The following is a 61580-nucleotide window of genomic DNA, read 5'->3' on the forward strand; positions in this document are numbered from 1 at the left end:
CTTTGTACATCGTCATTTCTGCCTGCGTTGCTTCTTTACGAGAAGCACTCTCTTGTTGGGTTCTTTTTACCCTGTCCAATTCACTTTCGAGGCCTCTAATTCTGTCTTCCAACTGGATTCTCACGGAATCACAATGACTGTCTCTGATTTGTCCTAATGGGGCCTGGTTGGCTGCCTGTGCCTGAAGGAGACAGTGCACCTTCAACCACCACAAGAAAAAGAGAGCTCTGCCCAGCAGAAAATTGCACGCACCCAGTTTCAAGGGCCCAGCCTTACTCAGAGAGGCGGCTCTGCCTCCTCACTCCCAGCAGCACGTCCACCCCCTCACCCCCACCCCTGTCATTTAAGGGACTCCTTTGCAGAGCACCTTCCCCCCCTACAAGGACAAAGCAGCACCTCTAGGTCTGGCCATGACAGCTGCAAGTTGCAAAACCCATTCAAGGATGAGCAGCGAGAACCAGAGCAGCCCACAGAGATACCCCCAAGCACTGCAAAGTGCCAATCTGCCTCGGGCAGCCTTTGCATTCAGGGACCTGCCGGCACACGACACACCCACGACAGCACTCCTGCCCAACCAGATTGCCTTCTCCCACTGCCTTCAGCAAAGACAGAAGCTAACCCACAGAACACAGGAGCAAAAGAAAAACACCAAAACCCACGGCCACAACAGAAGTTTACGTAGCGCCTGTGGACGCTGGGGAGAAATTCACTTACTTGCAAAAACTCATTGACTTCCTGGAGTTTTTGTCTGATTTCCTGGTCGGCTTGTTCTTCCACCTCTTTTTTACATTGTTCGAGTTGGCTGCGATCCACCAAGTCAGTCTCCAAATGATGCCGGACTTTTGCCAGCTCTTCTTGCAACTGGCATTTGTCCATCTCCAGGTTCTCGCCCTTCCCACGCAGGGTAGACAGCTCTTCTTGCAAATCTTGATTTTTGGCTTCCAACTGCGTGCACTTTTGACATTCCCTGTCCAGCTGCTGGGAAAGTTCAGCAACCTGCAGGCAGAAAGAAAAAAACAGGAACTCAGCGGGATGGAAAGGCAGTGAATTCTGGGAAAACCTCAAAAGGGGCGGTCAGGGAGACTATATTCATCATCTGCTGCCTCAAGACTAGAAAGAAAGTCCAACCAGCCTCTTCTTTTCCAGCAAGAACAGCTTTCACATCATTTGTCATAGGATTCCTCAGCTTCCCATCCTTTTCGAGTTCCTCATGCAAAAATGCTACAAGCTTCTGCACTCCAAAGGAATCACTGCAAAGGCAGGAAGCCATTCTACAGGGATGCCTTCAAACCCAAGCGTGACTCTGACAGACGCCGCTTCAGCAACGGATCCGAGTGACGAGCGGAGAAGGAGATGAGAGGATCCGTGCCACTACTGCACAGGCAGAGCAGCCTCAAAAGCACTGCTGGGAACAGTCCTTCTGGCTCCCCGCCACAAGATGGGCTGAAACAGCTCCCCGTGAGCAATAAGTGACAGATTTTCCCCTGGGAGGCACCTGTCCTCATTGGGCCCTGGGCAGCAACACTGTCGAGAAAAGCAAAACCTCAAGTGCCTCCTGCTCAGCTCCTGCCTGAGACAGGGTTCAGGGGCTAATGGTGCCCTACCAGTGACTCTCCCAGGGCAGCAATTCATCTCCCACACCCAGAGGACGCTGTCACAGCCTCCCTCCAGCTGCAGCCAGGCCTCAGCTGGGCCCCACTGCTCTCAGCCCATGCACGTGATGTCCTGCAAGGACCTGCCCATCCCTCAGGCCCAGCCGGGGGATCTGCACTCTTGGTTGACCCCGCTCACTGTCAGGGCACCTGTTCTGCTCTTCCTGCTCAGGGCCTGTGGGACGGCTCCCTGGCCCCTCAGCTCACGCACCCTGCCAGGCTGGCTGCCACTCTTGCCTCGCCCTTCCTCTGCACGACAGCCTGGCCTCCATCAACCCTTACACCTACTGCTTTGCCCTTAACATTTCCGTCTTTACCCAGAAGGAGAACTACCTCCGGATCACTTAGTCATCTCCCACTGCAACAGCAGAAGGAGCATTAAGAAAAGCCCATCGCACCCAAAATGCAGACAAGGGAAAAAAATCATCGACATGACAAGAAATAGAGGGAAAGCATCTCCCAGCTTTCAAAAGAGGGAACACCACAACCAATAAGTCCCACCCAGAGCGCAGCTCACCTCTCTTCGTAATCTATCAACTTCCTTGACCTTTTCAGAATAACTCTTCTTCATTTCTTCCAGCTGGGACTGGCTTTCTTTCTCTTCATTAACCCTGACTTTCCTCCTCTCTAGCCTCAGAAGCTTTTCCAACCTGCACAGCAAATTAGTTAAGAAAACCACAAAACACAGGAACAACCAGCCTTTCCCCCACAGTCTCACAGAAACACCACAGACAACATCCAAGCCTAGAATGGCTTGGCTTGGCAGGGACCTTAAAGATCATCTCGTTCCAAGCCTCCTGCTGTGGTCAGGAACACCTTCCACGAGACCAGGTTGTTCACAACCCCATCCAACCTGGTCTTGAACACTGCCAGCCATGGGGCATCCACAGCTTCTCTGGGCAACCTGTTGCAGGTCCTCACCACCCTCACAGGAACCAATTTCTTCCTAGGATCAAATCTAAACCTACTCTCTTACCGTTTGAAGCCATTCCCCCTTGTCCTCTCCCCACATGCTCTTTGAAATGCACTCTCTTCATCCTTCTTGTAGGCTCCCTTCACACACCAAAAGGCCACCAGTAGGTCACCCCAAAACCTTCTCTTTTCCAGGTTGAAGTATTGCAATTGGCCCAGCCTTTCCTCAGAGGAGAGGTGCACCATCTTTCTAACCACCTTGCTGGCCTCCTCTGGACTCAGCTTGGCAGTTCCCAGGGCCCTCCTTTCTACCCCTTTCAAAGATGGGCACAGTGAGTTTCCCTTTTTCCCATCACCTGGGACTTCACCTGACTGCCACGACTTTTCAAATATCAAGGAGAATGTCTTGGCAACTCCATCAGACCCTGCTGGCCAATGGAGGGCAATAATGCTGGCGAGATGTAGAAGATGGATTTCCAAGGAAAACGCATGAAGAAAAAGGAGTCGCTTATTACCACTCCAAAAAAAGCAGGGACTTACCTTTCCACTTTCTTGGCTAGGCATCTTCTGGTTTTCACTTCCTCCAGATACAGGTCTTTGTACATCGTCATTTCTGCCTGCGTTGCTTCTTTACGAGAAGCACTCTCTTGTTGGGTTCTTTTTACCCTGTCCAATTCACTTTCGAGGCCTCTAATTCTGTCTTCCAACTGGATTCTCACGGAATCACAATGACTGTCTCTGATTTGTCCTAATGGGGCCTGGTTGGCTGCCTGTGCCTGAAGGAGACAGTGCACCTTCAACCACCACAAGAAAAAGAGAGCTCTGCCCAGCAGAAAATTGCACGCACCCAGTTTCAAGGGCCCAGCCTTACTCAGAGAGGCGGCTCTGCCTCCTCACTCCCAGCAGCACGTCCACCCCCTCACCCCCACCCCTGTCATTTAAGGGACTCCTTTGCAGAGCACCTTCCCCCCCTACAAGGACAAAGCAGCACCTCTAGGTCTGACCATGACAGCTGCAAGTTGCAAAACCCATTCAAGGATGAGCAGCGAGAACCAGAGCAGCCCACAGAGATACCCCCAAGCACTGCAAAGTGCCAATCTGCCTCGGGCAGCCTTTGCATTCAGGGACCTGCCGGCACACGACACACCCACGACAGCACTCCTGCCCAACCAGATTGCCTTCTCCCACTGCCTTCAGCAAAGACAGAAGCTAACCCACAGAATACAGGAGCAAAAGAAAAACACCAAAACCCACGGCCACAACAGAAGTTTACGTAGCGCCTGTGGACGCTGGGGAGAAATTCACTTACTTGCAAAACGAGGCTGACGTCTTGTAGCTTTTGACTTCTTTCCTGGTCAGTTGGTTCTTCTACCTCTCTTTTACATTCTTCTCTTTGGCTGCCATCCAGCACCAAAGTCTCCAAACAATGATCGAGTTCTGCCACCTCTTCTTGCAGCTGCCATTTGCTCTTCTCCAGGTTTTCACACTTCCCACGCAGACTGGACAGCTCTCCTTGCAAAGCCTGCTTCTGAGCCTCGAGCGGCATGCCTCTTCTAGGCTCCATGTCCAGCTGCTGGGAAAGTTCACCACCCTGGACACAGGACAAAAAAAAAAAAGGAAACTCAGTGGCATCTAAAGGCAGTGAATTCTGGGAAAACTTCTCAAGGGGGTGGTCATCGCAACTGTATCTCTCCTCTACTGGAAACCAGCCTAGAAAACACTTGAAAGATTCCCCGACAGAAAGAAGAAACTTTAGACCTACTTAAGAATTTGGGAGACACTCCTGGCAGCAATACTTCCGGCTCCCTTGGAGCTCAGGATGAAACTCCTCATTTAGAATCTAAGAATTCCTCAAGTGTCCAGCACAGCAAATACCCTCGGGGCTTTTGTAGCAACTGGCAAAAGGACCAGGCTGCTTCCTGAGCAGCCTCTACTGAGGAGAAGGCAGAAACTGAGCTCCCCTAGGCTCTCCAGGAAAACTTCATCTGACACTTTCCCCGCACAAATAGGCAACTTAGGCTCAAGAGTCACAAAAAGGCAAATTTAGCACCAGCTTACTGAGGCAGAGGCTTGCAGGTCTCTCGGAAGGGCTTCAACGCCGTCGCTTGGCTGCTGGACAGTGCCTTCCAATCTGCTCTTTTCACTTGCAAAGCTTAAGAAGAAATACAGGTCTTATTCCCAGAAAATCCAATGCCAGACAAACTGTGCTAAGGAACAGAATCCACAGCAGAAGTGTCCTTCAAAATCCCAATGACTCTTCCCTTGTTTCCACCCACTCCCCCAAAGCCACAGACCCCTCACTTCACTGGGTTACTCTCTTACTCTTGCGCCTCTTCTTCCACTTGTTTTACAGTCATATTAGTCTCGCAAGACGCCAACGGGAGGTCCTGCAGCTTCTGGGAAGAAGTTACTGCTTCTCTTCCCTTGTCATCCAAGGCAGTCTTCAAGTCACAAACGCAATGCTCAGACTGAAGATGCTTTTCTTCCTCCTCCCGCAGCTGTAAAATCACGGGAAGAATGCACAGTTGTCAGGTGAGCTTTTCCAGAGAGGAGCCAGCTGCTGCTGAAGAACTCAGGTGCTGCATGTCTGTGTGCATCCCCTCTGCCCAAAGAACTGCAATCCACTCAAGTCCCTTCAAAGCTTCACTGCTACTACCCCATGAACACAAACTGTAGGCCTTTGTCCTCTTTTACAGCAGCCTCTCCTATCCCTCCACTGCTTTCCTACAGCACGCTTCTAAGCACCGACACTGCCCCTCCGTCCTTTTTGGTCACCTGGGACGCTTCTTGTATTCCCTTGCTTGCTACTCCAGGAAAAGACCGGTGAAATAGTTCATCTTCCTAAAGGAAGGCGTCTGGCAAGTGGCAGAGGCCAAGTGTTCTGGCACATGTGCTCTGGAGCCCAGGATTGCACCAGGGCAGCACGGGGAGTTTTCTTCAGTGGGAAAGACCCGCACTCTGTAGTGCAGAGAGAGGCGCCCAGCAGTCCCTGAGCAGGAAGCAGTGGATGCCTGAGGCAGTTCTGCTTCAGTGGGGTGGGGCCAGGAAGGGTGGCATCACTGACGAGCTGATGACCACCATTTCAGCAAAGGCAGCCAGGTGAACTGCTCCACAGACCTGCCCTGGAGTCGAGAATGGAGCCAGGGCTGCGTGGGGAGTCTTCTTAAAGCAGGAAGACCTCCAGTGTAGCAGAAAGAGAGGAACCCCAGCCCCCCTGAGCGGTAAGGAGTGAAACCCTAAGGAGAGGCAGCTCTGCCTCAGCATGACGGGTTGTGGGGCAGGGGGCCGGAGGGACAGAGGCAGATCAAAGCCCGATGGAACTGCCGCTTCCTTAGGTGTCTGTCGTACCAGCTCCCAGAATACTGTTTTGTCCCTTTTCGTGATGGAGAGGAAGCAACAAGCACCCCCAGGTTTATCCCTGTGGGGACACGCTTTCCATACCTCCACGTCAGCCCTGTCCAACTCCTCCTGCAAGCGCAGATTATCTTCCTCCAGGTGAGCCTCATGGCTTCCAGTAACCACAAGAGCAGTCCTAAAGCATCCAAAAGTTCATCGGAAACATGTCTCATCCTGCATCATTTTTCCCCTGCTTGCTCCCAAAAGACCTCTTCCCCCCTTTCCTACAACCTCCGGGAAAGCAAGGCCAAGTCCATGCAAGCATTGGAGAATTTCTCTTAGAAGGGGCCTCCCTGAAGCAGCCTCAACTACCAGCTCAGGTCGTGCTCTTCAGGGCTCCTTGCACTGCTCTTCAAAGGCCCCACCGATGTGGCTGCACAAACTCCCGGGGCAAGCCCTTCCTGGGGCAAGCCCTTCCACTACCTGACCATCTCCATGGCAGCAAGTTTTCTCCTTAGGTGCGCTCGGAGCCCCCCTTTCCCCCAACGCTTCCCTTCAGAGCACTTAACGCACCAACTCTGCCTTGCCTTAAACCCCCCCGGCCTGCAGAGCAGCCACGCTGCTGAGCTGCTGGCAAGTTTCCCCATGGCTCTGACTCTGTGGGGGGGAAGGGCACCACAGAAAAGGCTTTCTTGCAGACCTCAGGGGGCAAAGGGCAAGAGCCCCAAAGCTACAAGAGCAGCCAAGTGCAGACCTGCATTTACCAGTCGCCCCGGGAACTGCTTCCACGGGGTTCCTCCTTCTTTTTCCAAGCTCATTGCCACGCCCCTCGTCTCACTCACACTTGCAGACTACCCAGAAGGCCCGGGTGCTCTTTTGACAAAGCCCTCACCTTTCCCACTGGCCTTGAGCATGCCTGTCAGCTGCTTTTTTCACAAGGCACTCCACAATCTCCTCATGCTGTTGCAAGGCTGCAAGTTTCAAGGGGGTAAATCCCCACTAAAAGGAGAAAGAATCCCCATTAGAAAGACACAGACAAACTCTGCAGCTCTTGGAAAGAGCAGCTTTACCCACATGCCAAGGTTACCTGGTTCTGAGCATCACTCTTGGCATGATGCTCCAGTAACAGCCCTGCTACAGCTGTATTTTTAGACAGGACAGCCAGGTGAAGGGCAGTGTTGCCGTCCGCATCTGCCAGATTCGGGTCGGCACCGTGGTCCAGCAGAATAGCAACACATTCTTCCTGCTCCTGCTGGACTGCCTGGGAACAACACACCGAAAGGGAAAGACTTCCAACTTTTACATCCATCCCCCTCTCTCACAACTGCCTCAGCTCCTGAATGCTGCCATAGAAGACCATCTGCAAAGATGAGCTAACAGAGGCCTATGGCGTGCCCATTGCAGTAGGCGTGTTTCTATGGCCCTGCGCTGCAAGGAATCCTGCCAGGCACCTCCCCTTTAACACACCAGCACTAAGCCCCACCTCCAAGCTCAGAAGGCATTCCACACACCTTCATCAGGGCCGTTCTCTTGAAGCTGTCGGCGAGGTTGGGCTGGCTGTTCTTTCTTAGCAGATATCTAACGACATCTGCATGGCCATTGGCCGAAGCCAGATGCAGAGGTGTCCTAAAAATTAAACAGACACTCTTAACCTAGACAGAAAAAGGACAAGCCCAAACTGTGTCTCTACCCAGCACCCTGGGGACCCTGCTCCGACTCTGCTCCTCCTGCTCGCTGCTGCTGCTGCTGCTGCAATGCTGCGCTGATCAGCCAGAGGGCAGAAGAGAACAGGTGAGGGCTGAGCAGCTGCAGAACAGCCCTGCAGAGAGACCACGGCCAAACGGCAGGTGGGCAACACGCCTTTCTAACAGCGCTGGAGCCCGGCCGGCAGCTCCGAGCAGTGAAAAGCTCAAGAGTTCCCTCTCCCAGTTGACAGGGCAAATGTCACTTTTCAAGCCTTGTCCTTAAGACAGGGTTGCCGAGGACTACTGCAGCTTGGCTCAGGAGCAGCCAAGGTGTGCCATCAGCGTGGCACAGAACTCACCGCATCTCCTGGTCTGGCCTGTCGATGCCGACTACCTTCACGTACCAGCGCCAGCGCCTCAGCCAGCCCAGGTCGCCGCGGGCGGCCGCGCGGTGCAGCCTGCCCAACCCCTCCTCCCGGAGCTGGGAGGCGCTGCTGGAGCTGGTGGCAGCCCAGGGCTGCCCACTGCTGCTGCTGGAGGGCGACTGCCGTCGCTCCTTGCTCAGAAGCCACGGCATGGCCCTGCTTGCAGTTCCCTGCAGCAGGAGTGCAAGAAGCCTCCGGCGGGCTGCCGCGTGCCAAGTAGGGATAAGGAATTGGGACAAGGGTGAGGTTTAGGGGGAGGGTGACAAAGGGGACAAGGACGACAATAAGGACGGGCACGGGGTAGAAAGCACAAGGCAGACGAGGTCGCCCTGCGCAGCGGTTGTGGCCTGCAGCTACCAAGACGGCGATACAGGCGCGCAATGCTCCCAGAACGGGATGAGTTGCTGCTCCCCGAGAGGCTACAGCAGCTCTGAGCGCCGGCTGCGGGCACCAACAAAGCCGTGCCCGACTGGTGCCTGTGGCGTCACAATGGCTGGTGGAAGGCTCAGCACGTCAGCGTGGGGTGTGACAGAGGCCACGGTGCAGGGTGGGGCCGGGGGGGACAGGGCAGGGCGGGGCAGGTGTGAGGGCGGCCCTGCTGGGCCTTGTGGGAAGGAGGCGGCCTGGGCCTTGTGAGGGCGGCCGGCAGGAGGGGCACTGCCCCGCCTCAGGGCGCCCCGGGGCAGGGCCCGGGACGCTCCCACCGGGCCGCAGGCTGCGGTAGGTGCTGGAGCAGCTCCCGCATCACTCGCTCTGGCTTTTTGCTTCAGCATGGAGACGGGCTGCCTCTGGACACACTGCCATCAAATGAGGCTCAGGAGAAAGTGACATCCCAGCCCAAGCAGGCGGGGGCCACCACAGCTCACAAGAAATGCCCACCCAGTGCTCCAAACCCACCAGGCCAGACTTCCAGGACAATTCCCCAACTCCTTTCTCTTGTCCTGTTATTGTTGTGGCGGTCAATAAAAGAAAATACGCAGACAGTCTACTTTCAAGCAACAAGACAGGAGAGGAAAGAACCTTTATTGGAACAGAACGCTGACTCTTATAGCCCTGGGCATAACATACATGTTAAACTACCGTTGGTGTTTTTTCATAAACATATATCACAATTGGCTACCCTGCATCACACCATGATGATTCAGCATTTACAGACTTACAGTGACTTGTTTAGCTCTGTCTGCCTTCCCACAGACTTGTTTTCAACCCTGACATTGTCCCTCTTGAAGAGCAGACACCTCGCCCCACCTCACCCTCGCAACTGCTCTCACCTGCTGCTTTGCCAGATGCCAACAGTCAGTTTCTGCTCTGCTGATGTTCCACCAGCCAACAGGCAGCACACAGCAGGGCAGCAAGAAACTTTCAAACACATCTTGTCCCACTCGGTCCCAATGACAACACCAAGTGAAGGCCCACAACTTCTGCACCAGCTTGCTCAGGGGAGGGACACTACAATGGACTGCAAGCAGGCTGAAGAAATGTCCCTTTTTCTTTGCGGGTGTATCAGGGCTTAATTAGATGTTGATACTTTTGGTCTGTCTTTGGCCCAGCCGCCTGGGAGAGTCTATCCTTTTCCTGCCAACTTAGGAGAAAACAAGCACTGAGAAATGGCAACTTCGTCCTTGAAGGAAGCGTTTTGGACAAACGACAATTAATTGGTGTCTTATTATTGCCTGATCGCCTTCCAAGGGCATTTGAAGAAAAAAGTGAACAGGAGGGTGATGAAGTACGCCCCCAGACTCATTTAGAAAACACCCCCTGAAGTACAGCGCGCAAGCTGTGAGCAGAGCTGAAGGGAGCAGAGGAGAGCTCTGGCTCGGCCTTCAGCTTCTCTTTCAACCTTGAAGATGTCTGCCGCACTGATTTGCACTCAGACCAAGGGCAGAGAGAGAAGTCTTAACTCCCGGCCCGGGAAGAAAGCCTTAATAAACCTTCAAAAATAGGACTCTCCTCATCCCTCCCACCTAGGTCCAAAGAGCTCCAATTCTGTCACCAAACGCAACAGTTCTCCTCAAATGTCGGGACAGTTCTGGCAGCCAGGCCCTTTCTGCCCAAGTTGGACAGGTCCCCACCTGTCCCAGAGGCAAGCAGAGGGAAGAAGAGGGGACAGCCTTGGGATCGGGGAATGGCAGAAGCAAAGCCGGCAGGGGCAACAGAAGAAAACAAGGACACCTACTAGACTCTTCAGTTTATTCAAGACCAAGTTGGCATAAGAACACCTAGCGGCAGCCAAGAGCCTCCTCACAGACTGAGATTGTTCAGTCTCAAATTGTTGACAAGATGTTCCAGCCCAGTTGAATAGAGAACCAGACTTGTAGTTTTGGTCTTATTTCCTGCTCGGCTCCTTCTTCCACCTCCCTTTTCTATTGTTCTATTTGGCTGTAAACTTCGCTTCAACCTTAAGTTCAAACCTAAAAGGGGCGGTATTCCGAGCAGGAGACTCCAAGTTAAAGATCTTCAATCAGCTAAAGGGAGAGACAACTTTCAGGCAAACCTTCAAACTAGGCTCCAGGATCATTCCATAGATCCCTCTCCTGAATCATTTTGGCAACCTATGAAAAATAACATCCTGCAGTCCTCTGAAGAACCCTTAGGCTTCTCCTTCAAGAAGAACAAGGGTTGTTTGGATGAAAACAGTCAAGACATCCAGGATTTGTGGAGGAAAAAGAGAACTGCCCACCGAGCACACCTTGCTCAGCCATCTGCTCATGGAAGAAAAGCAGCCTTTTGTCTCGCAGGCAGCAAGCTCCAACAGCAACTTCGTGACATCCAAAACAAGGGGTGGACCAATCTAGCAGGAAAAATTCAATTATGCGCAGATACGGGTGATCACAGAGGATTCTAGGAGGCCTTGAAAACAGTAGACGGACCGACAGACCAGGCCCAAAGTCCTCTACTCAGCGCAGATGGTCAAATGCTTCTCACAGATAAAACCACCATTCTAAATCGATGCTCTGAACACTTTCAGACTCTTTTCAGGACCAACCGTGTAGGTCAAGACTCAGCAATTCAGTCCATTACACAACAACCGGTGAAGAATGAATTGGATACTGCCCCTACTCGGGGAGACAACAGGTTACCAAAGGCATCGAGAGCTTTCAGAAGAGTCCATAAAAGAGTCTGGCAAAATAATCATCATCATCATCATCATGGCCAGGTTTCACGAACGATGATTTGGGAAGGGTTCTACCCACGTCTGTTACAAGCGCGTTGGTGGCTAAAAAGGCCAATACGAGATAGACACGGCCGGTTGCAAAAGGCACAGCAGAAAGACTGCTAAGGAGATATATTCTGCAAGGCACGACTCTTTCTGCGTTGTCTTTTCTCCTCAAGAGTGATCCTCCGTGCTTTCGCAAAAGCATCAGCAGCGTTAAAGATAGTGTGTCACCAGACCTCCCGATTGGAGGCCAGAGCAGACCAGTTATGTTGATCAATATGGCCAAGGCTGAGAGGTTGTTTCAGGGAGTCCTTGTAAATAAACACCTGAAGAAAAGTACAAAGATTTCAGGGAGTCCTTGTAAATAAACACATGAAGAAAAGTACAAAGATCAGGGTTTACAGAGCCATTGCGCTGTCTGCTCTCTCAGATGGGTCCAAATCATGGCTCATTTACCGCCACCACCTGCAACTCCTAGAACGCTTCCATCAACGCTGTCTCCGTACAATCCTAAAACATCCGTTGGTCAGATTACGGAACTAATACGTCTGTTCTACAACAGGCAGCAATTACCAGCATTGAGGCCACGTTGCTGAGAACACAGCTGCGTCGGGCAGGGCACGTCTCCAGGATGGAGGACTACCGCCTCCCCAAGATCGTGATCTATGGCAAACTTGCCACTGGCTGCCGCAAGAGAGGAGCCGGCAAAAGGAGACACGAGGACTCCCTGAAGCAACATCTCAGCCTTGGCCACATTGGTCTCCAGCACTGGTCTACTCTGGTCTCCAGTCGAGAGGTCTGGAGACACACTGTCTCTAACGCTGCTGCTTCCTTTGAGAACGCACGCAGGATCACCATCGAAGAGAGAAGACAACGCAGAAAGAATCGTGTCTTGCCGATCCCATCCAAGGATGGGATCCCATTCTGCTGTGCCTTTTGCAACCCATCTTGTCTGTCTCGCATTGGCCTCTTTAGAAAATGTGGGGAGAGCCCTTCCAAATCTTTGTTGGCCAAGCCTAGCCATGATCTGGCTGCCACCCACCACATTGGTCTCCAAATGATGCTGGAGCTTTGCCAGCTCTTCTTGCAGCTGGCATTTGCTCTTCTCCAGGTTTTCTCACTTCCCACGCAGGCTAGACAGCTTGTCTTGCAAACCCTGACTTGTGGCTTCCAGCTGCATGCGCTTTTGACATTCCCTCTCCAGCTGTTGGGAAAGTTCAGCAACCTGCAGACAGAAAGAACAAAAAAAGAACTCAGCGGGATGGAAAGACAGTGAATTCCGGGAAAACCCCAAAAGGGGACCTTAAAGATCACTCGCTTCCAAGCCTCCTGCTTGCCCATGCCTCAAGCCCGTGCTACGTGCCTGTCCCGCTGATTACAGCTCCTGGCGGGTGGTTTCCACGTCTCCTGCTATCATGCTCTGCATTCTGGCAGGACTGTGCTATCACACTGACTGCTGACTACAGGGCATACTTGGACCAGCGGTACTGCAGAGCTTGCAGCATTGCTGCACAATTAGAAGGCCGTGAAGACTTCCCAAGGAGTAGGGAGCTCCGCTGTTTCATGGAGGAAGACGTAGCAGGAACTACACCAGCAAATGCCTCCTATCCAGAGTAACATATTAAAGCAAGGTCCAGGGAAGAAACTGCTAGAACGAAGATCACTGATGAAGAAAAAGGTGTCTCACAGATGTCTGGTGGCATTTGGCACATCAACCATTTCAAATAGGTCACACACACCATACGTGTCAATTTAGTGGAGAACTTAGGGGGTAGGTTCCTGCACCACAGTGCTCTTTCCCACAGTTTCTCTTGTCAAAGAATGGAGTTCCACAGCTCATTGCTTCCATTTCCGTATTTTTGGGCCTTGGACCACTCTGGAAGTCTTCCACTTTACCACAGATGGCTGAGTTGTGTTCTGAGACCCAGCCTTCTGCTCAGTCCCAAACTGATGCCAACTCTCTTCTCCGAGAGGCCTCTCCTTATTCGAACAGGAAAGGGCACAAGATTCGTCTTTTCTCTCACCCACGGGATGAGGAGATTAGAGACTGGCAAAAAGACTACCTGCTAAAACAACAGCAACTTGAAATAGACACCAGCAATGCCAGAGTGGTGCTACTGTGCTGTTACTGCTGGAACTCTAAAGAGAAAGGAAGACAGGTCTGAGGAAGGCAAGGGTCTTAAGGAACTTTCCCCACAAAGATACCACGTTCTGCTTTCACACCTGACGCTGGCCAGATGTAGAAAAGGGATTTAAGAAGGAAAATGCACGAGGAAAAAGGAGTCTCTTAGTACCAGTCCAAAAAAGCAGGGACTTACCTTTCCAGTCTCTTGGTTAGGCTTTTTCTGCTTTTCGCTTCCACCACATACAACTCTTTATACTTTTCCACTTCTGCCTGGGTGGATTTTTTTTTGAAGAGGTCTGTCTTGTTGGGTGTTTTTTATCCTGTCCAATTGTCTTTTGAGATCTCTACTTCTTTCTTCTGTTTTTTCACTGAATCACAATGATGGTTCCAAGGACTTGAGCTCTTTCATGCTCAAGAATCAAGGTCAGTCAATCTGCTGGTCAGAAAAAATGGATGTAGTTGTTATTGTGAGCGCATAAGAAACCACCTATGCATCAGTAAACCAACAGGTAAGTGCAATGTGCTTGGCATCCATTTAATAGTTTATGAGTTTACATTCTGACTGCAAGGAACATGTTTTCATATCTGAAGCAGGGGATGGGAAACCATAGACTCACTGTGAACACCGAATGATTTCCAGAGCCTTTCCATAACATTTCATACAAATCCAGTAATTTTTGATTAAAAAATCATGGTGTTCCTCCATTACTCTGGAAAGGGGATCCTGGTCTGTCGGGAGTGAGGACATTGCTGAATATGAAAGCTGGAGAAGACAATAAGAAATGTGTGACCCTCCAGAGGATGAAACCCCTGTATGAAGCTGTCAAGAAGTTCAGACCAAATGTGTTTCGAGTTTTATGGTTGTGTCTAAACATTTATTGTAGTTTTTCCCTTGTTTGTACCCTGAAATTATTTGATGAAAAATCCCCTTGATTTCTGTATCCTTAGACCCCACTCCCTGATTGGCCAAAGTTTGCTGCATTGCAGTATTTCCTTTTATGGCCACCCTTTCCTTAAAATGGATAAACTCTACCGCCTTTTTCCTTTATATAGTTACACTTTGCGTGCTGGGGTCCCATCTGGGGTGCCAAGAAGAGCTGTGCTTTAGTACCAATTACCTCTGAAGCTGCTCGTATGCCTTCGTACGCTGCTAAGATTTCCTTCTCCACAGGGGTGTAATCGGCCTCAGAACCTCTGTAGCTTCGACTCCAGAAACCAAGTGGTCACCCTCGCATCTCGCCAGGCACCTTTTACCAGAGGCTCCAGCTGCAGTGTAGAGTGCATTCTTTACATCTGGGTCCCATCCTGACTGGTCCAAGAGCCACGGTATGTGCAATTTCTTGCTTGATCTGCCTGAAAGCTTGCTGTTGTTCAGGACCCTGTTGGAAATCGTTCTTTTTATGGATCACAAAGTAAAGAGGGCTCACAACCTGGCTGTACTCTGGGATGTATATCCTCCAAAAGCCTATAGCTCCCAGAAAAGCCTGGGTTTCTTTCTTGTTTGTCAGTGGAGCCATTGCTACAATCTTGTTGATGACGTCTGTTGGTATCTGGTGTCGTCCATTTGCCATTTCACCCCTAGGAACTGGATCTCTTGGGCAGGTCCCTTGACCTTACTCTTCTTGATGGCAAAACCGACCTCGAGGAGAATCTGGATGATCTTCTGTCCTTTCTTGAAAACTTCTTCTGCTATGTCCCCCCGTACAATGATGTCATCGATGTACTGGATATGTTCTGAAGTCTTACCCTTCTCTAGTTTGACCTGAATCAGTCCATGGCAAATGGTTGGACTGTGGTTCCAGCCTGGGGCAGTCGATTCCAGCTGTATTGAACGCCCCTCCAGGTGAAAGCAAACTGTGGCCTGTACTCTGCTGCTAAGGGAATGGAGAAAAATGCATTGGCAATGTCAATGGTGACGTACCACTTTGCTCCAGCTCGTACTGGAGCTCCAACATGTCTGGCACAGCGGCACTCAACGGCGGTGTGACTTCATTTAAACCACAATAGTCCACAGTCAGTCTCCATTCTCCATCGGACTTACGTACAGGTCAGATGGGGCTGTTGAAGGGTGAGTGTATTCTGCTGACCACCCCTTGGCTCTCCCGCTTGCGGATCATCTGTCCTAGTTAGAACAACTGGGACCAGTTCATCACTGGATGGGTGTAACCCAAAACTGTGTAATCTATAGCCTTCCATGCCATTTCCCAGAACGTGTTATCAATGAACCATTTACACCATCTGCCCATAGAGCCTGACTGACCAGTTCATCATGGTATGGGTGTAACCCAAAACTGTGTATTCTATAGCCTTCCATGCCATTTCCCAGAAACTTTTATCAATGAACCATTTACACCATCTGCAAATAGAGCCTGACTCCTCAGGCTATAAACTAGGTGTTAAGAGGCCTGTGAGATAGGATGTTGCTTTTGTCCTCACACCCATTAAGGAACCCCCCACCCTGAGGGAGGTACTGAGCATCCCTGTCTGAACTGGAGGACATATAATCTTGGAGTCTTGGGACTTTTTTAACCACTCATGGGATCCAGAGGAAGACTGCAGATCACCGCTCTCAACCAAACTGCAGACCACTACTCTCAACCAGACTGCAGATCACCGCTCTCAACCAAACTGCAGACCACCACTCTCAACCAAACTGCAGACCACTACTCTCAAACAGACTGCAGACCACCACTCTCAACCAAACTGCAGACCACTACTCTCAAACAGACTGCAGACCACCACTCTCAACTGGACTGCAACCACCACTTTTTCAACCAGACTGCAACAGGTTTTCCCCTCTCCTTTTACTTTGGACTCAGGGCCCAAAGAACACCACTCTGTTCATGCCTCAGGGTGCTGGGTTATACATTTGGGTTTTGTGGGTTAAAACCAATTGTTTGTCTGTATAATCATACTTATTGTATTATTTTATTAAATTGTTATTCTGATTTATGATCTCTCTTTTGAGTTGAGTTCATTTCCCCTGCTGGTTTACCTTTAAACCAGCACATCATCTTATGGATGGGGATCACAGCATCTCGGTTCATCCAATACTGTTGCCTGTGTACAGTTGTCATGGCTACTGGCACTTCTTGATCTTTGACTCGCAGTAGTCCCACTATGGAAGGGTCTTCTGAGACGCCAGGAAGGGCAGACAATTGCTTGGACTTTTCTTCAGTCACTGTGGCTACACTAAAAGCCCACCGGTACCCCTTAAGGTCCTTGAAGTATCCTCTTCTTGGGTAGTCCATACCGAGAATGCAAGGGGCTTCTGGCCCTGTCACAATGGAATGCTTTTCCCATTGGTCTCCAGTCAGGCTTATGTTGGCCTCTACCACTGACAACTCTTGAGACCCTTCTGTCACTCCAGAAATAGAAACGGTCTCTGTACTCTTATGCTCCGATGGCATTAAAGTACACTGGGCACCAATATCTATCAAAGCCCGGTATCTCTGAGGATCCGATGTGCCAGGCCATCAAACCCACACAGCCCAGTAAACCCGATTATCTTCTGTGTCCCTCTCCTTCTCCTGGCAGAAGGCAGGGTCCCTCTACTGGTCTTGATCAGAGCATTCGCTGTCAGATATTTGTTTTGGTTTAGCAGAGGCTTTTTTGTCATCACTGAAGCGGACCTCCATCTTCCTGCACCTCGGAGATCACAGTCTTTTTTTCAGGACATCTGCATCGACCACATAGACAACTTTCTTATCGTCTTCCTTCCATTTTAGTTCTCTCACTCTAGCCTCGAGTTTGGAAGTGGGCTCACCATCCCACTTTTTCATGTTTTCTCTCTTGCTGCGTAGGTAAGACCACAGTTGACCACGTGATCTACGTCTGGAATTTCATCTCCTTCTGCGTATGATGGGACGAGATCTTGAACGAGATCGGCACCAAGATCGAGGTCAAGGTCAAAATCGTGGTTGAGACCATTCTACTGGTTTGTCTCTGTCATCTCTGTAATCTCTGTAGTTGTCCTCATATTCTTAAGGCCTCTCCATTCTCTCCCTAGGGTGGGTGTGTCAGAAGTCAGAGGAGCCTTCCAGATTTTGTTATGCTTCTTATCCAAGCACACATTGTTTCCACGGTCGGTTCAGTTGTCCTTGGATAGTACATTGTTATTAAGCAATTAACATATGATGCAGGGGCACCTTTAATTACTTTCTTCCACATTGGCTGTCTGCACGGAGGGCTCTCTGGCTCTAGCCACTGGTGGTATTCTAGGTCACAATAAATGATTTCCAGCATAGCCAATTCCCATAAGTACTGGATGTCTTCTTCTGCCATAGTCCACTGTCGCAGTCACGGTGAGACTGGACTGTTTGCTAAAGAGGATGAGCTATGAGGTAGACCAAAACTCCTCTCTCTCTGCAATTGTAATGTCAAATTAAGGGGCTTTACTCGAGGAAAATGTGGAAAAACAGAAGAAATAACAACCCTTTATTAAAAGATGTATGTATGTTAGCAAAAACAGTAACAAGAAACAACAATAACAACAACAAGTCTAAATGGATACTCCTCTGTCCGTTAGCACAGTCCTAATTGTGGCCTGCCGGGGATGTTGTTGGGTCGCTGGAAGGTGCAGGGTCTGCAACACCCGGTGGTGGCCTGCAGGGGCGCTGTGGGATCGCTGGAAGGTGTAGGGCCTGCAACACCCGGTGGTGGCCTGCAGGGGCGCTGTGGGATCGCTGGAAGGTGTAGGGCCTGCAACACCCGGTGGTGGCCTGCAGGGGCGCTGTGGGATCGCTGGAAGGTGCAGGGCCTGCAGTGTCTGGTCGTGGTCGGTAGGGGGCGCTGTGGGATCGCTGGAAGGTGCAGGGCCTGCAGTACCCAGTTGTGGTCGGCAGGGGGCGCTGTGGGCTCCGGCAGCCACCGCGTGGGCAGAGGGGTCTGGAGGGAGCAGCCCCGGCCCACAGGAGAAACCGAGAGGGAAACAGGGAGGGGGGACCCCCTCTCCTCAATGGAGGGAAGGGGTGAGAGGAGAAAAAACAAAGTTCACCCCCCTCAAGAGGACTCACTGTTCCCAGATGACAGTACTTCCAAGGTTCTCCGCCCTTCAGCTAGCATGGACCTCTCTGATGAAAAGAAGCAACAAAGACTCGTCGGCCCCGGTGGGAATGATACGGCACTGGCAGCGTAGCGTCGGCAGGCAGGTCCCACCAGGACGGAAAAACCAGGGAAGAGAGTTGGCTCCCAGACCCTCCTCCGGAGATGCCCGAAGAAAACAGTCCCCGTCCCTGTCCCGGTCCGAACACCCCGCCGTCTCTCCTGTCCTCCCGTCTCAGTCTCCCACATTCCCCCATCCCCCGGCAGTTAAAGGCCCATTAACTGATCGGCCAGTTCCTTTGTAAGGCTAATCGACTCCCTTCCCCCCTTCGAACTCTGTTTCTCTTACAGGGAAAGCAGGGGAAGGGAAAATTCCTCTCTCAGATTTATAACCCATAACATTATCCACCCCTAATTTTCTCTCCCATGCTTTCACACGTTATCAGATTAAATCTTTGAACTCCCTACGTACATGCATCATCCTAACTAAGTACATATCCACTAATAGGTAGATACAGATACAGTGTCACATACGGATACAAGTATACAGTTGCAGCCAGTTTATCCAAGAATAAGGTCCCCTTGAGGTATGCACCGAGTTTCTCCATCTTCCTGCATCACCCACCAGGTGCAACCAGGCCCTTGGGCAAAAACAATCCCACGAATGGGTTTGCGTTTGCCCGAGGCAGGGTTAATCCAAACCTTTTTCCCTAACATGCCCCTTATGTGAATCACTGGGACCTTGTCTCCATCCACGGTGTGGAGGGACTCTGATTGGGCAGGGCCAGCTCGGTTGATGGAGCCTCTGGTGTTAACCAGCCATGTAGCCTCTGCTAGATGCTGATCCCAGTGCTTGTCTGTCCCTCCACCCAGTGCTTTCAGGGTGGTTTTCAATAGTCCATTATGCCGTTCAACTTTCCCTGCGGCTGCTGCATGGTATGGGATGTGGTACACCCACTTGATGCCATGCTCCTCTGCCCAGGTGGCAACTAAGCTGTTTTTGAAATGAGTTCCGTTATCTGATTCGATGCGCTCTGGGGTGCCATGTCGCCACAAGACTTGCTTTTCAAGGCCCAGGATGGTATTTCGGGCGGTAGCATGAGGCACCGGATACGTCTCCAGCCATCCAGTGGTGGCTTCCACCATGGTAAGCACATAGCACTTACCTTGGCGGGTTCGTGGCAGTGTGATGTAATCAACTTGCCAGGCCTCTCCATACCTATACTTACTCCAACGTCCACCATACCATAGGGGCTTCAGTCTCTTAGCCTGTTTAATGGCAGCACAGGTCTCACAGTCATGAATAATCTGGGAAATAATGTCCTTGGTTAAGTCCACCCCTCGGTCTCGTGCCCATCTATGGGTAGCATCTCTGCCCTGATGGCCTGAGGCATCATGGGCCCACCGTGCTAGGAACAACTCTCCTTTGTGCTGCCAGTCCAGGTCCACCTGGGACACCTTGACTTGTGCAGCTCGGTCTGCCTGTTCATTGTTGCGGTGCTCCTCATTGGCTCGGCCTTTGCGCACATGGGCGTCTACGTGGCGGACTCTCACAGTCAACTTCTCTGTCCGGGTGGCAATGTCTTGCCACGTATCAGCGGCCCAGATGGGTTTTCCCCTGCGTTCCCAATTGGCCTTCTTCCATCTGTCCAGCCATCCCCACAGAGCATTGGCCACCATCCATGAGTCGGTGTAGATGTAAAGCTTTGGCCACTTCTCCCGTTCAGCAATGTCCAATGCTAACTGGACAGCTTTGAGCTCTGCGAATTGGCTCGATTCTCCTTCTCCCTCAGTAGCTTCTGAAACTTGTCGGGTGGGGCTCCATACAGCTGCTTTCCATTTACGTTTCATTCCTACAAGGCGACAGGAACCATCAGTAAAGAGGGCGTAGCGCATTTCCTCTTTTGGTAGTTTATCGAATTCTGGGGCTTCCTCAGCCCGTACCACCTGCTTTTCTTCCTCTTCATCTGCTAGACCAAAACTCTCACCTTCCGGCCAGTTTGTGATGATTTCTAGGATCCCAGGGCGATTCAGATTTCCAATACGGGCGCGCTGCGTGAGCAGAGCGATCCACTTACTCCATGTAGCATCAGTGGCATGATGTGTGGTGGGTGCCTTTCCCTTAAACATCCAGTTCAGCACTGGTAGTCGAGGTGCCAGGAGCAGCTGTTCTTCTGTGCCAATCACCTCGGAGGCAGCTTGTACTCCTTCATAAGCCGCTAGGATCTCCTTCTCTGTTGGGGTGTAGTTGGCTTCAGATCCTCTGTAGCTTCGACTCCAGAACCCAAGTGGGCGGCCTCGAGTCTCACCAGGTACCTTTTGCCAGAGGCTCCAGGAGAGACCTTTATTCCCAGCTGCAGAATAGAGCACATTTTTTACATCTGTCCCTGTCCTGACTGGTCCAAGGGCTACAGCGTGTGCAATCTCTTGTTTAATCTGTTCGAATGCCTGTTGCTGTTCAGGGCCCCACTGAAAATCATTCTTTTTCCGAGTTACCAGATAGAGGGGACTTACGATTTGACTGTACTCCGGGATGTGCATCCTCCAGAAACCTATGGCACCCAGAAAAGCTTGCGTTTCCTTCTTGCTGGTTGGTGGGGCCATTGCTGTGATCTTATCAATGACTTCTGTCGGAATCTGACGACGCCCATCTTGCCATTTCACCCCCAGGAACTGAATCTCTCGGGCAGGCCCCTTAACTTTACTCTTCTTTATGGCAAAACCGGCTCCCAGGAGGATCTGGATGATTCTCTTCCCTTTCTCGGAAACCTCCTCTGCTGTGTCCCCCCATATGATGATGTCATCAATGTATTGCAGGTGTTCTGGAGCCTCACCCTTCTCTAATGTGGCCTGGATCAGTCCGTGACAGATGGTGGGACTGTGTTTCCACCCCTGGGGCAGTCGGTTCCAAGTATACTGCACGCCCCTCCAGGTGAAAGCAAACTGTGGTCTACACTCTGCTGCTAAGGGAATGGAGAAGAATGCATTTGCAATGTCAATAGTAGCATACCACTTCGCTGTCTTGGACTCCAGCTCATACTGGAGCTCCAACATGTCTGGAACAGCGGCGCTCAGCGGCGGGGTGACTTCATTCAGGCCACGATAGTCCACAGTCAGTCTCCATTCTCCGTTAGACTTACGCACAGGCCAGATGGGACTGTTGAAGGGTGAATGGGTCTTGCTGATCACCCCTTGGCGCTCCAGCTCACGGATCATCTTATGGATGGGGATCACAGAGTCTCGGTTCGTCCGGTACTGCCGGCGATGCACTATTGTAGTGGCGATTGGCACTTGCTGTTCCTCGACTTTCAGCAACCCTACGGCCGAAGGGCTCTCCGAGAGGCCGGGCAACAAGTTCAACTGTTTAGCCGCCTCGGTCTCCACAGCAGCTATTCCAAAAGCCCATCTATGTCCCTTGGGGTCCTTGAAGTACCCGTTCTTGAGATAGTCAATGCCCAGGATACATGGGGCATCTGGACCAGTCACAATGGGGTGTTTCTGCCAGTCTTTCCCGGTCAAGCTCACCTCAGCTTCCACCATGGTCAACTCTTGAGATCCTCCAGTCACCCCAGAAATGGAAATAGTCTCTGGTCCCACATGTCCCGAGGGCATTAACGTACACTGAGCGCCAGTATCAACCAAAGCCTGATATTTCTGTGGGTCTGATGTGCCAGGCCATCTGATCCACACAGTCCAATAGACACGGTTGTCCCGTGCCTCTACCTGGCTAGAGGCAGGGCCCCTCTAACACTCGTCTTCATCCTGCCAGTCACCGTTTCCCTCTTGTGAATGTCGACAGGAGGAACCCTCTAGCGGATCAGATCCCTGCCCGCAGGATACTGGTACGGCACTCACTTTCGCAGACTTCCCCTTTTCTTTCTCCTTCAGCTCTTGCACTCGGGCTGCTAGGGCACGGGTAGGTTTCCTGTCCCACCGTCTCATGTCTTCTCCATGGTCAGTTAGGAAGTACCACAACTCAGTTCGTGAGGTCTGTCCACTCTCTCTAGCTGGAGGGCGTCTGGTTTTCACTGGGGCCATATGGAAATTGTTTCCCTCAATCTTCTCTTTCAAGCCCGTAGTTAATTCCTTGAGTTCATTAATCATTGTCTCTACAGAGGAGATACGGGCCTGTAGTGGTCCTTCGATCATACTGTCGTACAATCGAAGTTTGTTTATTACAGACATCACTGGCTCCCGCTTCTCCCCAGCCTGCAAGGATGTCAGGTAACCTTTATGTGTGGACGGCCCCATACGTGTGAAGCTCCACCACATCTGTGGTGTACACTTGACCTTGTCAGGATCGTTGGTAGGTTGCCCATCCCTTCCAAACAATACTTCCAGCAATGCCAGTTCTCTCAACCGTAGGATTCCTTCTTCTATGGTCTTCCAGTTCTTGGTATAATGATCTGACTGCAAGGACTCTCTGTAAATGAACCTCTCCCTCACACCATCCAAAAGCCGTGCCCAGAGAGACAGGGGCTTCGATTCCTTCACAAATGCCTCCTCAATGCCCACATCTTGGGCAATAGATCTCAGGAACCTCGCTTCACCGCCATCAAGGTTTACAGCATCGCCTGTAGAGTCCCAAACTCGGATCATCCAGGCCAGAACGGGCTCACTCGGACGACGAGCAACGTCTGTCCGTAAATTCCGGAGGTTATTGTACGATAAAGACTCAGTGATGATTTCTGGCTCTGGAGCAGCCGTTTGTGGAGACCCTGACTCTCCATCATCGTCAACTGGGCGAACTGATTTGGCTTTATATTTCTTCCTTTGGATAGGGGCAACCTCCGTTGGCTTAGTCTGCCCCTTAGTTTTGGCCTTATCCTGAGTCACCTTGGTACCAGGCATCTTGTTCTCATCTTTCCCTTTCCCCTGGAAGTGCTGCACCATACCGAGCAACTTCCTGTAGGCAATGGCCAAGGCCCCACATGCAGCTGCCAACTGCCTTTCCATGGATCCATCACGACCTCTCTCCCTCACGGCTTTCATTATTTTTGTAGGGTTCAGGAGTTGTTCAAGGGTAAGCTTCCATGTTATGGGAGCTGAGCAACTTTCTAAGAATTTACCCATGTCCTCCCATAACCCATGCCACTCGAGGTTTTCCGCCCCTGGGACAGGCTCCTGAATACCTTCTCGGTAATTCTTGGCCTTGGCTTGGTATATCAGATATACTATAATGGCACAAACTAGGATGAAAAGCCCAACAATTGAAATGTCTCTGACATCTAAAAAAGATTTAAACTTCCCAGAGGCCATTGTGTTGTACCCAAAAGGGAACTGAATAAAAGGTTGGGCGCATGCATTCTCCTGTGTGTCTCCATAGGAATTGGTGCTATTATCCTTAAAACCCCAGAGGAAACAGCTTAGGCTAGAGCAGTAGTGCATCCTCGAGGACATATTCCGGATGAAAATCACAGGTGCTGAGTTTGCCGTGTCATATACCCAATGCACAAACTCAAAGGTACTTATCGCAATGAGGGTCCTAGTATCTGAACTGAAATACATTGACAGGTGGGACAGATATCTTGGCATGGTTATATACCAGAGGACAGCAGCAACCCCTGACATCATGGTGCCTACAAGTTCAAAACGCGTGTCAATCACACAAGGGGTTCAAACTGCGTGTAACTCACACAAAGGGTAGTTATTCTTTTTCCACCTTTCCTCTTTCGTGCCCCACGTTGGGCGCCAAAAATGTCGCAGTCACGGTGAGACTGGACTGTTTGCTAAAGAGGATGAGCTATGAGGTAGACCAAAACTCCTCTCTCTCTGCAATTGTAATGTCAAATTAAGGGGCTTTACTCGAGGAAAATGTGGAAAAACAGAAGAAATAACAACCCTTTATTAAAAGATGTATGTATGTTAGCAAAAACAGTAACAAGAAACAACAATAACAACAACAAGTCTAAATGGATACTCCTCTGTCCGTTAGCACAGTCCTAATTGTGGCCTGCCGGGGATGTTGTTGGGTCGCTGGAAGGTGCAGGGTCTGCAACACCCGGTGGTGGCCTGCAGGGGCGCTGTGGGATCGCTGGAAGGTGTAGGGCCTGCAACACCCGGTGGTGGCCTGCAGGGGCGCTGTGGGATCGCTGGAAGGTGTAGGGCCTGCAACACCCGGTGGTGGCCTGCAGGGGCGCTGTGGGATCGCTGGAAGGTGCAGGGCCTGCAGTGTCTGGTCGTGGTCGGTAGGGGGCGCTGTGGGATCGCTGGAAGGTGCAGGGCCTGCAGTACCCAGTTGTGGTCGGCAGGGGGCGCTGTGGGCTCCGGCAGCCACCGCGTGGGCAGAGGGGTCTGGAGGGAGCAGCCCCGGCCCACAGGAGAAACCGAGAGGGAAACAGGGAGGGGGGACCCCCTCTCCTCAATGGAGGGAAGGGGTGAGAGGAGAAAAAACAAAGTTCACCCCCCTCAAGAGGACTCACTGTTCCCAGATGACAGTACTTCCAAGGTTCTCCGCCCTTCAGCTAGCATGGACCTCTCTGATGAAAAGAAGCAACAAAGACTCGTCGGCCCCGGTGGGAATGATACGGCACTGGCAGCGTAGCGTCGGCAGGCAGGTCCCACCAGGACGGAAAAACCAGGGAAGAGAGTTGGCTCCCAGACCCTCCTCCGGAGATGCCCGAAGAAAACAGTCCCCGTCCCTGTCCCGGTCCGAACACCCCGCCGTCTCTCCTGTCCTCCCGTCTCAGTCTCCCACATTCCCCCATCCCCCGGCAGTTAAAGGCCCATTAACTGATCGGCCAGTTCCTTTGTAAGGCTAATCGACTCCCTTCCCCCCTTCGAACTCTGTTTCTCTTACAGGGAAAGCAGGGGAAGGGAAAATTCCTCTCTCAGATTTATAACCCATAACATCCACCTTCTTGGAGAACTCACCAGCTCTTCTCTAAATGGGTACCTCTGCCTCACAGCATTGAGGATCCAGAGCCAAAGACTGCGTGAATGTCTCTCTCTTCCACTTTCCTGTTCAATGACTTGGTCTCGAGCCATAGATCCTAACTGTTGAGCTTCAAAACCTTCTAACTTGTGGTTTCTAGACCCATTATCCCAGCATCGTAACAGTCAGATGAGAATTCGTTCACCAGGTTTGCGACTGTAATCTCTTAGTAGATCTCGGAGCTCTGCTGGGGTCATTGATCACATAATTTCACTTTCTCAAATTACTTCCCCTCCACTTCTTCCACGTGGGACCACTTCCTCTCTCTCCCTGAGTCTCTCACATGGAGGTGGAGACCAAGTGCGCCACGAGGATGGGTAACTACGTCGTCCCTCAGACTCACTAGTTGGAGGTAGGAATAATTCTCCCTCATGTCGAGGGAAATGCCCTAGCAAGTTCTCCGTTTCTTCCAAATCCTTTAATGTGTAGTCCAATTTCGACTTTCTCTTTGGCATATCACTGGCCATCTGTCTTGCCACTCCTTTTTCCTTTTGACATGCTCCTAGTTCTTTTGGGCACACCCCTTCTCTAGTAGCCACTCCTTCTTCTCCTGTGGCCTCTCCCTCTTCTTTTGCAGTAGCCCCTTCTTCCCTTAGAGACGTGGATGGGGCAGGTCCTGTTGCTCCTTCTAACTCTTCTTCTTCTTCTTCTTCTCTTGCAGCCGCACCTTCTTCTTCTCTTACTAATCACGGAGGTGGGCCTGTAGGTTCTATAATATCCCTTATCCATGCCTTCTTCTTCACTCTAGGGGCAATAGCGATTTCAGAATTTATAGTTTGGGTCCCCCTCTCAATCATAACCTTGACTCTAGATGTAGTAGTTTGGGTTCCAATTTCAGTGGACGTAACAGAAGCCATACTGGCCTCAAGTAGGGTCTGGGTCCCAGTTTCAGTGGACTCAGTAGAGACGGTACTGACTTAAAGTTGCGTTTGGACCCCGATTTCTGTGGACTTAATATGGACATCACTGGTTTCAGATGGCATGGTCTGGGTTTCTGTCTCAGCCTTAACCTTCTGATAGTGATCTACAGCAGCTCGATAAGCACTAGCCAAGCCCCAGTACAAAGCAAAAAATTGCATGTTTGGGTCATCATATGAAAGACACCCTTCCCTTAAACAACATGTCATCTCATCAGGATCGAACACTTGTTCTGGCATGAAGTCCCAAGTAATGGGAGGTGTCACACATCCTACCAGTTTACCAAAATCCACCCATGCTCCTTGCCATCCAGAGACTGGTCTTTCCAAGCCCCTTCCCAAAGCTCCAGTGACTCCTTTCGAGGTTCGGCTTTTCTTACAAGGGGACCAATGCAGCACCACCTTTCCAGTTTTATGTAGCATTTTCGCTGCCTTCACCACTAGTATCATTGTTGCTAAACAATTTAGGTATGGGTTAGAGCTGATCTTAGGAGTCTTTGCTACCAAACCTCGAATGCCACCATTAAGGAAACTGGCTACTGATTCTGAAAAACTCGGTCTGAAAACCTGCTCAGAGACATTTTTTTATCTTTAAGCAGCAAGGTATTTTTTATTCAATGCTGGGAGCAAGCCAGCTCGCGCTGGACAAACTTGCTCAACTTGAAAGAGCAAAAGCAAGGTATTTTATACACTTTAGATACATGGTTACATCATTTAACATACATAATAAGTAGGCTGGTCTCTGGGAAGAGTCTTTCCAGACATGCGCGGTCTTCTGCTGTGGGGGTCTTCTCCTCAAGCCTTCATCCCTCTGGTTGTCACCATGGACGTCTTCCTCAATTTGACCTCTTCAATTAAGTGAGCTGAATTCTTCAAGCTTGCAAAATCCTGGCTCTGGGCCTTCTAGATCTTATTCAAACGTCCAGTTTACCTAATTTATTACTGTGTGTGTACTACTCCTATTCTTTCTATAATAAGGCCTTTGGTCCAGTGAGCAGAACAGAACATAATATTAACCAGTGCTCCTAAAATGTTAAGCAAAACAGGTTTCTTAGCAGGTCAAGATATCTCAGTTAACTCTTTTAGGCCTGACTCCTGTTTCACCACAAGGATCATCGAGTCCAACTCCTGGCCCTGCACAGGACCATCCCCAAGAGCCACACCATGTGCCTGAGAGTACCAGCTTCTTGAACTCTGTCTGGCTTGGTGCTGTGACCACTTACCTGGGAGCCTGTTCCAGTGCCCAACCACCCTCTGGGTGAAGAATCTTTTTCTAAAATCTGACCTAAACCTCCCCTGACACAACTTCAGGCCATTCACTTAAAGAACCACTGGCAAAGGTACCACCAAAGCAGGTTCAACACAAATTTGCAATAGCACGACAGATTTTGATGGTAAGGTTCACTTTATGACTTACTACATAGATCAGATCCCCTGGTGGTCCCATATGTGCCACATGATGGCCCTCAGGACACTCTGCTCCATGACCTTCCCCATGCCAGCAGCAAGACTGACAGGCCGGTCATTCCTTGGACCTTCCTTCCATCCCTTCTTGTAGATTGGGGTCACATTGGGGAACCTCCAGTCTTCTGGACTCAGCTCACCTTTCAGCACATGGGAAGGCCTGTTCCTGCAACTCTAAGATTTCCTTCTTGAAGAATGTCCAGCATTCCTGGACTCCATTGTACTTGGAAGTTGCCTCCCAGGGGACTCCCTCAGCCAGTCTCCAAAACAGGTCAAAGTCCACCCTCCAGAAATCCAAGGCAGAGGTTTTGTTGACCCTCTTCCTTACCTCTCAGAGAATCCAAAATCCTAATATTTTGTAATCTCCTTCCACTTCTCCTTCCTTGTCTATCCCTTCTGAAGGGTTTATAGCCATCCATTGCAGCATTCCCGTTCTGAGACTCATCCCACCATGTCCCTGGGATGGCAACTATGCCCTAGTTTTCCTGCTGCACCACAGATTCCAGTTCCTCCTGTTTGTTGCCTGTGCTGCCTGCATTGGTGTAGATGCCCTTCAGATGGGTATTGATCCCACTGCCTTTTGGGAGGAGAAGCTCTAATCCCCCCACGACCATTCTCAGGTGCTTCCATGGTTTCTAACACATCACTAAAACTTGTATCCTTGCTGCCACATGAATCTACATTCCCTGCTCTACTGAGATGGTAGACCAGTGGACCTCGCTTAGCTCAGTGTCCCTCAAACCTTGGTGTGCCACCTCCAGGCTCATCTCTATCGAGCCTGCCTTTATCCCCCTTCAAATCTAGTTTACAGCTCTCCCAAGGAGCCCTGCTAACTCCTGAGCCAAGATTCTTTTTCCCCTTTGAGACAAGTGGACACCATCTGTGCCAGCAGGCTCAGTGTCACATAAACTGACCATGACCAAAAACCCCCCAAAATTCTACTGGTAACACCAGTCTCAAAGCCAGTTCATCTCTAGGGTTTTCATGTTTCTTGCCCTGTAACTGGATAGAGGAGAACACAACCTGAACTCCAGATCCCTCAACCTGCCATCCCAATGCCCTGAGGTCCCTCTTGAATGCCGGGAATTTGTCATTGCCTACCTGGAAAACCAGCAGTGGATAACAATCAGTGGGCCATAACTGGATGGGAAGTTCCTTGGTGACTCCCCTTACCCAGGCCCCAGGGAGACAGCACTTCCCCATGGGTTGGTCTGGTCGACTCTGTGTTTTTAGTGTCAGAAAGCAAGGCATTACTTTATTCGCAGCGCTGGGTGGCCAACAAAAATCCTGCCTTCACACAGACACCAATAATCACCTTTTCACCTATTTATACATTTTTAACTTTAAAAAGAATTTAATGCTCATTGGTTCTTTATTGAATAATTCTCTTTCACTACTTAGTATTCTACCTTCTGTTGGTTATTAATTTCTCACTTTCTGTGCTAATTAGGTCCACATTTTTGGTATTTTTCTAGCTTTTTCCTCCAGTAGGGACCTTCCAGCACATACACTGAATTCTTTGTTAACTTTTTCTTTATCTGTTGCTTTCTGCAAAATATCCTTCTAGTTCATTCCAGATCTTGAATTTCAACAATTGATCTTTCTCTCTTGGGCTCTGTTAATTGAAGCTTATCAAAGTTAGTTTAACAAAACTTAGAGTTTTAGTAGTTTTCCGAAGCTATCTTGTCATCAAAGTAGCTTCTGACAACTTTCCTATACACTGGCTAAAAAAGACTTAAGGCCTAACACAGCATTTATGACAAAGCAAGTAATCAAAAGGTTAATCAAAGCTATTAAAAATTCCGTAAGTTATGTTATGTGTCAGACACACTGGCATGTGTCTTGTGTCTTTGTTCAGCCTGACGAGAATTTACAATGAACATCATGCCCTTACTGATGGGTTGTGACACTTTTTCTCTTCCCTTTCTTCCTACCCCAAAACTCACTGCCATGTGTTTATACAGTAGGTCAGGCACTCCCATACCAACTTCCATGGCCAAGTGTGTGATTTGCTAATAAAACATTGTGAGTTTTTGCAGACGCTCTGACTTCTTCCTTTCGACCATGAGCATCTACAGTTCTTGGGTACTCCCTTCCCCTTCAGGGTGGGACATCACAGCATCTGGCTTTGCCCAAAGAGTTTGGAGAGCGTGGTGGGAAAGCTGCTGCCACTGGGGTCCTTCAGAGGAACCACATCAAATGACCCGCGGTGTCTGTCCCAGTTGGAGATCACCCCAGTACAGCCAAGGTGGCACCGCTGGTGCCCATGCACAGGTTACCTGGGTGAGAGGATCCAGGTGTGACAAGAGCTGGCACCAGGTGCCACTTGGGCTCTGAGGACAGGGTTGGGAAGGGCAGGGACGTGTAGCGATCAAGGGCATGGACTCCGTTCCGGTGCAAAACAAAGACCTTTATTTAACAATGCATATACTTGTATACCCTAGGCAGAACAATAGGTAATTCAAGCAGAACAACTGGTAATTTTCTACTTATGCTTACTCTCTCAAACTGCATAATTCAGCATATGCTTTAGCAGATACAAATAACTACAGTCCTTAGCAACCAAGGTCCTTCTTGCAGTCTTGTATCTTCTTCTTCTGTGTCTCCTTCTCCTGTTTACCCTTCCCATGGCTTTCTGCCAACTAGTGCAACAATGTCCACTGTCCCTGGCCTAAGGGATGTGACACTGTTCACCTTCATAGGGACAGAGCTGCACTGGCCCACAGAGTGACCACCTACATCCCACAGGAGCCCTGGCACACCTGGAGGAGCCAGAGAGCTCCCAGGACCAGAACCAAACATTCCCTCAGCTTCTGGGTGGTGTCAGCACCAGGGAGGTGTCGCTGCTCCACTGTCTGGGCTGTGGAGGGGGATCCTCACACACTCCCTGATGGGCAAAAGGTGCCCCAGAGCAGTTGAAAGGGACCTGCCATGACAGACTGTGCTGGAAGGGGCTGCTTGGGCCAGTTCCAGCCAGTTCTGGACACTGGCATCTCCATGGCAACTGCCAGGGCTCAGGGTGCCCAGGGGCTACTGTGACACTGTGGGGCCTCCTGGAACTGAGGGGACATTGTGACCCTTTGGGCCCTGCCCTGCCCTGGGGTGTTTCAGGAGCCCCCCGGGTGCCCACTCCAGCAGAGCAGAGCACCTCACTCAGGAAGCAGCAGCTCTGTGCCGAGGCAGCTGCCTCCATCCCACCCCTCCTCCTCCTCCCATCTGCAGCTGCCCCAGCAGCAGCTGATATCTGAGTTTTGAGATGTAGCAAGTACTAACCGTTTTTCCAGCAGAATGTACCATGGAAAATTGCTACACCTCAATTTAAAGAAATCAGCCAAGCAAGGTGAGGAAACAATGAAGGGAGCTGAAGCAGCTGAGCAGGCAGTGCCGGGTTGATGTACAACCAGGAGCATTGTCCTAAAGAAATTCATAAGGCAGTCACTCAAAACACTGCAGGTCGAGACAGAGAAGACCACTGAAGACCCCCGATGAAGGCCCTCCAAGACCTTATAAGGATATGTGTTATAGAAGATTGGTTAGAAATGCGAGGACATATGAACATGGCTAAGGCCATGGACGAACTGCTAAAGTATAAGACACAGTCTGACTAGGCCCGTGAGAAGTCTGAGATAGCAGGGTCGTGAGAAAGCAGTAATGTCCTTGGGCATTCTAAATTGAGCTGAAAAACAGGAGCTTGGCATTAACAAAACAAAGACCCTTAACGAGCCACCTGTGTAAACAATGAAAGGCAGTTAAGATGATATCACCACCTAACTATGTACCAATAAGGAGCCTAATCCCTGTAATATTCTTGAACCTATTACAGAGTGTATATTAAGCTGCTGTCAATCTTCAATAAACGAAGTTCCTGGATTCTTACATTAAGCGTCTGAGAGCTTTCCGTCGCGACAAATGGCGCCTGTGGACAGGGACCAGAGGGGGTCCCTAGGAAATCAAGTCGGATTTCCTGGGTTAGGAGTCAAGTCGGACTCCCGAGAGCCAAGTTGGGTTCTCGCAGCCGCGGTCGGACGTAGTGTTTCGGTCGGTCTTGTTGTGCAGCACAAGTAGGCGAAAGGGTTGGACGAAAAGAGCTCAAACCTGCCGCTGCCGAACGCCTCCCTTTCGAGGATTTTGGACGGCGAAAGAGTTTAGTTCCGCGTCCCACGTAGTGAAAAGAGTTCTAACTTGCCACTGCCGAACGCCTCCCTCTCGGGGATTTCGGACGGTGAAAGAGTTGAGTTCCGCGCTTCCGGCAACGAATTAGTTGGACCCAGTGCCCGGGACGACTCCTGAAGAAGGGGGCCCACCGACAAAGCCGCAAGGAGTCTCGTGGAAAGGGCTGCACAAAGCGTGGTAACACGTTTTTAGGTAATGTAGAGACAGGCGGCCTTATCATTGCTCCAATGCTTTTTAGAAAAGCGGGACTTAAGGGTATAGATTTGAAAAAAGAATTACCAAGATTGCTTACGACGAGGGTTGCTAAAGGTTGTTTTGTGGACCCTAATGTTTTTGATGCTTAAAAGAGAGAAAAATTAGATGAACTGGTTTTGCGACGGATGCTACTTTCGTGTAAGGGCCAGGGATTTGAAGCGAACACTGTAACTGCCTTTACTATCTCTATTTGGAAAGAACTTAGTGATAAGCTCTTTACTGCTGACTTTAAGGGAGAAAAAGTTGCTGCTTCCCTCCTTACAACCTGGCGATTGTTATCTGGAACAGTAAAAGACATTAAAGCACAGTTTGAGGACATTAGAATGCTACTAGATACCATCATATGAAGAAATCGTGCAAAAAGGGAGTAGAGCAGAGTTGAAGGGAGCCGGAGCAGGACCAGAGATCACGGAGCGGGGTCGGGGACAACCGAGCGGCCCCGGTAAAATGAACGCGGTGCTAGCGTCTCGGCAGTGCATATCCAGGACGATCGGAGACGACGGCTGCAGCGTGAAAGTGCTGCTGATGGACCGGGGATGAACTTTACGAGCACTATGACTGAGTTCCACCTTAAGACATTTCCAGCTTTTCATCTGAACTGTGCTGCGGGACTGCGCCGCGCATTTGTGGCTGTGTCCACGGCGCTGGGTGCCTGCGCCGCCGTGCTGAGTGAACCCGGGGCGGTGCCGGGCGGCATTGGCGGTGGTCGCGGCGCCGTGCGCGGCCCCGGTTCGGAGTGGTGTGCCCGTGCGTGTGCACGCCGGCGGCCCCGAGCGCGGCGAGCGGCGGGGGGGCTCTGTTTCCCCCACACTGCTGACACCCATAGTCCCAAGAGGTGTAGGTTCCCCTCCCCTTCTTTACAGCGAATGTTTTTTCCCTAGTGCCGTTCCTCTTCCTAGAGTGTCGAGTTAATAACGGTAGCAAAGGCTTTGGAGGTGCAGTCGGGGGAAGGGGGAAAGCTGTTTCTCTTTTTTCCTCGTTATGCCAATCACCTCCTCTCTGAGACGTGCCTGTTTGCAGCTGTTTTCTCTCTCTCCTCTGTTTTTGTCTTTTCTTAAGCAGACCCTGTGATTAAGTTCCTTCTGCTGATTTTCTCTGAGTGAGCCCGGCCCCTCCTCCTCCTCCTTCGTCCTTCGGCAATGAGAGGTGTGGGGGGGCAAAGACGGTAAAACACAGAAAAAGGGGAAAAGGGAAAAAACAATTTAAGATTAACAATACCCCAACTTATAAATCAAATAAGATTATACTGTTTTTACAGCAATAGGTGTTACGCATGCAGCGTGTTCATAGCATTCTCAAACGTTTTCTCCAAAGACAGAAAAGGAGACTGACGAAAAATCCCTTGAAGTAAGATTAGAAATAACACAACATCCGTGCTTAGCTTTTTATATATTGCAGAAAGCTGTTAGGAATTTCCTATAGTTTGCCATTTTGCTTCTCTCACATGAAATTTGGCTGTTTCCCCCGGGAGCAGGGTGCAGGTAGAAGGTTTGCAGACAGAACGATGAGACAAAAGGGGATATAGTTCTGCCCCCTGCAGAAGTAGTTTTATTGCCTTTATTACAGAATATCATTGCTCTATAAGAAAGGTTGAAAATTTCCAAGATAATATTCTGTTCTTCCTTGCTGCATTTGTCTTTTACATGGAGAGTTATGCAGGATTTGCAGATTGCTGTCGGGCAACTATGCCATGAATTTCCTTTGAATTATGAAACTGATAAGAAGCGCACAGCCAATGACTACTTGAAAATGTGTGTGTGAATGACGGATGACTGAGGTGGCCACCTAAGAGTGTATGGAAAAAGATTGTGTGAAAGAGAAAAGCTACATGAATGTGTAACTGTGTAAACTTAAAAACACTTTCCGTCGGTGTCGAGATTTTAACAAGGTGTTAAGACTGAAATTAAATAAGAGATTCTTACAAAAATTTGGTATTCTATTACAGCCTTGTATGAAATTTGTACAAGTTAAGTCTCAGGTGGAGTTTTTCCACTGCTGTTGTTCCTTAGCTGTGTAAGCTGCGCAAGAGACCACTAGTCTTAGAGCGAGTAAAAACCATAAGCCAGCAAACATTAGTGCAGACTGCAAGGTTAGCAGAGCCCGGAGCAAGGTGCACCACTATGCATCCAGGTGCCCAGGAACCATTCTTACAATTCGTGGAGAAGCTGCAAGACGCTGTAGAGAAATAGGTTTTGTGACAGTTATAGAAGTTGCTAGTTACATAACTAGCTAGAGATAACGCAAGCTTGTGCTGGGGTGGAGTCCTTAGACCATCAAATAATTGCATTTGCATCTGCTATGGCAGTAGTGAGGGTCGTTTTGAGCTTTCCTGTGTTTTCCAGGATTTAAATCAAGTGCTGTCGATGTTGCTGCCTTGCTTGTTCAGCTCGTTGCAGAGGGGCCCTTGCAGACTGTCAAGGCCATCCTGCGTGCCTTCTCAAAACATCTGCAGCGTTGTGGATAGTGTGTCTTCAGGCCTCCTGGCTGGAGGCCAGAGCAGACCGGTTACTTTGATCAGTGTGACCAGAGCTGAAGTGTTGTTTTAAAGAGTCCTTATATATTGTCTTCAAAACCCCTCCCGTGCAACAGCTGGTAGCAATATTCATTGTAAAACGGCTAGTCCCTTCTTAAAATATGCCCTACCTACTGCAGCTGTGTTCTCAGCAAAATAGCCTCACTACTTGTGGCTACTACTTGTTTCATACCAGGTGTATTGCTTGCATGATTTGACTAGTGAATGTTTAGGGTTGTAGAAGGCAACCTGTACTCTTTGTGATGCTCAAAGCTTGCTGTTAATTGTCCAAGCAAACAAACAAACTTCTGTAGTCATTCTAAGAGTTAGAGTTGTGACACTAAGAGGTACTGCTCAGAGTTTTCTTTTAGAACGTACAGATCCTGTGTGACAAGCAATGGCTCCTACCTACAGAGCAGCTGTTGGCCCTGCAACAGCTTGTCAAAAAGCAGCTTGATGATGATTACATTGAGCCATCTCAGAATCCTTTAATTACCCCTGTGTTTGTGATAAAGAAAAAATATGTGAAATGAAAACTGTTACATGATCTCAGACGGGTTGGTGCAGTCATGGTTAGTAAGCATTGGCTTACTGACCCCTTCTGTGCCTTCTGCTGAATAACCCATTGTTATTATTGATTTGACAGTTATTGTAATCTTAGTAATAGCTCATGTTGCGTTTTCTTGTATTATCAGACGTATAAATGCTACGACAAGGAAAGCATTGTTGGCCCAAAATAAAAACGGGGGAAATGTTATAGAAGATTGGTTAGAAATGCTAGGACATATGAACGTGGCTAAGGCCATGGACGAACTGCTAAAGTATAAGACGCAGTCTGACTAGGCCCGTGAGAAGTCTGAGATAGCAGGGCCGTGAGAAAGCAGTAATGTCCTTGGGCATTCTAAATTGAGCTGAAAAACAGGAGCTTGGCATTAACAAAACAAAGACCCTTAACGAACCACCTGTGTAAACAATGAAAGGCAGTTAAGATGGTATCACCACCTAACTGTGTACCAATAAGGAGCCTAATCCCTGTAATATTCTTGAGCCTATTACAGAGTGTATATTAAGCTGCTGTCAATCTTCAATAAACGAAGTTCCTGGATTCTTACATTAAGCGTCTGAGAGCTTTCCGTCGCGACAGATATGCATATATGCTAATATGTGTTGGGACATGTCATGAATACGTAACAGGAATGCAGGGAACAAAAAATGAACAATCATTTTAGGCTGACATATAAGCTGTAGTGAACAGACCTCTGTGTGCACTTGGGAGAACTGACTCCCAGGGCACCCAACGTGCTGTGATCATGCAGCACATCCTAATAAAGAATGCCTGCCGCTAAAACTCACAAATTGAGCCTTGGGGGTTTCTTTTAGAGGCCGATTTTAGGCAACAAAGCTTCAGGGTAGCCAGGGCCAGGCCTGGTCCCTCCATGGGGACAGGCTGTTGTGGCCCTCCAGCACACAGAGCTCCAGGAGCACCAGGAACCATTCCTGCAAATCTGGGGCTGCTACCTGGGATCTCAGCTCCTTTGAGGAGAAGTGAAAAGACTGCAGGAGATGCCCAGAAGAGTCTTGGGTAGATCCTGGAAGATTCAGGTTCCACAAAAAGAGAAAAAACATTTCAGCTACCTGCCTTGGAGGAGTCTCAGGCTGATATCCTGGAATTCAGATCCCAAAATCAGAGATAAAGACTCTGGAGGATGCCTGGGAGGAGTCTCAGGTAGATCCTGAAGATGCAGGATCTACCAATGAAGAAAAACCATCTTGGGTAACTACCCTGGAGGAGTCTGGAGCTGATACACACGATTTCAGATACTGAAATCAGAGCTAAAGACTCCAGGAGAAGCCTGAGAGGAGTCTCAGATAGATCCTGGAAGATCCAGGAACTACAGAAAGCAAAAAATCATCCCCTGGAGCAGGGGGTTGCTACCTGGGATTTCGGGTCCCCAAATCAGAGACAAAGACTCCAGGCAATGTTTGAGAAGGGTCCAGCTGGAAAAAACAGAAAAATCATCTCAGGAACTTGACTTGGAGCTTCTACCCAGGATATCAATTGTCTAAATCAATAGACAAAAAGACTCTGAGAGATGTCAGGAGGAGTTTCAAGTGCATCACAGAATAGACAGCTAATTCCAAACAAGCAATAACATATTGGGAAGCTTCCCTGGAAGAATCTGGGGGTGCTTTCAGGGAACTCATCTTCCTTGAGGAGATGTGAAGACTCCAGGACGCACCTGAGAGGAGTCTCAAGTGGATTCCAGAGCAAAAATTTACCTCCAAAGGAAAAAAACCATATTGGAAACCTTCCTTGGAGATTCTGGGCCCACGGTGAGCAACTCAGGTCCCAAAATCAGAGATCAAAAGACTCCAGGAGAATCCTAGGAGGAGTCTCAGGTAGATCCTGAAAGACTCAGGATGCACAAGAAAAAATAAAAATCATCTCAGGTAACTTTGGTACCCTTGGAAGAGTCTGGAGCTGCTCCCTGGGATCTCGGCTCCCTTGAGGAGTGAAAAGACTCCAGGAGATGCCTGGGATGAGTCTCAGGTGCATTCAGTAGGATACAATTTACCATGAAAGCAAAATATCATCTCAGGCAGCTTCCAGGGAAGAGTCTGAGACCCCACCTGGGTTGTGGAGTCACCGTCCCTGGAAGTGTTTAAGGAAACACTGGGCATGGCACTCAGTGCCCTGGTCCAGTTGACATGGTGGTGTTTGGTCATAGGTTGGACCTGATGATCTCAGAGGTCTTTTCCAACCTAATTGATTCTGTAATTCCAGGTCCCCAAATCAGAGATCAAGACTCCAGATAATGCTTGAGAAGGCTCCAGCTGGATCCCAGATAAGACCTTTTCCTTCAGAAGAGAAAAATCACCATGGGTACCTGCCTCAGAGGGGTCTGGGGCTGCTACCTGGGACATCAGCTCCCTAGCAGAGCTCTGAAAAGGCTCCAGGATATGCCTGGGATGAGTCTGGGGTGCACCCAGGAGATGTCCTGGTTTTAAGCCCAGAGATTAAAACACCACACAGTTGCTTGCTCAACCTGCACCCCACCCCCCCTTTCTCCCCATCGTGGTGGAAAGGGGAGGAGAATCTAAGTAAAACTTGTATGTGGAGATAAGAATGGTTAACAATTGAAAATAAAGTAAACCACAGCAATAATGGTAAATAATAATAATTAAAAAAAAGGGGGGGAAAACCCCAAGTGATGCACAATGCAATAGTTCACCACAAGTGGATGTGACCGATGCCAGACCCCCTTTCCCGAACCCAGATCGGCTCCTTAGGGGTAACTTCCCCCAGTTCATACACTGGCCATGATGTTCTAAATTATCCCTTTGGTCAGTTTGGGTCACCTGTCCCAGCTGTACTCCCTCCCAGTTTCTTTTGTGACCCTCCTCCCTGGCAGAGCATGAGAAAAAAAATACAATTAAATAAAATAAAATAAGCCTTGACAACTTAGCAAAAAAACAAACCATGAGTGTGTCATCATTCCAAATCCAAAACACAGCATTGTAACAGTGACTGAGAAGAAATTAACTCTATCCAGCTGAAACCAGGACAAGTCCCATCCAGATACTTTCAACAAATAATAGTTTTGAATTTACTTACTAGGTATCTGAGTAGCCCTCAGTCTATAGATTGTAAAGTGTATGTATTAAAACAGATTCAATTTAAATACTTATCTTGCCCATATGTCGAATGCCTGATCCCAAATTTCTGCTGCAGACACTTGCTTTTAATTAAAATTTATTTTTTCTGTATCGTAGGAAAGAACATTTTAGTACAGTTATTTGTTAAAACAGCCTAAACCAAAAGCTTTCCTCTGATGGGCCCGCCCTGAGCCCCCTTTTCCCCCCAAGTGGTTCCCACCGCCTCAAGAAGTGGCCAATCCATCTTCTGCTCGGGCTGCCCCGACCCTCGCAGAGCCCCAGGCTGAAGCCCCTCCCGCCCCACAGCGACCCCCGCAGCCCCTCAGAGGTGGAAGTGACTCCCAGGGGGTCCAGGGGAGTCCAGGGGGTGTCACAGGATAACTGGTGTCACCTCTTTATTCTCAGTGCAGGTGCCACCCCCCCCCACTTCCCTGCTGGACTCCCCTGTTCCCCACCGACCTCTCCCGCTCCCAGGACTCTCCTCCACCTCCGCGTGGTCCATGGGGGGTGACACAGGACAATGGATTATAGGTCTCCCTTGTTTATTCTCTGTGATAAACTGAGAAAATGATTCAGGCTAATTAAGAGGAAACAGTGTAAGGTCAATCTGACCTGGAGAGAGAAAAGAAAAACAAATCGTAAAATTTAATTGGGCCCCTATAAAGAGATAAAACAAGTTACCTCTCTTTTACCTTGTGTAGGATTTATAGTGAGAGAATTTTGTTTAGTTAGCTAGATAATAGCACCTTTCTTAAAATTTATAATTTTGTATAGATAACAAGCAAACATCTGCTGAATGTCTGATTTAACAATATATTATGAATGCTTATAGATAACATTCTTGTTAAGAAAAAGATCTGTTGAATGTCTGACCTAACAATGTGTAATGTTTATACTTATGTATAATGAATATTCATGTAGTAGCTGGAAATAAATGTAGAACAACTGTCTTCTTTGGGTGTGACAGGCGTTGGGAGTTGTTGAACCCCCTCCCTGATCACCCAGTGCTGAATTTGCTTTTATCATATAATAGATTCTGATTGGAAATCACCCGACTGGGTTTCTATTTCTCACATTTTCCATACAGGTGGGACCCCCCCCCTTCCCCGCCGGACCCCTCGTTCTGCACTGACCTCTCCGCCCCCCCCAGAACTCACCTCCACCGGTGGTCCGGGCGGTGTCACAGGATAGCGGGTCTCCCCCATCTATTCCCTGCACAGGCGGGACACCTTCCCCTTCCCCGTCGGAACCCCGTTCTCCCCGACCCCTCCGGCTTCCCCCCCGACGGCGAAGACCCCGCTGTGCCCCCCCGGCCGGCGACCACGGCGGCGTTCCGGCCCTGCCCGGCCCCGCAGGCGCCATCCCAGAGACCCTTGTGGTGGCCACGACCAGGCCAGCGCTGCCCGAGGGCCCCCGCCCGCAGTCCCGCCGGGCCCCGGGGCCGTTCCGGGCCCCTCACCCCGAGCGGCCGCAGCTCCCGGGGCCGTTCCGAGCCCCTCACCCCGAGCGGCCGCAGCTCCCGGGGCCGTTCCGGACCCCTCACCCCGAGCGGGAGCAGCTCCCGGGGCCGTTCCGAGCCCCTCACCCCGAGCGGGAGCAGCTCCCGGGGCCGTTCCGGGCCCCTCACCCCGAGCGGTCGCAGCTCCCGGGGCCGTTCCGAGCCCCTCACCCCGAGCGGGAGCAGCTCCCGGGGCCGTTCCGGACCCCTCACCCCGAGCGGCCGCAGCTCCCGGGGCAGCGCCGGCGCCCCCGGCCCCGCAGCCCCGCTAGGCGGCGCCCCCCCGCCGGGCTCGCGCCGCGCTGAGGGGCCGCCGCCGCCTCGTCGCTTCCCGCCCTTTTCGCCTTTTCCCCTCAGCGGCCCCAGGGAGGGGCCGCCGACTCGCGCGACCGCCGCTTTTTCTCCGAGGCGATGGAAAAAGAAAACCCGTTTAAATTGTTCGTGCCGCCGCGTCTGAGCGCTGGGCAGCCGTCTGCGGTCAGAACCCAGGTGAGCGCTCGGGCCGCGGGGCTGTGTCAGGGACAGGGCGCCGTCGGCCCCGCCTCGGGTTTGTGCTGCTCTGGAGGCCGTGGCTGAGGAGAGGGCGGTGGGAGAGCGCAGGGGCCCCTCCCCGGGGACACGGGGACAGCGCTCTGTCCGGGGAGTCCCCCAGAAGAGCCCTGAATTGAAGCACACACACACACGTGCGAGAAAGTCTGTGCGCTAAACTCATATACTATATGTACTGCTAAGACTGGTGCTGGGGGAAAACATCTTCAGTTTCAATTTCAAAGCCTTTTGCTGTTGTTTCTATCAAAACTGAAGGGAGTCACCTTCTCTAGCATCTGCTCTGAATTGTAGCTGTACATCGCTGATGATAAATCCACGTTTGATGTAATTCAGCACAGTGAGTGAGCAGTGCCCCACTCAGATGCTCACAGTGGCTTTGATGTTTTGCTCTCACCGGATCAAGTGTGCAGTGAAAATGTTCTGTTACCACACTGAATTATGTGAATTCAACACGTTATTTTTTCATGTCGAGGCTCCTTTTGAAATCTGTTTAGATTCAAACGGGATATTCTAACAGGAGATGAGTTTCGCTATTTCCAACGCGAACTTCTGTTACTAAAAACCTTGTAAAAGGACATTTTCGTGCTAAAACATAATCACATGTGGTTTAGAGCTGCCCTTGGAAGTCAAGCAAAAAATAAATATCAACTACTGGCCTTCAAAGAAATAATTTTGCTTCCTGAGTCCTTTACCATGCACCTGTGCACAGACAGGCAAGAGCTGCTGAGTGTTCTACATCAAAAGCTCCCCCTTTGACCTCAGTCTATAAAGCAAACTACAGAAGACCAACAGTTTGATAAACCACTGTGAAGTAAGAAGCAAGCGAGTTCCAAAGGCATTACCAATGCCTTGGGCTTTGAAAATTGTAGTCAGTTCCTTTCTTAATGAAAAATTCTATTTTCACATTAGGTGTACTTTTTTTTTCTGGATTTTATAATCCTTCTTTACAAACCTACCCATAAGAAGCTCATTTTAAAATTTGTGCAGGGTTTTAACAAATGCCCAGGTGATGATTTTAAGTTGCCATTCCGTACCCTGAACCGTGGTGAAGTCGCTGATTCAGGTAAGACTAAAATAAACATTTACCTTGCATATTCTTTAATTTTTTTAATATTGTTGAGTTTTAATATTCATGAGTAGTCTTAACAGTCTCATAGCTGTAATGCTGTTAAATACAGTTTCACTGATACTTTTTTTAGAAATACATTGATCAAAATCTTTTCATATTTCAGCTACAATGTCACAGCAAGTAAAACTTTGCTCTGAAGTAGATGAAGAGGTCAGCTAAGTATCAACTCTGCATATCTAACTTCTTGGGGCCTCTTAATTTGTTCCCAAACAGTGCCTAAAGCATTATTCAGTAGATAATTTAGGACTAAAGGAAATAGTCAGAAGGGAATAATCATGTTCTGTCTCCTATTTAGAAGTGAATCAGTTAGAGGAGATATTTGCGATTTAGTGAACAAGCCTGGAGACAAACCTTTAAAAATTAAAGTGATTCCAAGTTTGTTTGTTATTTTTGGTTTGGTTTGGGGTTTTTTTTAAGTGTCTGGGAAGTCTGGGGGTTTTAATCCACTTAGATATCTTTGTGGAAGTGGTTCTGAATAGTCTGTTGAAAGGCAGAAGGATTGAAGTCAGAGTATCCTTTGGAAAATTGGAGTAGATTATCCCAGTTGTCTGGTCTGGGTTTATTTTATGTGTAAAACAATTAATGTAGTGGAGTGGTTTCCTCAGGCATTGGATTCTTTTCATAGCATCTTTACCAGCATTTTACTGCTTTGGTACAGCTCAGTAAAGCTCATTTCTTCGCAGTAGCTTCTGTACTTCCCATATTCAAAATGCTGTTTGCTGCCACAAAATAAAACACATTTCTTGCAGTTCTACTGATTTTCATATCCCCAAGGACTAAACTGGGGATATGAATCCTGGCAGCTGTTAAAGTACAGTCAGGACTGTAGCAGTGTTGTGATGCAACCAAAACAAGGATAGTGTGAGGGGAAATCCTATGTAAGCCAAGCTGTCCTGTGGTCTCCTATGCTGCTCTGACCTCCCTCAACCACTGACCCAGCATTGCTTGTGCAACACTTTAACGATGTTCTAAGAGCACAAGGTTGGGTGGTTTTCCTGCCTGCTCTGTGTATGAGTTACCTGCAAAAACATACTGCAGGTACTCTTGAGCAAAGTCTCTGAGGCTGCTTTTACTGAGCTCAGCAGTGTCTGTCAGAAGGAGAGGAGGGAAATGGTGTGAAGAACCTGAGAGGAGGAATTTTGGCTCTACTGATAATTCTAGCAAAAGTTTTATTGGGTTTGGTAGAGTGCAGTTATCCGTTTCTTGAAGACCATCTATTTGGTGATGTCTGAAGGCAGTTGGGGGTTTTTCACTTATGTTTGTGTCTCCTACTTTCTCTGTAATATCTGTTGTTACAGACACAGTGGATGCACAAAGGTTTAAACTTTGGCTCCTGATCGTGTATAAGCTTGTGTCACCAACTGTGGAAAAAAAATACTCCCTTCTAAGAGATAAATATGTTATCTGCAACATTATTAATAAAATAACATTTGAGATTAAATTGTGGAACCTGTTTTAATAGAATATAGAAACAATGAATGAATTGTACTCAAAACTCTACAAAGAGGCTGAGAAGATCAAGCAGTGGAAACTGACTGTGGAATCAGAACTAAATCAGAAAGAAAGAAAACTGCAAGAAAATAGAAATGTTATTGAAGCACAACATAAAACCATTCAAGAACTGCAGGCCAGTATTGTACAATATACATTGAATAGATAGAGTTAAGAGAAAGTGCTTCCTGATTTAGTATGACAATATTATTCATACAGTTCAGTATTGAAGAATGTTGCAGTTTGATTTGTGCCTTAAGAAAACAGTTATTCTGAGAAGGGGTGTGCACCTGTCCTGTGTGAATGTGTGTATGAAGAACATACCTGTAAGTGTTTCAGTTGCTTGTAAATTATCGTTTATTATTATGTCTTTAATGCAAAAGATGACTCAGCATGTGATACCAGATAAAACAGACTTCTGTCTTCTGACCACAAAATTACTTTTTTTGAGAAGTCACAGTGTATTTCTGGTATATTTTTCAGTAACAATGTCTTTTTGTATTTGTTCCCTATGAAATTAGTTTGAAAATGAAAAACTCCATTTAAAACTGGAAGATGAGCTATGTGAAAAGAAAGATCTCTTGAAAGAGTAAGTAATAGAGACAAATTTTGGGGGGGGGGGGGTGAAAATAATTAGTTTTCATGCTGAGAACTGTGCTGGGGTGGGCAGTTCCATAGAGCTGTTAAATTGTAAAGGTTATTTACTTTGGTACTCCTTAGGTACACAAAGCACTGCACTCTTGTGACAACATATTATGGTATTTTTCCCTCTTTTAGAAACACTGCTTCAAGGCATCTGTGCAATCTGCTCAAGGAAACCTGCACTCACTTCACAGAGAAGACCAGCAAATGTAAATGCTTTTTTAATTTTGATTTATAAATGTAAATGTATCTCTAACTTGCTCTAAATTCACCAACAGAAAAAAGTTCTCATGCTGTTCCAGATCTGTTCTGCGGTTCAGATGAACTGGATGTGGCTCTTAAAATGAGAAGTGAATTTTAGGTGGTTCACAAAATTAGAAGTGAAGCCATATCTGACATATGTGCTTTGTAATGTTAACTCCAGAGGTTTTCTGAAGCCAGTATCATTGTTTACAGTCCCTTACAGTTTCCAAGCCTGGGAGGTCTTTGGTTTGAGGCAGGGTCAGACCCTGATCAGCTGGCAGTCCCTCCAGAGCAGTGCAGGTCTCCTGAAGTTTGGGCTGCCCATTGAAGGGTTTCAGTCCCATCCAGACACCTTGAATATGTGAAGACATACGAGGTGGCCCTTCGTGCCTGTTGAGGCTGTGTTGCCAGCACTCTTAACAGATTTCCAGAGCTGGCATTTCCTGCTCGGAGCAGTTACACATTGGTGAGGAAAAGAGGCCCCTACCCCAAGACACAATGAGCATTCTTCTCACTGAACTGACCAAGCCAAGGCAGCTGGAGAACTTAATGAAGTTTAAATTCTCAAGGGTTTAAAACATGTTCTTGACTGGGGATTTTGTTTTATATGCAGTTCAGAATTGGTATTATAATCGTTAAACTTTTCCTAACTTGATCCCAGGTACTTAAGAAGTGTCTGTTTCTTTTTAGCTTTAATTCTAGAAACACACGTGTATAGATACACTGTTCTTCTTTGATAACTGTGTTTCCTACTGTTCTCTTCTACGATTGTTTTCTTAGGGAACAATAGTAGCAATTACAAAAATGAAGGAAAAAAAGAAAATATGGACATGGAGTGTTGTTACAAGTCTCTAATGACAGTTCTGTGGTTGTAGGTATCTCTGCTGATGGGAAGATATTTAGTGCTAAACTCTATATTAGAGTTTATCAAACACTAACATTTTTGATACATTAATATTCAGCAACATTAATAGTATAAGAATTGATATAGTTATATAAATTGATCCAGAAGTACACTTTTCACAGAAAAAGTGAGATTGAGAAGGAAATTTAAAAGCTGATCTTGCTTGGTGTTTCAATGGAATAAACATTTTCCCTAGATTACATAACTTTTGGCACTCTGATTCATAATTACTGTTTTTTAATAAGAAAAGATAATTCCTCTTTTAATTCATTATGCTGATTAAGCATAATGGCTTGGACAGCTGGCATTCTTTTTCAAAAGAAAAACTACTGTACATTCTTGCTTTGATAGATGAACAGGAAAGAGAAGAAACAAGACAACTGTACGAGGAACTTCACAGCAACGTAGAAGTAAGTGATGTGGCTTGTTAAAAGGCTGAAATGGCAGTTCCAGGGGTATGTTGAGCTGAGTTTGTTGGGATACTATTTGTGTCCATCATCTGTGTGGATCATGTCATGTGTGATGCAGGAAGTCAGACTTTCAGTTGTTTTCAAAAATGATTTTTGTATTTATAAAGCACATTGAGTGGATGAAGTGCAGCAGCGTGTGGGAGGTAAATCCCTGTGATCTGTGTGGTCTGTGCACAGTGTGAGGTGACTTCCAGAACTTCTGTCTCCTTTTTGTGCTCTGTTTCACCTGAGTTCTGTTTCACCTACCTGGGAGTTTCTCAGAATGACCGAGGTTGGAAACCGCCTCTGGAGAACTTCCAGGGTTTCCAGTACTGAACTTCAAATACTGAATTTTGTTTTTTAGAGGATGACAGTGGCGTTTGAAGAGCTTCGTGGGCAAGCAGAGAATGACAGATTGGAAATGAGTTTCAAATGTGAGAATTCTCTTTGTTGTGTTTATTCTTCAGGCACAACAGTTTTGTACTTCATAGCTTTTATTACACCTGCAGTGTCAAGGCTGACAGATGTGAAGTGCTCAAAGGGTGAGCAGGTGACTCTGGGACATTGGGACCCTCTTTTATTCATGCTGCCTGCTGTTCACTGCCTGGGCCCTTTTATTGTTCCCCTGGGCCAAATTTGGAACTTTATTTTTCAAAGAGTCGCTCAAAGTCCAAGGTTTCTCTGTGAATACAGTCTGGAGATCACCACTTATTTTATGTAGTTGATGTATTTAAATGATAATGCCCTCGTGTGTAGCTACAGGAACTTTATTAAATACTTGCTTTATATAGGCTACTATGTTCCTGTTTAATCTTTACATGGACATTTCTGTTAGTTTCTTGTAACAAACATGGAATAATGGACTAATTCTGTGCAAAGCTGGCAAAAAAGGTGTTTTGTCTAATTATAAAATCAAGCATTATGTCAACAGTTGCTTGTTAGGAAACGAATTGTACAATTATAAGCAATCTTAAACTGGAAAATTGCATTGAACTTGGAGTATCTTTCAGCTAGAATGTTAACTATGGATATTACTGTATCTCAAAAGTAAAAGAAGAAGCAGAAAAAATGGAGAAGCTCGAAAGAGATTGCAAACTGGAAGTCAGTCAGAAGGAAGAGCAGGTTTGCTGAGTTTACAATCTAATACATACAGCTTTATTTGTGAATGAAGGGGCAATGCAAGGGCCAAGGAGTTTCTGGGCATTGGTAAAAAAGACAAAAATAACAACTGGAGCTGCATTTAAGTCAGATTCTGCTAAATTAAGTGATGTTCAGTATCTTTAGTTTGTTAGAATTCATGTTCTGATTTTGAACTGGAGAACTTTTTCATTCCTGGCTTGATCAATATTTGGCTCAGACCAACCACCTTCTCTAACTCGAATCCCAGCAGAATGTCTGCTCATCCTCCACGGGGCACAAATGAAAATGGGAATCTGTCCTTTCTCTAGACTTCATTATGATATTATTTTAATTTTGCTAGATTTCAGCTCTTATCATACAGAGTGATGAAAAAGATGATGTAATAAGAGACATCAAGGCTCAGCTGCAGGAATCACAAAATAAGATTGCTGACTTAATAGAAGAAAAAAGTAAGAGTCCTCTCTGCTGTGTTAAAATGTAGTTGTTTATAGAAGCATAGGAAACAGGCTCATGATAATTTCACTCTGTTACTAGTCAACAACAGAATTTTGGGGCCTTGCAGGCCTTAATTTTGTTTGGAACAGACACTGCTGATGTGGGATCAGAACTGGCAGGGTCGTTTTTAGGGCGAGTCAACAGTGAGGGCTTTTGAAGATTGCAAGGGGAAAATACATTGCTTGAGTTTTGCATATTTACAGTTAGACAGGTGCCATTGAGGAGGAAACTTATTTTTCAGAACTTGATTTTCAATATTTTTAAGCCATTTATATTCAAAATATTTGTAGTATATGATGCCAGTACCTTTGTCTTTGTTAAATTCTATGACCATTTTACATTTTTAGCAGCATTTTTTAGTAACTACCCTATTTTTCTTAAATAATAAGCATACATCTTTTTGCATTGAAGGAGAAATTTTAAAGGAATCCCAGGTCAATCAAGAACATTTGAGGGCAGAGCTGGAGGAGGCCAAAACTTCATTGGAAAAGGCAGAGGTACAACTTGCTTATGGTTTTCCAGCATAAATAGGTTAGATGAGTAATTGCATAAATAATTACTGATACTTTAGACATGAAACAACTGTAGCTCTTTGTTGCAAAACATGTTTAGAAATTATATAATTTTTTTAAGGTTACTCAAAAGAGCTTAGAAAACGAATTCCAGACTACAGTGAAAACATTAATTCAGGTCACTGAAGAAAAAGAAGCACAGGAGGAGGAATGTAAAAAAACTAAGGCTTTGCATGCAGCCCTGACAGCAGAGTTTGAGACTTCTATTGCCAGTTTGAAAAGCTTGCTGCAAAAAGAGCAAAATAGGTAAATTAAAAAGTTTTAAGTTCAAAGAATGGTCTTATAGGTTGCAGTTTATGACAAAATCAAGAACAGTTGTACGTGAAGCTGAAATTCAGAGGTTTTTTGTCACAGTGGTCTAAATGCAGAGAATTTAATGAAATCTTTTTTTTGATTGTGCTGGTTGATACTGGTTTATAAAAAAAATACATATTCCCCCCCTCCTCATAATTCTCTTTAAGAAATACAGATTTCTGTATGTAAATATTTGCTTACTTTTGTGTCTGCTGTTCTGAAGTTGTAAAAGTGCAATTTGATATGTGTTGCAGGCAGATATACCATCTGCCTGTTGAAAGGCAAATGTTCTTAAAGTGCTTGTGGTAAGACCTGGTCTTATTGTCCTTTAAGTTCTGAATGAAGTGTTTGGTACATATACTGGGGTTTTTTAATTACCATTTTCTTAGATTAGAGAAATGTGAAGACGAGTCCAAGCTGCTTACCTTGGAGCTCAGAAATAAGTCTGCTGAACTGGGTAAGACCTGTAGAAAGGCAGAAAATGTTTTCTGCTGTTTTCTGGAAATGGACTGTCTCTGTTGCTTGGAGAAATGGTTTTACAGTACCTGTACCTGTCAGGAATGCTTCAATTTATTTTCACTCATCTGCCTCCCTTTTCTTTGATGGTCATTGTAACTGGCAACAGCCAAACCACAGTGCTGGGTTGACCTCCAGTAGTGAGACCATCCATGCAGGGGCTCTCCTGGAATCAGTTTGGTTTCCAGATAAGGCTGGTGGCACTGCAGAACTGTTTGAGAGGTGTTACACTGCTCCAGGTTCCAGGAATGACTTCTGTAGCTCGTAGCAGAGACAAAACACTCCTGTTAAGGTTTCTGCAGACCAGTTGGATATGGAATGACACAGTGGTTGTCTTTAAATGCTGCTTTGATGTGCTGTGGTTTCTAGGTAGGTGTTCCTTAGCCCCCAGAGTAAGAGGTCTGTCTTCAGCACTTTTGCTGCTGTGCAGCACATGTCTCTAGTCCTCATGTGACAGATGAGAAGTAGAATTTGATGTCCCTGGGTACACTGAGGGCATCTGAAGAGTGTTCCAAAGTGAACTGATGATGCTTGTCTAGAACAGGCAAGATGTGACCTGGGAGAAGTCCAGACCCAACATGACCTCAGTGTCCATTGTAAAATACCAATGTGCACATAGAAAACATTTTGAAGTTAGTAATAACTGATTTCCTTTCTCAGCATGTCCATGTCAGTACCTTCAGCAGTTCAGATTCTTTTTCTGGAACAATTCAGATGCATCAATACTTGGAGATCACTCCGTTCTTACAGTCCACAGTTTATTTGAAGATGTAACTGTGGAAAACATAATAGGCTCTGAATTTTATAAAAGATAAATTATTAGTTTCTCTTCAGATATATATTTGCTAGTGTCTTTCTTAATAATTTTTTCAAGTCTACATTTAGATTAAGTCATAAGTTAGCTTTACAGTTTCTGAACTTAATCAAACAAGTTTCAAAAATCAGGTATTGCAAAGGGAAAATTGTTTTATATTGCCTGCTAAATATGAAAAATTATTTCTGTTCCATTAATTTTACATTACATGTGCTGTAGAAGAGATGACTAAACTAAAATGTGACAAAGAAATGCAGCTTGAAGAACTGTCAGGAACACTGGTAAGTGTTCATTTTATTAGTCTCATAGCATTTACTTTTCATCTGAAATTTCTCTTACTTTATAAGTATGTTAAGTGCCATATATAAACACTGTTTATTCTGCCTTGATGTTTCTGGTAGACACACAATTTCAGTATTTTCTTCGAAGGACTTGATTCTTTCCACTGTTTTTCTTGTCCTGTTGTGCTTTGTTTTGGTTTTCCTTGTTAAGGTTTCCAGTTATTTCCTTCTTCATTCACACCTATTTAAATGCCACTCCCTCTGGACATAAAGATTTCCCATTTTTTTCCTTACTTGTAAGGAGGTAATTAGCTCTGGTGTCAGAGAACCCTCCTGCACTGTGACACAGGCCCATGTTCTGTCCCAGAAGTCTAAAATATATGAAGTACATTCTTAATAGAGTTTTATTTTCATTATGATTTTATATTCACAAGTCTAACAAGAAACTGTATCAGCTAAAGTAGGATAGTGTGAAACCAGGTGTACATTTTGCCATGTCTGTTTATTCCTTAAAATCTGCATTGAATTTTCTGAACTGAGTCTCACTAATGTTCTGAAACAGGAGAAAATTGAAGGACTTTTACTGAAGAAGGAGCATCTTGAGGCTACTGTAGAAAGTTTGCAGGAGAGAGAAGAGGAAACAAAAAATGTTCTCCAAATGAGAGAGGTCTGATAAAAGGGCAATAATAACATGTTTTTATAAATAGTTAAGTTGCACATTGTAACTTGTATACAAGAACATAAGAAATGGCATCGAGTCAGAGCAGTGCTGCACCCTGAGCTGCTCTGCTGGTGACTGGTAGCAGGAGCTCCTCTGTCCTAGAGGAGCCTGTGGTCCCTTGCTCTTGCATTCCCACAGTATCTGTGTTAAGGATGAGGACACACCCCTGTCAGTTGCCCTTCTACTCTGTCACATGGTACTGGAATTCTGTGATTTGGTTTTAGTCTTTTTTGTTTAGGTAAATGTAAGAGCTTATGATGTCTGAAGTGAATGTCTTTATTTACAATGATGTCCAAGAAAACTAATTTAGTCAGCAATTTTGCAGACTGGTTAATTAGACTCACAGTGGGGGACATGTCCAGCACTCATGTCAGAGTTCAAGCCTCACCCCTTCCATGTCCAGCAGAGACATGTGAAGATGTGGTCGGGGTAATCTCTGGCCTGGATGTTGTTGGGTCCATCTGAAAGCTCTGTGCTCTCAGTTCATGGCTGGTGACTTTCATGAGTTGCAGTTTAGATGTGTAAACGCAAAACTCCTCTTTTTGCAGAAAGAAATCCACGATTTGAAAGCACAGCTGACTAGTACAGTTGAAAAGGAACAAGATTATTTGAACCAGCTTTTGACTCTGAAAACGGATCTTGAACAAGAGACGTATGACCATCTTTGAAAATATAATATTCAAAATTGGTTTTGTGTGACGTAGAAGTTACTTTATTACACAATGAATGATCTATGATTGTTTTCTAATGAAAATTTTGAACAACACAGTATGACATTCATTATATACTTGTATTTATGAATTATATTTTCTCTATTTGTGTTTATGGAGTTGTTCCATATCTCTGTGACCTAATTGTGTTAACATGAAGAGAAAGTTTCTGAATTCATTGTTAATTCTGCTTTGAACTACATCATCTTCAATTGCCAGTATATTTATATAAAAGGTGACTTGTTTTCTTTCCTTCTTCTGTTGCCTTTTTGCATCACTGTGACTTTGCTGCAAACCTTAAATTTGTAGATAAAGGCCTGGACTTTTTCCAGCCTGAAGTAACACTTGATAATGACAAATTTAACTTGAAAGGAAATTTCAAAATGCACGTTCTTATTTCTCCTGACCATTTGTTTTACATTAGGTTAAAGAATGAACAACTGACTGTGTGTATCAATAAGCTTTCACTAGAGAAGGAACAAATAGCACAAGAGAAAAGTGATGTGGCTGCAGAACTCAAGAAACTGCAAGAAAGTCACAAGGCAAGTTGTAGACTTCCAGCTGCTTTTAGATGACAATACTCAATTTAAAGTACAAATCAGATAGTAAACTGCACCATGCCATGGTTCTGTAGAGTACCTGAACTGCTTTTTGTGTCTGAAATACAAAGGAAGCACAGTTACCCTTGTGAATAAGGCAGGCCAACATGCTCTGGATGCCTTTACATTTTTTAAGATGTCACCTTGAATTTACACGGGTCTTTATTTAGGATAGCAAGAAAAAAGAAGAGAATACAAAGCAGTTAGTTGAAAACCTGGAAGAGGCAAATAGCCAGCTAAGGCAAGTAAAACCAAATCTTAATATCTGATATTATTAAAGTAATTAGACTCAATTCCATCACAGTTAGTCTGAGTGTTGTGTTCATATGCTGTTTTCTGTGGTTTCTGATTAATGTTCTTTTTAGATTATATAGCTAAACAGAAACTGTGTTGGCCATTGTAGAAATTTTCTCAAATTAGTGATACCTATTGCTACAGGAACAACTTTTGCCATAGCTTTTTATTACATAGAAGGAGCTGTCCTGTTTTGCATTAGACATTTTAGGTGGGAAGGAAATGAAAATAAAGGTTCAAGGTTATGAATTAAATGTGAAAAGGTGAAGCTGGTTAAATGTCAGTCTTTGCAGTAATCTCTGTACCAGCAGTTCCAGGCAGCCTTCCATGTTTCACAGCTGCATTACAGTTTAGGATATATTTTCCTTAGGTAAGGGGAACACCTTTCCATACCTTACAAAACCTTTGGACAGGTCACACATTAACTTACCAGGCACTTTACTTCATTGTAAGAGCATTTTCATTGAACAGCTTATGAAATTCCCATCAATATTAGCAGCTCTTTCTAGAAAATAAAATATGTCTTTACTGAAAAGAAGTTAGATTTCTTAGTAAAGATTAAGCAGTAAAGAGGTTCTTAGTAAATCTTAAATATTTACTAATGCTTGTTAATTTGGCCTTCAGAAATGAACTGGAGTCTTTGAAGGAGAAAATGGCAAAGACAGGGGAAGAGATTGAAAGTAAACTGGATGAAAGAGAAGAAAATGTATGCTACATCATGTGCTTTGTTGTGAAAATATACAGCATAACCTGTAGGACAGACTCGAAATGTAAAATGTTTGTTGGGTTGTTTCCTGCAAGGCTCTGCCTCGGGGTGTGATCTCTGCCAGAGGGTTCTGCTGTCAGGGCTGCTCCAGCTGGGCCAACATGTGTGCACATGCTGAGCCCTTTTATTTTAAAAGACAGGGACCTTCACTGGGATGTTCACTCTTTGCTTGAAGGCTTAAAATTAGATTGTTAGATTTCAGGCAAACAGGAACCTCCTTTCCTTTATTTCCATATCCCCACTGAGTGATGGATGGGGTCTCGATTAGCTTTCAATATATAAGCTGAGTTTCAGCTTAAAGAGGTTAAAATATTTTTACTTCCTTACTCTAGTTTCCAAGCACACCTGTTTTTTTAGCGTTAGAATGGATTTCAGAATTTCATTGTAAAAGTCAAAAATTTATAATTGTGATTCCAGGTTAAGACTATTGAAAATGGAATTTCGAGAAAGGCAAAGCAGTTGAAGACTTTAGGAAGTAACTAGGAAAACTCATTTTTCTTCATGGATTGTAGGGAACCTGGCACAAGATTGTTTTTTAAATTGTGAAATTACTTTTTTTTTTTCCCTTCTTTCTTCTCTTTAAACTCTACAACCACCGAGGAACTGGTTCACTGCCATTAATTAACATCTTCTAGTACTTTATGGCTGAAACTCCCATCACTGTAACACGGCAGGTTGTGTTTCAGTTTGCTGGAGTAAATCAGGGTGGGGCAAATGCACGTTTGAGAACGTTGACAGTAATCTCTAACACAGGGAGGCATTGGTAGGAGTTATTCATTAATGTTTGAAATATCTCTTTTAGATGAATAATTTAAAGAAACAGGTGGAAAATAAAACCAAATGCATTGAAGAGTTGCAGCAGGAGGTGTGTACAGTTTTTAAAAGTCACAAATACATAAGAGATGGTATTTTGTGGTGTCTGTTACTTTTCAACAGGTTTTGTCTGCTGTGATATCTTTAGATACACCTATGTAATTGATAATTTCCTTTCTTATCCTAACTGAGCAGATTAAGGAGTCACCTTTGAAATTATTTGATTTTTTAAATTATCCTTCATTTGAAAATAGCAATTACAGAAATAATATCTATAATAAACATTTACTTTTTTCATTTAGTATATGGCATTATTTATGGACTTGTAGTAAAGCCCTGTCTCAGTTACCACTAGTAGAAAAGAACTGTGCATTAGCACAAATTGTCATAACTTCATTTTTATTTTTTGTCATGACATCTACACCCCTTCTGTCAGCAGCATCTTAGTTTTAATTCCTATTGTGCCCCTCATTTGTTATTCTCTGTTGCTGCCCAGGAGGAGCCTTTCATGAGGTCTTGAAGGAACAGGTTTATCCCAGGAATCAGTGGAGCATTCCTTTTTGTTTTGAGAATTGATCAGAACCTGAACTGCTCAACAGAGAGTTATTTGCTTGAGGAAAGCTGGAATGTTTTAAGATTCTTACCTGCTTGATGCAGTTAAAGCATTACAGAATTCTGTAAACTTTTTAAAGTACAGTGTTTGTTTTGCTTTATTTCAACAGAATAAGGTGCTGAAAAAGAAAATTACTGCAGAAAGCAAGAAAACCAGTATTTATGAAGGAAAGGTAGGTTTAAATAACATCATGTAGAAGATGAGGTGAGTGGTTTAAGTCCCAGTATAACTAATGATAATATTATTTAAATACATTCTGAACTAGTCTATGGATCTGGGATACAGATTTTGCAGGAATGGGCCCATAATTTTTGGAAGGTGTTTCCATTTTTACTCATTGAGCTCTGACTGGGCTAGTAGACATTTAGAAGAGATGGACTTCACATCCCAAGGAATTATATTGTTCCTGATCAGTCCCTTTCTGTGTTTGGTTGATAGCGTACTGAAGAGTATTCAGTAATCCCATTGAAATAGAAAAGCAATTAAAAGAAATACATACATTATTTGGGTACCACACTTCAAGAAAGAAGTGGACTTTTTTTAAGACACTCTTACGAAAAACTTAAAAGACAAAACTGTAATCAAAATGCACAGTTGGGAGGACAACACACCATACAACTGGGAAAATCTGAAATAGATCTACATAGGAGGGAATAAAATCTCCATCTGTCTTTTTTTTCCAAGGAAGTCACAGCTTAGGGCTGTGTTTCCCATTGGGCTCTTGCCGTTGTTTCTGTGAGCATTTTCTAACTCACTTCAGGCCAGAATTTAATTCTTTATGAAAAAAAGCTGAACTTCAAATAGGAAACAGTTCAATCATATACCTGAAAGGTAACAGAGTGTTTCTGCTCAAAAATAAGAGGTAAAAAAAAATCATTAGCATATTAATTTCTGAACAAATAACAGCAACAATTCTGCATTCCCAAAAGGTGAATAAATTGCAGTTAGAGCTGGAAAATATGAACAAGCAACACAAGGAAACAGTTGACAGCTATCAAAAAGACATTGAAACAAAAAAAGTAAATGAAAATAAACTTCATGAAGAGGTGAGAGGTGTTCAATATTGTTCGATATTGTTCGAAGAAATTCTACTCTCGGTGTAACTACAGCAGAGCCAAATCAGATTGTAACTTCTGCCATATTATTGTTTTTCTGCCCACACTTTTCTGATGGTAATGCAGGAGAAGTTAGGGCAGAGTGCTTGAGATGGCCTTGTGGTTCGAAGTGACACTTACCTGCCATGGATGTACTTTTAATCTATGTTTATTTGCCCATTTTAATAATATGCATAAAAAGGATTTGAAAAGGTTCTTAAAAGCAAATGAAGCCTAAATGAGACTATACATACTTTGCACCCACAGGGGGAAGAAGAAATGAAACTAAGATTTTTAAAAAATACATATTGTTGTTAATTGTTCATGAATTAAATGAAATTTGTTACTATCAGGTAGAAAAGTTGAAGTTGCTTTATGATGAAGCAACAATGATACAGAGAGAAACTGATATCCGATGTCAGCACAAGATAAAAGAAATGGTGGCACTAATGGAAAAACACAAGGTAAGAGATTGTATTGATTGCTACGATTTGTCCTGTGTGATACCATGATACATAAGAACCTTTCAAAATCAGCATATTATGAATTAGAAAGTGCAGCTTCATAAAAAAGACCTGAATCTAGGAAAATGAAGTTGAACACATGCTTGACTTTTCATCATCTAAAAATAAATTCATCTTCAGATTTTGAAAACATGCCTCTGGGTAGAAAAATGCCATTTATCTAAATTTCTAGGATTTTTTTTTTCTCTAGGCTTCCTTTGATACCACCCTAATGCAGTGTCCTTCAGTGTCAGTCTGGCCTCTTTCTCGAGGAGATTCCTTGGTGACCTTCAGCAGTTTAATGTGACATATTTTAATGTACATTTTTATTCCTCCCTTTTGCAATTTATTTAGCAGATACCGTTAATAAAAATAGCATGGCTTACGTGCTGGGACATGTGCTGCTGCATAGAAATTAAGCATTCTCTGTCAGCCCACAAAATAATTCTGCTGGGGCATTTTCTGTTCCACGGTTTCTGCAGAAGCACCAGTGTTTGTTCATGGTGCTCCCTGAATCTTCAGAAGAGTCTGGTTTGAGAAACGGACTGATGTTTGCAGACTGGGTAGATCTGTGACTGTAACATTTAGTCCAATGTTTTGTTTGGTTTGTTCTTTTTAAAACAGCATGAATATGACAAAATGGTTGAAGAAAAAGATGCGGAGTTAAAACTATATAAAATTAAGCAGCAAGAGCAGTTATCATCAGAAAGATCACTGGTAAGGAGTACTTTTCAACACTAAATAATGCAATGGAGGGGCTGATGTCATCCAAGTGTAATATAACCATAAATGCCATATTTTACTTTTCCTATTTAATACTTGGAGAGGGTTAAGTGTCTGCTTTAGTGGGACTGAACAGTAAAGATCACTAATTTCTGCTTGCTTTTATTTTCTTAGAGATCTTATGTGCATTAAAAACCCCAAACATTTCTAAAAATAAATTGGAGTAGCAGTTGGTTTCTGTCTGCTTTTCCAGAGAGTGTATCATGCTCTGACCTCACTGTCTAAGAACCTTTAGCATCAAGTAGTTGGATTCCATCCCCCCTAACCCCTGTTCTCCCAAGGGTTTTAAGTTCCTACCTGAACACTTCTCGTCAAGTACCTGGTTCTTATAGTACTTGAGCTCTTTTTAAAACAAGCTAAAACAGAGCTTCCACTATAGGGTTGCAAAACAAATGGATTTTTCCTTTGTTTCTAACAAATATCCCTATTAATTACTGTCTCATTTTGGCCTGTTTTCTTTTTTCCCTGCCCTTTTTCTCACTGTTTATAGGAAAGTGAGCTGTCACGTTTGAAAAGCGAACTCTCATCCCTTAAGGAACAACTGAAAGAAGAAATCGAGGAAAAGGTGAATTTTTTTAATAACTGTAGCAGTGTGGGTGACAGGTTTGGCCTGGGCTTATGCACTGGGAGAAACTGTATAAGAAATGAAACTGTGAATAGAAAAATGACTTTTGAATGCTGCAGTTGTACTAAATCTTGCCATATGTTTATATGAACTTTGTAACAGTGTATGATAGTGGACTGTGCTCTCTAATTACACCAAGAAGATTTTTAGCAACTGAATTCAAATAAAATATTTACTTCCTATCCTGTAACTCTTTTCAGGAGAATCTTGTGAAAAAACACTCCCAAAATAGGGTTCCTGAAACTGAAATGGAGCACAAGGTAACTTTAACCAAAGAAATTATTTTAGAATTTGGTCATATTTATACATATGGAATCTAACTGAAGTTCTGTGATAATTTATGTGCACTCAAAAAAAGACATTGAAATGCTTTTAGCTTAAACCTTTTTTAATTTTAGAAAATATGGACTTATTTTCCTGGGACTCAGATACCTCCTTGAGATTTGGACAGTGAATCTACTGATGCAAAAAATAAAAAGTCTCCTTCTTATGGAAAGACTATTTTAAGTAAAAACAATCTTGCTATCAATGTCAGTGTCTCTCTGACAGAACTTTCCTGCAGTTTTGTTGGTTTCTATTTCCTCAGGTGTTTGTTGTAGTCCACAGGTGGTGGCTACAGTTCCAAACAACCTGCATTTCTGCAGATAAACAGGAAGCACTTAGATACCATGTGCCAGAAAACTCAGTTCTTCCACAGCTTCCTGCTCATTCTCCTTGCTCAGCAACCAAAAGAGGAGATTTTCCCTCCCCACCCCCTTTTGTTTGGGCCTTTGCTTCACATTTTGGCTGGAAAGATAATAATTCCCCAGCATCTCCCAGGTGTCTTCTTGGACAACTCAGAGCACAAAGTGGGTTGTGAGGTTGGGTTTAGATTCTATACTTATCCCCAGAAACAGAACTAGGAATGTAACCATTTTCTTTCCCAGACCTATGTGATAAAGACTCCTCCAGTCCATACCCTGCAGGGGGAGAGAAGCACAAATCTGCCTCCCGAGCAGAGCACGAGGAAAAAGCAGAAAGTGCTTCTCCATCTGGACACTCACTCGGACAGCTCTGAGCACAGCGACCTCCTGGTGAGAGTCAGAGCCCAGACCTGCCCTGAGCAGTTCTCTGGGCACACTCCTGAGGGTGGAGAGAAAGCCTGGGGCCTTCCAGATCACAGACCTTACTTATGTGTATATTTTTATTTACTTGGTTCTTTCTGGAACTGTATTTGTATGTACATAATTTACATGCCTGTTATTAAACTGCTCAGGCTTCATAGTAACATCTCAACTTTTTTTTTGTTCATACTTTAATATTCCTGGGGGGAAGGGAAAAGTATTTTTTATATAGTGTAACTAAATAGTTCTTTTCTTTTTAATTTCAGAGCATGGTCTCGGAAGAGAAAATGTTTAAGAAGTTGTACCAAGATTATCCTCAAGCTTCACAATTACATTCCACAGCACCAAAAAAGGTACATTAGCTTGTCTTCAGATTAAACCAAACAGTTTGGTGATGTTTATGCACATGGAATCTCATTGAAGTTCCATGACAATTTATGTACACTCACCAAAAGGCATTGAGCTGCTTTTAACTTCAACCTTTTGTAATTTTAGAAAATACAGACTTACGTTCCTGAGAATCCTAAACCACATTTAGAACAGTGACTCTATTAATGTAAGAAGTAAGAAGTCTCTAAATGATATCCCTAGGGGAGTCAATACATGGAAAAGAAGAAATGCCTCCTTCAGTGTCTGGCAAAAGCCCCTTGGGCAGTCCAGCCTGGAATCTTTGTGACTCTTGACAGTGAATTGTTCTTGTGGCATTTTTGACTGTACTTCTTACTTCTCTGTAGATGGTTATTTATTTTTTTGATGAGATAAACAGGGGTTTAAAAGAGTGATACCATTCCACACTGACATCAGAGAGCAGTTTGTGGAAGGGCTCCCAACGTGTGTCATTTTTCTTGCTCAGGTATCATTTATAAGTAACAATTCCTATTGTTACAGAGAGAGACTGTGAATTTAATAATATCTCTGGAATTCTCTTACTTAGTTTTAAAAGTATGTTGTTGTAACAGCACTTTTTTTTCCATGGAATAGAAAAAATCTTGTATAGCTGTAAAAATTGCCAAAGTATCGAACGATTCCTGACTTATGCTCCTCCCCTGCAGAACTTATGCTCTTCCCCTGTCAGAAGACCACTGGTGATGTTTATATTGTAATAACAGATTCACTGCCATTTATACACTACCCTTTTTAGAAAAGGATTGCAGTGGACCATTGCAATGTTTCTCAGAGGTTTAACCTGTGGTGAAAAGACTATTTTAAGTAAAAACAATCTTGCTATCAATGTCAGTGTCTCTCTGACAGAACTTTCCTGCAGTTTTGTTGGTTTCTATTTCCTCAGGTGTTTGTTGTAGTCCACAGGTGGTGGCTACAGTTCCAAACAACCTGCATTTCTGCAGATAAACAGGAAGCACTTAGATACCATGTGCCAGAAAACTCAGTTCTTCCACAGCTTCCTGCTCATTCTCCTTGCTCAGCAACCAAAAGAGGAGATTTTCCCTCCCCACCCCCTTTTGTTTGGGCCTTTGCTTCACATTTTGGCTGGAAAGATAATAATTCCCCAGCATCTCCCAGGTGTCTTCTTGGACAACTCAGAGCACAAAGTGGGTTGTGAGGTTGGGTTTAGATTCTATACTTATCCCCAGAAACAGAACTAGGAATGTAACCATTTTCTTTCCCAGACCTATGTGATAAAGACTCCTCCAGTCCATACCCTGCAGGGGGAGAGAAGCACAAATCTGCCTCCCGAGCAGAGCACGAGGAAAAAGCAGAAAGTGCTTCTCCATCTGGACACTCACTCGGACAGCTCTGAGCACAGCGACCTCCTGGTGAGAGTCAGAGCCCAGACCTGCCCTGAGCAGTTCTCTGGGCACACTCCTGAGGGTGGAGAGAAAGCCTGGGGCCTTCCAGATCACAGACCTTACTTATGTGTATATTTTTATTTACTTGGTTCTTTCTGGAACTGTATTTGTATGTACATAATTTACATGCCTGTTATTAAACTGCTCAGGCTTCATAGTAACATCTCAACTTTTTTTTTGTTCATACTTTAATATTCCTGGGGGGAAGGGAAAAGTATTTTTTATATAGTGTAACTAAATAGTTCTTTTCTTTTTAATTTCAGAGCATGGTCTCGGAAGAAAAAATGTTTAAGAAGTTGTACCAAGATTATCCTCAAGCTTCACAATTATATTCCACGGCACCAAAAAAGGTACATTAGCTTGTCTTCAGATTAAACCAAACAGTTCATCAAATTCTTTCCAGAAAGTAATGGTGGCTTTATTTTCCTTGTTAGACACCGACTCTCTCCAGTGTGAAATCTCCAGGCTCTGCACTGAAACTCAAAGCCATGAGAAAGATGCACGAGGCAGGATGGGCTGCAGTTTCCAAAGTGGACAGGAGAAGAAAAATTAAAGAAGTTGCAAAGTTCTTTGCTTAAAATGCAGAAATGAGCAGTGCCCTGGCATTATTTATCAGTGTCAGTAACAGTGGCACTAATAACAGAGTTGTTATTCTTTCAGAGTACTTTGGTACATTTTTCTGTCATACTCAATGTGTTGAATACATTCATTTCCATTACACACATAAACTTCACAGATCCAGAGCTACATCCACCTGCAGAGCCTTTCCCACCTTTTCCTCCTCTGTGCTATAAAACGTCAGGACACAAATTAGCCAATTTTAAATTTTGAAATAACTACATAGAAAGTTGTTTCCAAACTCTTTCTGGCATTAGAAATACTGATTTTAAAGAAGTTTAATTCTGTTCTTTTAAATTTGCTCTGTTTTTCTTAATACATAATTCACAGAAGATACTTTGTGACTCAAGTTGTTAAATGTGTGCACTTTTACCTGAAGTCATCTTGTTTTTCCTGCATTTTAAATGTTCTCAGACCTTTCCTTTTAGACTGTTTTGTTTTCAGTAGCTACTATTTCAGTATGTTAAAACAGTTCTGACACTTCTAAAATTGAATAGAATTACTTCCGTTTAAAAAGATTTCATAAGGAATAATGTTAAGATGTCATTAAATTGTTGATCTGAAATATAAAGTGTGGTGTGGGGCTAAATGTTGTTGCTTTAAGTATTAGAACACAGACAGAAATCCCAGGCAGCCTTCCCAGGGACCAGCAGCTTCTGAGAGCCATGGAAGTGTAAGGAAAGATTTGAGCAACATCTATTCCTGTGTTAATCCTTGATTAGTCTTGGATTCACAACGACAAACTGTCATAGGTTTACTTGTTCTGGGAAAAAAAAAAAAAAACAAGCAGAAATTTTTCTTTCCCCTGCTCGCTGTAGAAGAAAGATTTTGAAGGAGGGAGGGGAAGGGGTAATTGACCCACACAAAAGAACTGACTGGCAGACCTGCATTCCAGGCTGATGGTCCTTCTGAAAACTGCGGGGAGGGGTGATGAGTTTTGGTTTTTTTCCTCCTCTCCTTGGAAAGAGGGACATTTTTACTTTTGCCTTAACTGAGGCAAGCGAAAGCTTGAGGCCGTTTTGCTCTCGGCCTGGTCATCTGGTTGTTTTCCAGCCTCGGCTTCCTGTGCCCTGCTCCGCCCCCAGGCCAGACCTGTTCGGATTTCATCGGAGAGGTTTGACCCACCTGCAGAGGGAGTTTTTGGGGAGGGAGTCACGCTTTTCCCTCCTCCGTTCCCGTGTTTTGGCAGCGGTTTTGTGCTCATCGACGAAGAGGGGGGGAGTCCTGGCCACAGACAGCCGCAGACAGCGGGAGTTTCGCGGGAAG

At 46.0% G+C, this 61580-nt stretch overlaps 2 protein-coding genes and 2 long non-coding RNA genes across 11 annotated transcripts in view; 1 reads left to right on the forward strand and 3 right to left on the reverse strand.

Annotated features, from left to right (window-relative positions):
* Positions 1–4110, reverse strand: part of LOC116800113 (ankyrin repeat domain-containing protein 26-like) — an 18000-nt gene extending 13890 nt beyond the window's left edge. Inside the window, exons 1-4 of the mRNA XM_032713693.1 lie at positions 3874–4110; positions 3105–3340; positions 2170–2302; positions 715–996 (exon numbers count right to left, since the gene is read on the reverse strand). Coding sequence (XP_032569584.1) covers positions 715–996; positions 2170–2302; positions 3105–3340; positions 3874–4110 — 888 coding nt within the window. The remainder of the gene's footprint in view (positions 1–714; positions 997–2169; positions 2303–3104; positions 3341–3873) is intronic.
* Positions 4111–4965: 855 nt separating this feature from the next.
* Positions 4966–7059, reverse strand: LOC116779881. The gene is made up of 4 exons (XR_004354227.1): positions 6988–7059; positions 6793–6899; positions 6006–6096; positions 4966–5062 (listed from the first exon to the last, which is right to left on the reverse strand). It is a non-coding gene; the product is annotated as an uncharacterized LOC116779881 (long non-coding RNA).
* Positions 7060–30849: 23790 nt separating this feature from the next.
* On the reverse strand, positions 30850–39496 carry LOC116779883. Of its 2 annotated transcripts, XR_004354230.1 has the most exons (4): positions 39405–39496; positions 36527–36588; positions 36226–36338; positions 30850–31153 (listed from the first exon to the last, which is right to left on the reverse strand). It is a non-coding gene; the product is annotated as an uncharacterized LOC116779883 (long non-coding RNA). The 2 variants fall into 2 exon arrangements; XR_004354229.1 differs by lacking the exon at positions 39405–39496 and having other exon boundaries at positions 36527–37242.
* Positions 39497–40045: 549 nt separating this feature from the next.
* On the forward strand, positions 40046–60658 carry SYCP1 (synaptonemal complex protein 1). 7 transcript variants are annotated; one of them, XM_032713724.1, is made up of 31 exons: positions 40046–40234; positions 41282–41357; positions 41527–41573; positions 42886–43050; positions 43436–43503; positions 43692–43765; positions 45055–45113; positions 45517–45586; positions 46201–46274; positions 46633–46747; positions 47199–47284; positions 47421–47605; positions 48043–48110; positions 49203–49264; positions 49827–49931; positions 50534–50637; positions 51120–51237; positions 51465–51535; positions 52213–52294; positions 53157–53219; positions 53890–53952; positions 54710–54826; positions 55228–55338; positions 56002–56094; positions 56651–56725; positions 56986–57045; positions 57712–57858; positions 58155–58241; positions 59517–59663; positions 59960–60046; positions 60131–60658. In XM_032713724.1, the coding sequence occupies exons 1-31, from the start codon at positions 40157–40159 to the stop codon at positions 60272–60274; spliced, it is 2901 nt and encodes a 966-aa protein (XP_032569615.1). In that variant the 5' UTR covers positions 40046–40156; the 3' UTR covers positions 60275–60658. The 7 variants fall into 7 exon arrangements, with proteins under 7 accessions (XP_032569615.1, XP_032569616.1, XP_032569618.1 ...); XM_032713725.1 differs by having other exon boundaries at positions 46633–46741; XM_032713727.1 differs by lacking the exon at positions 59517–59663.
* The last annotated feature ends 922 nt before the right edge of the window (positions 60659–61580 follow it).

This window comes from Chiroxiphia lanceolata, chromosome 31 (assembly GCF_009829145.1).
Source record: "Chiroxiphia lanceolata isolate bChiLan1 chromosome 31, bChiLan1.pri, whole genome shotgun sequence".
Lineage (NCBI taxonomy): Eukaryota > Metazoa > Chordata > Aves > Passeriformes > Pipridae > Chiroxiphia > Chiroxiphia lanceolata.

Bases quoted from the DNA above. Each gene is read 5' to 3' on its own strand.
- SYCP1 (XM_032713724.1), top strand. From the start codon at position 40,157: ATGGAAAAAGAAAACCCGTTTAAATTGTTCGTGCCGCCGCGTCTGAGC. The intron at 46,275-46,632 runs GTTTGCTGAGTT...TAATTTTGCTAG, and splicing joins TCAGTCAGAAGGAAGAGCAG to ATTTCAGCTCTTATCATACA. The intron at 53,953-54,709 runs GTAGGTTTAAAT...CATTCCCAAAAG, and splicing joins CCAGTATTTATGAAGGAAAG to GTGAATAAATTGCAGTTAGA.